We start from the raw sequence: 72,089 nt of genomic DNA, 5'->3' as shown, positions 1-72,089 counted from the left end.
AAAACAGACTAGCCTAGACAAATTGCCTTGCTGAAAAATCCTAGGCCGGGGCTGAATTTGTTTCTAAATGTGCACGTGTGGGAGTTAATTGCTAATTGTTTGCACTGCTTGTATTTTCTGTTTTAGATGCTCTAACACAACAGATGGGGACATCCGCCGTCACCCAATTTACTTTCGCCCAGGCTGTACAAAAGTGGCTGCGCTATGCGCCAGACCGGGCAGGAGGGACTGGACGACAAACCAGTCAGACATCAGAGGACCATGAACTGTAAATAGGCTTGATAGCCTAAGCCTACAAACAATGAAATAAGAGGCTAATAAATTCATTTGTTTTTACCTTAAACAGTGTGGTGTGGTGTTTTAGGCTAGGATAAGCTACACGCTTTAAAATGTTCCTTTTTAACATCCTGGCTGTAGATAAAGCAGGATATTTATTAGAGTCTATTTAATTTAGGGCATAAGCCTATTTTCGTATGCATAGCAATCATTTTCTATGGCTTAATAACATTAAAATTTCCATTGAAATCACGTTGATCCTTAGTTTAGTTGAAATTTCAATATTGTTTCAATATTCCTGATAACTGAAATACCATTGAAATTCCGTTGATCTATGGACAGGATTTCAACGTTGTTTCAATATTAAAACAGGGTGCAAAATGATGTCGAATCAACATCAGAATTCGATGTTGATTCAATGACTTAATGTTGACAACAGAATGTTGTTTTAACGTAGTTTCAATGACTGTTTGCTGTCTGGGATGCAACTACCTGTACATGTAATTTGATCATGAGCCATTAATTGCATATTGAAGCACAACATTATAGATAACTTTCTACCAAAACAACCGGGTAACTTTGTGTTTTTTTTTTTTAGCAAAACATGTAACCTTTTCACTCCTCTTCAACATAACTAAATATTCAAACTATTTACATACAGTGTCAATAGACAAGAGGTCAGGATGTTCGAAAGGTCATTAATTTGTGCTGATTTAGTGTGAGTAATAACTCCTAATAAAATGCTATATTTTTTGTTTAATCATTTTGTCAATGGAGGGCCCAGCACCGAGTTTCCCCATCCTCACCAAGCTGGATCATCCTCACCAAGGACTGGATCTACCGTAGGACAGAGGTGTCGTCCATCTCCAAAAAAGAGGTACCTCAAACGCGTGTTGGGTGCACATATACTAACACACAGGTTCAAGTCACACTTGATCATTGATGACATAATATGAAGCTGAAGGCAAAAATCAGAAAAAGGATCTGCACACTGTTAAAAATCCCAGCAGCTTTAATAGCAGAAACACAAAGAAACATTTTATGACATATTATGAATCCACTTAATATCGATTAATCCATACAATAATCAAAACACACTGATAATGAAAAAAATTGTTTTTTGCAGCCCTAATGATGTTATTTTTCTTTCATTTACAGGTGTGAATTAGCTCCCAGAAGGACCAAGACGGACAGAAAAATCAGTAGAGGAGGTGAGATCTATTTCTTGGGACAAAAGTTATTTACATGAAATTCATGAAGCTTTGCAATCAAGGGTTTGACGCTTAGCATTTTCCCAAGTAGCACGTGTGCTACTAAGTTGAAAAATCTAGTAGCACAAAAATAATTTTAGGGGCACGATGAAAAGTTACCAAATAATGCGTTTTTCTTTAATAAAGTGATATGAGGTCAACGAGGAGGCATTTATAAGCAAAACAATTAAATTCATAGCTTTTTAAGTTTTAGTTATATTCTCTAAAGAGTGCAGAGAGAATACTGTAACAACTCATGTATTGTCAGTTATTTATAGGTGCAAATGTGCACAGTGCAACTGAGACAGTATCAAAACAGCAAGTAAAATTCTCCAAAAAGTGCAGAGAATAATACTGTAACAAGTACTGACAACAGACTTAAGCTTATTTGGCCTGTGTTATAACATAGAACATTCATACAGCAGGCAGGGTTCACAATGCCTATGTGATTTACTGTGTTTCACTAAATTATCTCGTTTGAAGTTCGCGTTGCCTGTGACATAAACGGACTTTCCAGCTGCTTGCTTCTGCGCTTTGCAGTACTTACATTAATTTGTTTTCGTAAAGGAGCCATGGGAATGTTTTCTGCCAGTCAGCGTTAAACCTACTTTCACATTAATTGTCATATTAATTGTTGCTACAGTGTTAAAAGCTCTATCCATCTTTGCTTTTATTTTTATCAAGAAAAATTGGTGTTGATTATTGTTGAAGTTGTGCGTGGCTGTGGATTTGTGCCGCTGAACTGAGGGTATGTTGCAAATATAAAGTAAAAATAAGTAAAGATGAAAGTTTGTCTTGCTGTTTGTTTTGGAGTTGCAATGGATGAATGTTTTAGACTAACATTTCAATGGCACACGATCTACCCGCACGGATCTACTGGTCGATCGTGATCGACGTAATGAGCACCCCTTCCATAGATACTCCCTCTGCCTTTAACCGTCTTCCGCAGCACGTCGGCAAGCACGCTCACTACGTATAAATCGCGTATTTTTTTATTATTTTTTTCAGCTTAGGCTGCATTCAAGTACGCAACCGGCCACAACCTCCAAACGTCAGCAACACATCATAAAACATTTATTGAACGGTAAAATTCGGTAGTCGCACACGTGCTACTAATTGCATTTCACAATTCGCACTGAACAATTTTTACTAGCATTTGCGACGAGGTGCTCGCACTGTCGAGCCCTGTTTGCAATCATTGAATTGATGAACAGGACATCTTTGTGAACTCTCTCAATGTACAGATCTGCTCTTGTGTAAAGGACAAAATCACAGAAATCAAGTCCACTTAAAAGTAGCTGCCCTTGGATTTGATAGTAGCAGTTGTGGCTTTTTGATACTTTGATCTCTTGTCCATTGTTGATGACATAAAAGTCTTTGATAGTTGAGGCAGCTTCTTCTATGGTCATGTCTCTTGATGCAAAGGGGCACTTAATTTCGAGCAGTCCAGTTTCCCCATCATCACATATAATAGCATCCGGGGTTGCACCAAGAAACGGCAGCTCTGGCTGTAGCATTAGGCCAGCATTGTGTACATGTCTAGATGGATATTTCTCTTGGTAGAGCTCCTTTGCCTGTGGCTCACTGGCAGTGCCATAGCTCGTTGCCTTTGAGGTGAAGGGTTTGGGGTAGTACATCAACTGGATGAATTCCTCTGTAACTTTTTTTCTTTTCAATATTTTTCCAAAGTTAGAGGCTGTCAGCCTTCCCTCACGATCTTTGTACCATTTCTCACAGGCAGCCTGTGCCTTTGTCGCCACTTGAATTTTCCTTGCTTCTTCAAGTTTGAAACTCTGATGGACTTGTTCAGTAGGTGTTGGTAGAGAGATGTCTGGGGATGTTGTCGGCACAGGAACAGGATATGGGCAGGGATGATGCCGGCTTGTTTAACACTGGAAGCTACAGGAAAAGGAAATTGAAGTTATGACAAATACAGAAAGAGCAGAAATTACAATATAACTAATAATAACAACATATGAGAGGGAGTGCTCTGTTGTGGTTATTGGCTCTGGTGTGCTCTGGTGTGCTGTGGTCTTAAGGTATGCTTTTTAGTCAATTTATAGTAAATCATTAATTTTTCCTTTTATTTTCTAACACTGTTTTCTCTTCCAAATTTTAAAAGCATTTATGTTCCATGGCTACACAGTATTCATTGTTTTACTTGTTTCGAATATTATGTGCTCTATCAAGTGTACACTTTATGTTTTCCTTCATTCATTTTAAACCATAAATTTATATTTGCAGTGCCGCTAGAGGATGAGCAACCACCCGTGCAACAGCAGCCAGAGGAAGTGCCAGAACATCTGGACCAGCATCTGCCACTGGAGCTGTCCTCAGGGGAAGTGGAGCAAGAGCTGCTGACATTAAGGACTATGCTGGCACAGAAGGATACTGAAATTGAAGATTTAAAAAAAAAAACAGACTAACAACAATGACACCAGAGCTCCTGCACCACAGCAATATTTCAGACTATTTCCGGTACTGCACTGGCTTCAGTTACGATCAGTTTAACAACTTGTGCACTGTGTTTGCTGTGCCAAATACTTATATGGCTCCACAAACCTTTGTCCCATTAACATATAAGAGGGTTGATCGAGAAATAAATAAAATGCCACTACGTCACCAACTTTTGCTGGTTCTCATGAAGTTGCGCCAAAATTTAGACATAAAGGATCTGGCTTACAGATTTCAGATACCAGAACGAAGCGCAGGCACTCTTTTCAACTCATGGGTCGATTACATGTTCGCTGTACTTGGTGAATTACCTGTATGGCCACATAGAGACACCATCATCTCCCAAATGCTAGATAAATATAAGATCAACTTTGGAACAACTCTAGCAATACTACAAGTCAACCAACACTCTGAAATCACTAATTGCATGTGATCCACGTGGTGCTATCATGTTTACATCGACTCTTTTTACTGGATCATTGTCTGACAAGGAAATTGTTCGGAAAAGCAAATTCTTAGAGTTGCTGAAAACACTCATGTCTCATAGCTACCTGAACAAAGGTGATGGTGTAATGGCTGACAAAGGATTTCTCATTGAGAAAGACTTGGAAGAAATTGGACTGAGAGTAAATATCCCCCCTTTTGCTCAGTCAAACAAACAGATGTCTGCCGCTGATGTACACAAAACAAAAAAGATAGCTGCTCACAGAGTTCATGTGGAGAGAGCTATTGCCAAAATAAAGAAATTCAAAATTGTATCGGGGAGAATACCCAACATCAGGTTGGGCAACATAAATCAAATTTGGTATGTTGTAAGCATGCTCTCAAATTTTTAACCTCACATATTATAGGCTGGTTATCCTGTATTTCTCTGTGTTGAGCAAGGGATTAAAAATGTCAAAAAGATGGCTCATCTGAAATAATGTTATTGTATATATGTGTATATATGTGTAAAGATTTTTTTGTGACTGGAATAGTTGTATTTGTTGATAATCTACTGTGATTAAGTTAGCTGTAAGTGTTGCACATTTTGACCTCTGGGGGTCCCGCATACATCATTATGAGAAATGATGTAGAGGAATGTATATTGCTTGAATGTTTTCAAATGTAAATAAAAATAAATTGATCAACTGTTAGCTGTCATAGTCTACTTATGTAGATATGAATATGAATATTTGAACCATCTTTCTTCCAGATACTGTGCAGTGTGCAGACTGTTAGTGTATTATTTACCTGGTAACTCAAACCACATCCGATTGGAAGTTCCTTTCCCTGTACACTGTAAAAAATTGCAGCCTCATTTAGTTATGTCCGCTTGCCACCTCTCTTTAACACAAAGAGCTCTGACAAGTTTTGGATTTTGAACTCAGCTTTACAAGTTTTAGAAACTAAAACTTACAGTTAGTCGTTGTGTTGACTATTTGAGAATTCTGTCAGATTTGTATGTGTTGATTGAACTTGAGGTTGTAAGTCATCAGTTTAAAAGAAAACAGGAGGGAAAAAGGCGGGAAACTAAAACTTATAGTTACTCATTGTGTTGACTATCTGAAAATGTTGACAGATTTGTATGTGTTGATTGAACTTGGGTTTGCAAATCATTAGCTGGGGAAAAAAGGAGAGGAAAAAAGTGGGAGTGACAGAAAAATCTATTTTCTGACTTTTTAGTTAAAATGTCTTCCTTAAACCAAGGGAAGGTTGAAGCATGGGAATAATAATTTATAATCTGCAGTGTACACTGCAGATAGGTCATACATCGAATTCCATCCAAAATATACACATTTGCGGTAAACAATAAAGGACTGCTTCCAGCGGCGGAACGAGACTATTTCGCTGACAACGGCCTGTTAACGGAGGCGGAGCAATAAAAGACTAGGTGCGTTCGACTTCATGCAGATCTGACTTGACGTGATGCATGCTGGGTTGAACAAGTTAATTTTAACCAATCATATTCGAGGTCTATAGCATGAACAACCCAGCATGCATCACGTCAAGTCAGATCTGCGCAGATCTGCATGAAGTCGAACCATGAGTTGAACACGCCTATTGAGAGGACTGGAGTTGGACGGCTGATCGTGCATGAAGGGCCTCTGCAGGATGCTTTTACTTTCGAAGTCTTTAATGTGGCTATGATAGTAGAGGAGAAGATCATCCTACACGACATCAGATGTGCCCACCGGCAAGGTCATCATGAGGATTAATGAGTCTCTCATTTGCCTTATTAACTTATGATGATGATGCCTTATTGAACTTATAATGTTCAATAAATGTATTTTTGGACAAATGCAAGAATTCAGTGCATTCTGTCATGTGGCATGTAAGTTGTAACAAATTTGAAATTTAAATCCTCTTAACTTGAAATGGGAAGTCATATAAACATAGTAAGTTATTTTGACACAAAACTGTGAGTTACAATAATGCAGAAACATGTGTTTGTTCAACTAGCTAAGGAAAGTTATTGTATTGGTGACGTTTAATATTTTTTTGTTTTAACTCGCATTATTGAGTTGAAACAAAAAGTGATAAAACATTGAATCAACTTTGACAACTTCAAAAACAAAGTTGAGCCAACTACAACAATTTAGTACAATCAACTTTTTAAACTTTAATTTCTGAGTTGAAACAAAGATAAACCTCAAGTTGAGTTAACATGCGTTTTCAAGGCAGCAGGTGAACTTTCATTTGCAAGTTTAACTGACTTGAATTTTTTTACAGTGTACTGTCACCCTAGCAGCTGTCTGATTGACCAGGTAACTTATGGGGGCCCCTGTCATGTTTTTTATGACATCATATACGTCTGCTCTCATACCTGACTCTTTCCTAAAAAAGGCAGCAAGGTTGTTTTAGGTAATGTATTGCAAGACATGAGCTTCATAGTCACCTCACAATGTTACAGTTATACTTGGATATTGTACAGTACATGCAGCATCACAAAGATGAAAACATGCTGTTTCTCTGAGTTCATGAAGAGAATAGGCCTATGAATGAATGAAAATAAAACACACAGACTGTTTAACTGCAGAATAAGTACTTTGCCCACCACTGTACTGTACATGACATCAACCTATGATTACCTGTTTGGGGTGTAGGAGCAGATGACCGGCTTCTTTTTCCGTTTTGACTTTGCTTTAGCAACGATGACGGACGTGATAGGTTGGCTTGTGATCTGCTTGCCTCTTGGCCGATGCCACTGCTGGGCCTGACTAGTACAGGACAGCTGATCTCTTCCCCGCAGAAGGTCAACATAGTAAAAGACAGCAATAACATGGGAGCAGTAACCCGGTTCCCTATGGATTCAATCCCAATGATGTGTCAGATCAAAGACATGGAACTTGTTACTGTTAACAGATGTTTAGCAAAGCCTAGTATATTACAAAACGCTGCTTTAGCAGAAGAAAAATCTAGCTATGCTAATACGGAGCTTTAAACTAGGTTTAGATTAAAAATAAGCTAGTAGCAACTACCATAGCATATTTTACAAGTCACGTCAAGTTAGATTAATAAACTGAAAGTAATAAATGAATAAATTGAAAGTAAATCACACTTCTTACCCTGCAGTGCATGAACAATGCTGATCCTCTATCTTGTTTGAGATGGTGATGGCAACGAGATGGGGTTTTTCACGTTTGCACTGAGACCTGTAGATTTTTGCCTGAAGTAGAAGCTTCTTACCGACCTTCTCAATGATAACATTATTAATATAACCTTCCAACGCATAGTGTAGACCCTTTTGGTCACTTCGAGATGAAATGTAATCCTTCTGACTCCAAAAATCATCGATAGCCTCCTGACAAATGTCTCTTTCTGTGAAAGTTGCCATAGCGCCTGTCATCGAATGTTGATTGTTTGTCCGAGTGAGTGGAGGGGGCGTGGTTTAGCCATAGGTCAATTGTGTATAGCTAGTCTGTATGAAAAAGGTGACGATGTTGTCAAGCATTTGACAAGTGCCAGACATGAAAATGATGCCCCTGGCGCAGACCTTTGTCTGACTGTGTAGCCCACGTAGTGAGTGTGCAATGTCAACAGAAGCTGAGAGTGCAGGAAAGGCTTCGTGTCATGTCATTTGCGTTATTGCATAGGCAGTGATATCGAACTAATGAGTTTTATTAGAGTAGCGTAGCTAATAGATCGAGAAGGCAAACAATTATCTTGTAATGTGGTTCGGTTGACCCCGCTGAAAAGGTTGTCCGAGTCTTGCCGTATTGTATCTGTTGCTGCGAAGTAAAGCGCTTTAATCAACGCCGACAGTCTGATTGCGGGCAGCTCGAGAACGATACTTTCGCATCTGGTGAAGAGATGTATCAATTCAAGGTGCAGGGACGTCTGGGTCAAGGGGCTGCGTTCGTCTGGTTTGAAAGAAACAAAGTAACAAATGCGAGGACTGGAGCGAGTTTAAATGCTGCGGCCGAAGCGCTGCTTTGGTCAGAGGGAGAAGCAGCAAAGAGAAGGAAGACTAGGTGAAACACTGCAGAATGGCCAGCCCGGCGAAACAAGCCAGAACCGAGTTGGAGAGCGCAGTCGGGTACGTTCACTGCGTGTCCCCCATAAAGACCTCTAAGAGGAACATGAGATACTTCGACGCCAGCCTGCAGACCGGCCGTGAAGAGTACCATCGGCTGGTGGCGTTTTCAGCCAACAAGTGGCCGGCGTTCAGGCAGTCGTCGCTGGCGAAGCGAGCAGTGAAGCTGACCAACGTGAGGAAAACCGTCAGTAAGTAGCCCGCAACGGCTGTGATTTAATGTACTTATGTGCGCAAGGAGACGATCAGTGATGTAACTTTGGCATGCGTTTCTGTTCAGGTTTCAGTGACCCCGCCGGCTTCGATATACTGTTCTCCAACGCCAGCGGTTTGGACGCGGTGGAGACGGCGCCCTTCATCTGGAGAGAACCCCCCGGCACGACCCGCCTGCAGATCGCGGACGCGTTGGCACTCGGACCGAGACAAAAAGTAAGTGGAGAGCGCAAGAGTCGCACAGCCTACGGTCTTCCTGAACACACCGCTGTTCTCCCCCGCGGCTCACTAACCGTTTTTGCCTTTGTTGTGTTTTGTTACAGGTGGGCGAGTTGCACGCAAAAATACTGCCAGACGGTGTCGTGAGCCGGGTGGTGCCGGTGGACGGGGCGATGAAGGAGCTGAAAGAGTTCCGGATCTGCGACAGGAGTGGCCAGACTAAACTGACGCTGTGGGAGCGCAGCATCGTGGACGTCGAGCCTTCCAAGTCTTTTAACCTGTGCCATCTGGTGACACGAAAGTCGGGTGACCTGACGGTACTGACCGGCACTCCGTTCACCACCGCGACCGCGATCGAGGACGTGGGCGAGCCCGAATCTTTGGAGCCCATGAACGACCCCAGAGACGCCACGACCACTCTCCGCGGCTGCGTCAGCGCGGTGTGCATCTCACAGAAGCAGCGCTGCCGAAGTGCCACAAGAGCCAGGAGGAGTTTCCCAAGCGCTGTTCAACACACAGATGCAAGGGCTGCAGGATGCTGCAGAAGTCCTCGTCCTTCGACGCCACATACAGTGGCTCGTTGGAGCTGAGCTGCGACGGCGAGGACCAGTGCTTCAGCCTGACCAACTCCGCCGTTTGGAACTACGCGAGGCAGCACGTGGGCGACTCCGTCAACGAGGCGGAGGGAATTGAGGAGAACCTCCTCTACGCCAGGAACATCCAGGTACGCGTGAACTGTAGCGGACTGACTTTGTCCATTGACCCTTTGATCGAAACAAAAGTTGACGCCGTGGTTGCCCCAGCTGCGTCTGGCAATCCGCCAGGCGATAATTCACAGGAGAAATTGGCTGAAGGAGAAATTACGGGCGAGGAACTGGAGCGTTTGTTTGCCGCAGAACCAACCGTTTGATGTTTTGTGTGTTTTGCTCCATTTTCATTGACTTTTGTAAAAAAAAGAGTTTGTTATGTTTGGAAAAAAGTTGTTCTGTTTGAAAACGTTTGTTCTTTGCACTTTGCTTTGTACATTTGCTTCATTTAAGCAATCCACCGACCGCTTGATGTGTTGTGTTTTGCTCCGTTTTCATTGACTTGTTCAAAAAAAAAAAGAGTTTCTTCTGTTTGGAAAAAAGTTGTTCTGTTTGAAAATGTTTGTTCTTTGCATGCACTTAGCGTTTGCTTCATTTAAATAAAGTTCCCGATTTCTTTCAACCTTTTTTTCAACCATGTCTTGTTTGGCGGTGGGGTGAGGGAAGGGGGTGATGGCTGCAGTGGCCATGGGTGATAGTTTATAGGCAGAAATTGAATAGCATTTAAAAAAAAAAAAAACATCCTTGGGCTTTATTGCTGTGGTTGAGCTTTTAGTTTAGTATTGTGTTTGAATTAGACCTGGGCCGCTTTTGTGTTAATCCTCTCGCAAAACACTGGCTATAGCTGGAATAGATTTGATAAACTGAGGGTGGGCTTGAACGTGACAGTGACACAAACAGAAGTGATAGCCTACCTAGTTGTAAACTCATGCTTTTTAACAGCCTGATTTACTACTAATTTTGTTTTAGTAGTATTGCTTTTATTCTTGTTTTTACACTTGAATGCACTTTGTGCACCTTTTTGCGGTGCAGCTGTGTCTTAATTATGTTTTAGTAATATTGCTTTTGTTCTTGTTTTTACCCTGGAAAGCACCTTGTGGGTGCTGGAAGGTGCTATACAAATAAATATTGATTGATTGATTGATTTTTAATGGGCAAAGGACAAATCTGACATTTGTGTGGTGTCTTAGCCTAAATCAAATAAAGACAGTGCTTTGTATGTCCTTATTTCGTGGTAGGGCTGACTTTGGCCTGACTTGCTCAGAAAAATGACTGAGCAAATTTCTTTTTTTTTCTTGGTTTGATATGCTCCAGCCCTGTTTAAATGTTAAAGATCATATTTGCTATCCTTGAGCAAGTTATATGCATTTTCAAGCGATACTGGAAGACGAATTAACTTGCAGGCAAGACCAGCTTTGGTCTACCACAACATTTTCATGTGTTTTCTAGGCCTCTGGTTCTCAAACGGGGGACAGCAGGGACCTGGGAGTCTATGAAATAATTTGAATTATAAATGTGTGCTTTAAAAATGCATATTTATGATGAGATGATATAGAGGATGACCCTTGCACCAAACAAACCAATTGTGTATGAATTGTTTAGTAGCACATTAACGTTTAAATTATATGATTATCACAAATCACATCAATCTGTTTTGAACTGCTTGACTCACTACACTCAGGTCACAAGTAACCATTCTTACTTGTTATTGGCTTATTTGCCAGCAAGCTAGTTCATGAATGTGTAAAAATGTGTGAGGCAGTAGGCCTACATCATCAAGTGATGCAAAATCCAGAGGTAGGCTAACACCTGCCAGAAAATAGAATATAGTGAACCTTTGGATAATTCAAAGGGTAGCTACCTAAATATACCTGGTAGAAGGCACTTGATTGTTATGATTATTATAAAAGGGTCCTTTGGAAATGTTCTGACTTTCACAAGGGGTCTTTTGCATGAAAAGTTTGAGAACCCCTGGTATGGAGCAAATAATTTAATGTGTGGCATGTTAAGTAGGCATACCTAGACATCCCAATAGGTGGCGACAATGATTCGAATATGATAACTTATTTAATCTATCTACTTCAAAATGTAAATTTAAACATAATACTCTTAAATATGTTTCATTCTGATCTGTAAGTGGATAGATCATTTTTGGTAGTGTTTATAAATATTTTGACAGCATGGAATGGCATTAAACAGTCACAAATCAAGTCACGTTTAACGACTTTTATTATGACGAGAAACAGAAGCGCTTCCTTTCACCTGATTGCCATCAGCAGGTAAGATGTGTCTTGAAGATCTGAAGGTAATTGACTGATGTTTGTATATTGGGCATTGACCTACTTATACTAAGTATGAGTAAACTAGCAGTTATGAGGTTATAACATTATATATTAGTTGGTGTCTCTGGAGAGTGACATTAGTTTGCTTCATGAACGTTAATGTCGAGTCATATTTTGAAGTAGCTAACTTAACGTTTACTTAACGTTAGCTAAGTGAACATTGAGAAAAGTTAGTTGGGGGTCTTAACTTAAAGTGCTAATCAGCAATTAATATTATGAGCAGATTGGAGCAAACTAGTATAAGTTTAATAACTGGTCGTTTACTGTTACCACGTTGGTTTACTGTTGTTGATGGAAATTCTGGTGACACGAGAGAGTATTTTAAATTAGCAACTAATTTAACGTTACCAGAGCAGCATGTTCGATAACATTAACATTGCAAATTTGAAATGTCAGTCCCTTTTTTTTGTAGAAAGCTTAACTATGTTATTTAGGAAGTGCATATATATTCAGTTGCGGTATCATACATTGTATGTCCCCTTGGTGTGATATTTTTCAGGTTAAGTTCAATCTGGACTAGCTTAACGTTAGTTAGCAAACAGTAAGCTAACATGAGTGTCTCCAACGTAAACGTTGGTCCTTTTTCGAAATCCAAATGCTGTAACGTTACATTAAGCTTAATCACGTTTTTTTCTATGCTGTATTGCTTTTGACAATGATTGACTTTCACTCCGACTCAAACTGGAAGCTTTTGATTCAATTGGAGAAATCTGTTCAATCATTTGACTCATAGCCTGAGTTCAAGTCCTAGTCATTGATAAGGTCGCAATGGGCAGCACACATTCTGGACTTGCATTGCAACTTATGCATAATTCATTTTTATCCCCGTGTCATGCCTTTTCCAGTTGGTCAACATCTGTCTAAGGTGTAACTGTAAATATGTACAACAAAGGTTCCATTTTATAGGCCTAATGATGTTAAGCAAGCCTCTTGGGCTTTGTTTTCACTCGTATGTGTGCATGAAATATCAGGTAAAATTAAGAACACAATATAATGTTTGAGTTGATATTAATAATAGCTCTAAAACATTACGACTTCTGCTTTGTATTATTCTATCCTTTGCAGATACTGAAATTGTGTCCCTGCTTTTGAAAGGTAAGCATGGGTGTTCTTAATGAATGTGGAGCGACCCACCCTTGCACATGAAGGTAGAGAAGCAGGATTGAGGGCTGTGGAATTGAGCATTATTGCAATCAAAATGTAACCTACAATACTTAAGCCTTTTTAGCTATGAGGCTCTCTAGCATTGCAGTGAAGGCATTGCAGACCTACGTTCAGAAGCTGGTTGAGGTGACTGGTCTCTGCACTTGTAAGATGTCAGTGATTAGACACGTGACATTTTCAATTTGAAAAAACAATAAATCAGGTCTAGCAGAGTATGCAAGCAAGTAAGCACTGAACTTGATTTATCCAGCAGTATTATGATTGTGTTTTTATTGAAAGGCATGTAATGTTGAACAAATGTTAAATGTTATGGCTCCTGCACACTGCCTGTGTGGCGTTTCTGTTGCTTGGCGTTTTCTGTGTCTGAACACCAGAAATGTGTCTGTCTGCTGTGCTGTGGTGGCCCCTCTGCCTGTTAAAACATCGCTTCACTTTCACTTTTGAATGGAAACGCTTCCAACACGCTTGTGTGTTGCGTGTAAAATAGGAATTGGTCCTATTTCTAGCATGCACAAGTTTTTGGCACGGCTCAAGCTGTGCCTCACACAAGCATTGTGCAAGCTCTAACCTGTTAACATCGGACCCAAAAATATAAATGGCCATGCAGGCAGTGTGCAGCAGCCCTTAGTCTTAGTTTTTATTCATAAATGGATTGCAGTGTTTTTTTTTTTTTTTTTTTGCTTTTGAATGTATTTGCTTTAAATTAATAGCCTGTCTTGAAGTTGTTAAAGAATGTGTGTGTGCATTGCTATCTTATAAAATATATTACAGTGTAGCTGTTTGAGTGAGTTAAGTAGATGTGGCATATTAGACCTGACAATATTTCTGGTATGTGTTTTTTGTGTTTTGCAGATGCCACGTTCAAGCAAAAGGTCTCTGGCAGCCAAGAAGAGATGGGTTGACTGGGGATCACTATCACAGGACCAGGGGTCCTCTGACAAGGTCTGGTGTCCATTCTACTTCATTTGTCCAGAAGTAGGGCTGCAACTAACGATTATTTTAATAATCGATTAATCTGTCGATTATTTTTTCGATTAATCGATGAATCGGACAAAAAAAAAAAAGCATTAATTTCCAACCCTTTATTAAAAAACAGAGCTGACAGAGCAGAAAGTGCACAAACAGGTTGCTCCTTGAACATCTCTGAGCTGTTAAAGTAATCATTTAAAAAATTATTCATTCAATCATTTTTTAAAAAATCGGTAGAGTCTGCAGTTCGCCTCATAAGGATTGTTCAGCATGTTTCAGCGAATCAACGAAATGACTTCATTCAAGCTGTAACAGCCAGTGTTTTACATGGGGCAGTACCAGTTTACGCCACACGGCGGCGCCTCCTTTGTTTTCATCGCTTAGTTCAGCAGGTGTCACTCTTGTTGCATCCATCTCTTTTTTTTTAACTTCCTCCGTCTCCGTAATGTGGACGCTGGTGAAGGCGACAAGCCACGAACGCTTTATTATCTGTTATTATATTTTGTAATATGCCGTGAGACGCCTTGCTACTTCATGTTGAAGCATACTACTAGCAAACGTGGCTAAGCTTCTCTCCAACTTCACGTTACAAAGCCAGCCATCATTAAACTTACATCTTGCCCATTTCCCAAGTTGACAACGAGGTTCATGTGACAGGAGAAGTCTCGAATCCAAAAGGCATAAATACATATCGCTAACAAAAGCTACGTGACAAAAAAAAATCTCCCCGCTTCGCCTGCGCCGTACGACTGTACCATACCCGGTGCAGCAACACATTACAAACCAGGCTGAACACTGGATTCCACTTGCAGGTCTCATTTGTAGTTTAATTTTGGCGTACTGCACCTTGGATGACTTAGGTTGTACTGATTTCTCCGCCTCCGCGGTTTCAAAACAACGGTCTCTCCGATGGTCTTTCCTCTACGTCCGCTCCGCGCTCAACTCAACTTTTTTTTATACAACAAACATCTCCGTGGCATAATAATCGTGCGGCACAACGAATCGATAATGAAATTCGTTGCCAACTCTTTTAATAATCGAATTTTATCGATTCGTTGTTGCAGCCCTATCCAGAAGTGCTATGATTGTGTATTATCATCATTATCATTGTACACTTTAAATGTTGCTCCAATTGTTATTCACAGTGAGGAAGTAGCAGATTTTTTCAGTATGCTGCAGAATGATGTGCAGCTTAAATTTATAATAATGGAATATAAAAGTTAGGGAGTTGTTAAAGAATCTCCATGATATAAATATATGCACTGCAATTCTGAAAGTATGTCTATTATAGAACTGCTTAAATGATTAGTGTAACTGTAAGAGATGATTAAGGAAATGTTAAGTTAGACTTGATATTTTATATGGACTCTCTGTGTGTTACAGATGCCACATCTGAGTAAGCTGTTCCTGGCAGCTGAGAAGAAACAAGCTGACCTGGGGTCCTGTGACGAGGTTGGGCGTCCTCGTGGAAAAAAAGCCCAAACACATTCTGAAAACATGCCAAACGATATGCCAAACCCTTTGCCAAACGATATGCCAAACCCTTTGCCAAACGATATGCCAAACCCTTTGCCAAATGATATGCCAAACTCTTTGCCAAACCACGTGCCAAACCCTTTGCCAAACGATATGCCAAACCCTTTGCCAAATGATATGCCAAACTCTTTGCCAAACCACGTGTCAAACCCTTTGTCAAACCGCGTGTCAGACACTCTTGCAGACAAATATGCTTACTATATGCCAAACTCTCCACTCACTCTCTCTGACTCTCTACCAAAGTCTCATGCCTCTTATGGAAACTCAGTGCCATACTGTGTCAATGAACAAACTGTAACTAAAGATTGTTCCTGTTTGACTCAATCTGATGACTTTCCAGAGAGATCTGTGCTGATGGGGTCTTTTCATCAAGGCCATTCACGGTTTGGAAATGTGCGCAACAAGCAGTGTGGTGCCATCAGCTTGACTGCTGTTTTGAAGTCCAAGATGAAGAACGTGTGAAGCTGGGAAACTGGAGATCTTGATGATGTTTTGATTAAGGGAACTGTTCTTTACAGGTCTATGAGTGCACAGGGTAAAATAAGAGACTATGGAAGGGGTTACATTGCTGTATCTGAATTGCCGAGGCAATATGAAGTGTGGAATTGTGATTTTGCAATAAACTTTGCTGAATCTTACACTGGATTTATTCAGGCTGATGAGTATGATCATGCTTTACGTGATGTTGCTATGCCTTTTGATGTAGCACTGCAGTGGGTACTGTTTAGCAATGATGCTTGTTTGTTAACCATTTGTGCTAACACATGTGCTATAGTGAATGTAGGAGCAAGGTTTGCCTTTGTTGATTCACATGCTAACAGAAACGTCAACCAGAAAGGTCAGAGGACAAGTTGTGTTGCGTACTTCAGCTCTGTACACTCCCTGTTCACGTTTGTTTACGAGTTTGCACGATCTTTTGGCGTAAGCACACCAAGGTTTGAGGTAACTGGCCTTCTGTGACCTGCACCAGTCTTGTTGCGGATCACGGACATCCACCCAGCAACGCAGCCTTCCGAGTGACCTGCACCAGTCCTGCTGCAGATCACGGACATCCGCCAGCAATGCAACCTTCCAAGTGACCTGCACCAGTCTTGCTGCGGATCACGGACATCCGCCAGCAACGTATCCTTCCGAGTAACCTGCACCAGTCTTGTTGCAGATCACGGACATCCGCCAGCCTCACAGCCTTCGGAGTGACCTGCACCAGTCCTGCTGCGGATCACGGACATCCACCAGCAACGTAGCCTTCCCAATGAACTGCAGCAGTAGTCCAGGCAAAGTAGCGTTTTACGACAGACTAATTGTAAAAGGGATTTTTTTTAGCATAGATCATTTCTATGAGGTGTCCAGAACAACATACTAAAAGTCCTAAGAAATCCTAGTTGAGGAAATATGTTAATTTCTCATCAATCCGAAATGTGTGCCATAAGGCCAGGTAACAATACATCCCAATGGGGCTATTTTTATCCTTTACTCCTATCAAAATGAAACTTTACACAATGAAAGTACCCATGAAAAGTAACATTTTTTGTATTACAAGTTTCTTTGAAAATGTATTTTAATATGCAAATGAGCTATACACTAGTCGAATATGCCCAAAATACACCCAAAAGTAAGTTTTTTGTATTACAAGTTTCTTTTGAAATGAATTTGAATATGCACATGAGCTTTACACTTTGAATATGTCCTAATTTGTATAGGCAGAAACACCATTCATATGTATGATAAATATATCGGCCCAATCTTCATCCAATCATTCTGCTGCTTTTAGACTGGCCTCTAACCTGAAAACTGCCTGGCTTGGTAGTACCTGCCAGGGGTATAACCCCCGCCGGTATAGTCTTCAGGGTCACAGAGGAACACAAGCCTCCCCACCACGACAAGGTAGCAACAAAAGGGGATGTGTTTTTGTTTTTAATTTTTTTTTATGTTTTTTTTTTTAAATCCAGCCTGGATCCTCGACCCCTTCTCTGTGGCTCTTGGTTCTGGCACCCCCTATATCAGTTCCTGTTTTGTTCTTTGCTTAGTTCTTCCCCTCTGGGTCATATTCATCTGATAAATCAGGCAACTGTGAGTTTGTACAGCTAATACCACGGCATTCTCCGCAAATGTCAGTGCAAGGGAGTCCATGTTTTTTGCATGTGCATCTCTTTGTGCTGCAGTCTTTCTTGCAACTACAGCGAACTACATCTAATATTTCTGGTGGTGCCGCAGGCTGATCGGTCATTATTGGCATAAATCTCCCATCCAAAACATGCCACCCCCAGTCTTTTGTAGATATATATTTTCTCTCTGTGCTTATTTTTCTTATCTATTTCAGTTGGTTGTCCACAGAACAAGCAATGCTCTTGAAAATTGAAGTTCTGTTCTGAGCGGAGATTATGTTTGATTTGTGGTTGTTGCAAAGATGGTAATACATTATCACGTACAATATTTTCTGCTTTACAATAGTTGCGGCGGCATTCGATGTGTACTCTGTTTCCAGGAATTGTCACTAAGCTACTTCCACGTTGAGCACTGGCACGGTTCACACCATTGCTGCCTTTTGCTTGTAGAACAACCGATGTGTTTTCATCACTGAATGACTCATTACATATTTTACACTTCTCCATTTCCCCTGTTTACATACATTACACACTGCATAAACAAAAAAAGAAAACAGTGTTGTCAAGCAATGAAATTAGGCCCAATAGAATTTGCTAGTGCTAGCAAGCTAACGTTAGTTCATTTCAGTAGGCTAGGTGATGCTGGTGAAGGTGAAGTAGTTTTGGCCTTAAGCAAAATGTCTCTACAGTAAAATGTCTAGTTAGAAAGGAGTTGGTAACTTAAAATGTTCTGACTGGGTTTCTAGCCTAGATATTGCTGTCGCTAGCTTCTCATAACATTGCAAAGCTACTTTACAAACGGTGGAAGTCTGATGTGTGGCCCGTCTAGTCTGAAATACTTGCCTACTACAAAAAGAGAAGCAGTTTTGGTGTCTGGCAAAATTATTTAAAGAGCTGGAATGTCTGGAAAGTGTGTTTATCTGGTTTTCATCTGTCTTCTGTGTGAGAGTGAATCGTTTCGTTTGTAAGAATGCAGGGGCGGAGTGGCAATTGGAAGGATTTACGCAGCAGATCACAAATTGAGCGGCCACGAGGCGAACGCGACCGGCCTGAGCTTATCAGAATCATTGACGTTACTAAATTCTCCGCGAATAGCGGCCAAATACTCCCATATACTCCCCTATTATTACAAATTGAGCGGCCGCGAGGCGAACGCGACCGGCCTGAGCTTATCAGAATCATTGACGTTACTAAATTCTCCGCGAATAGCGGCCAAACACTAGCCTGGTCGTTACCATCCTACGTTTCCGCCCGAAATTTGATTTCGGTCTGGCACGGAGTCTGGCCAAATTGCACTTCCGCGGTTCGCGTGTAACCGCGCCAATCAGCGAACAGTTGAGTGATGACGCGAAATTCGCATGCCGAGTTGCTTGTAGTCCAGCGAAGCTTGTAGTTCAACAGCATAGCAACAATGGCGACGGAGGAAGAGACGCTAGAAGCCATCCGCGAAGTTGTCTCAACTCTCGAGAGCATCACGGAATTAAAACCAGAACAAGAGGCTTGTCTTGTCAATTTTATAAATGGCAAGGACGTCGTAGCTCTCCTTCCAACTGGCTTTGGGAAAAGTTTGATTTATTTAACTGGAAGCGGAAGTGGTAAGCGTAAGAGCCTGAACTCCGGCGCACAATATACGTCATTACCAAACGTTGCTGATTGGTTAAGGGAACTCCAATGATTTTAAACCTCAAAATAAGCATCCGCCCATTACGGAGACAGATTCCTATTACATTGGGCCGGACTAACGTGCCAGACCGAAATCAAATTTCGGGCGGAAACGTAGGATGGTAACGACCAGGCTAGCCAAATACTCCCATATACTTCCCTATTATCACAAATTGAGCGGCCGTGAGGCGAACGCGACCGGCCTGAGCTTATCAGAATCATTGATGTTACTAAATTCTCCGCGAATAGCGGCCAAATACTCCCATACGGTCAGAATTTTCCCAGTGGATTTTAGTGCCCCACTCTGCCCCTGTAAGAATGACATCTGCCTGTTATCTCGTAATCTTACCAACAATACCAATCATTTGTAAATCTACCAGCCCAAAATGTAATCTCACCACGTTACTAATGGCTAAAATGGCAATTCTGACTTTCTATCATGTCATTAGGTTAGGCTTGTTCACAAATAAAAAAAAGCCTATATTCGCCTATAGATATTCGACTAGTGTATAGCTCATTTGCATATTAAAATAAATTTTCAAAGAAACTTGTAATACAAAAAATGTTACTTTTCATGGGTACTTTCATTGTGTAAAGTTTCATTTTGATAGGAGTAAAGGAAAAAAATAGCCCCATTGGGGTATTGTTGCCTGGCCTTATGGCACACATTTCGGATTGATGAGAAATTAACATATTTCCTCAACTAGGATTTCTTAAGACTTTTAGTATGTTGTTCTGGACACCTCATAGAAATGATCTATGCTGAAAAAAATTCTTTTACAATTACTTCTATTTTTGGCTCCAAAATGAGTTAGTTTGCCTGGACTAATAAAGCAAGTAACCAGGACTGCCTTCTTTCACCTGTGTAATATCATCAAAATTAGGAATATCCTCTCTCAGAGTGATGCTGAAAAACTAGTTCATGCATTTATGTCATCCAGGCTGGATTACTGTAATTCATTACTGTCTGGCTAAAATCCTCCAATTGATTCAAAATGTCGTGGCAAGACAGAGCATTCCAACTGCTACCCCAGAAAATCTCCCTCTTTTTCATCGCCCAGTGTTGGCAGGTATGGCAGAGCTACTCTGGCTACTAGTAGCAGAGCTAACGTTAGCCTCGCCAGAATCGCTCTTAAAAACGTGGATATTTTCGTCTATTTTTCAGGCAGTGGGGGTCGACATGACATGTTGTTCTCTTCTCGTGACGGTTTTTTTTTGACACCGCCACATTGGCAGGAAAACTCAGGAAAAACGAATGGCGCCCGCGCAGATTCCAGGCCGTCAGAGATTACTGCGCACTTTAAGTAGATAGAAATTGACCAGTACAAGGTAAAACTCGACACATTAGATCGGACGGACCCTATCACGGTCCACATGTGTTCTATTCATGGGTTTCATCAGGTCCCTTTCCACAGGTGTTTTAATCAAGCACCATGCAGTCTACATTCATAATCTAGGTGCTTGATTTTAAACACCTGTGGAAAGGGACCTGGTGAAACCCATGAATAGGAAGTGTGACCTGAAATTACTTCATGAAAGAACTCTGTATTTTCAACAAAGAACCTCAACACTCTTGACCCTTGTTTTGGGACACAGACATGCACACAAAATAATTTCAACCCACCTGAATGTAAACACAACAAAGCATTACAACCTCAGCGTCTGTTTAGCGCAGCGGGACTGCAGGACTTATTCTGCAGAGTCTGCCTCTAGAGGGTTTGTGTTCCTCTCGGGCGCAAGGCGCCCCCTACTGACATGTGAGAGTATCGCCAAAAACAACAACATTACAATGGAATAGGCACTGAAATCCCATTTTAAGACACAATGAAATGAAATAATAATAATAATAATAATAATAATAATAAACATATTTATAGGGGTGTCTCGTTTTACCATATTTAACCTTTTCACCGTGAACTTACTTATTTTAATCCATAATAAACTATTAAATTATTTAAATGACAACAAAATTCCTGTACGCATTTATAATTCTTTCCGCTCTATGAATGTAATGTATTTCTTTTACACATCTTTTTAACCCTTTACAGTAACTTAAATGACGCTGACAAATTTAACCAGGACTAACATTTATTCGATGCATTCTGATAGCGACATAAGCACCGAGATAATACATTTGTCATTTCTCATCTAGATGAAAATAAATCTGCCACAGGGTCTTAATCATTTTCCAAAAGGGGGCGCTTACCCTTGTTTCTTTGACATATTGAGGAGTCCGTCTTAATTGCATGCCTTTGCCATGAGATGATTGTCACAAATGCACAATGCACAAATTGTGCATTTACACGAATGCAACACCAGAGCTTCCAAACGTTGAGGTAGTACATGTATTTCTAAATTTGTATCACCCTTACAAATTTAACTAAACCTTGAGAAAGTTACTTACCTCTGTGAAAGGTTGAAACGTAGCAAATTTGACCCGTCATTTTTCAACATCACGTAATACACTGCCTGGCCAAAAAAAGTCGCCTTGCATTCATTTTTCACCAAGATCTTGTATTGATGATGGAGAGTGTGACTGCACAAAGCCATCTCCAGCACATTCCAAAGATTCTCAATGGGGTTCAGTTCTGGACTCTTTGGTGGTAGTTAGTAGCTTCTACAATCTCCTTAGATGTTTTCTCTGCTTGATGCATGCCAGTGATTTGACCCTTCTCAAACAGACTAACATCTTTTCCATGACCACGGGATGTGTCTTTAGACATGGTTGTTTGAGAAATGAGAAGCTACTCATTGCATCAGTTGAGGTTAAATAACTTGTTGCCAGCTGAAAGATAATCACCCATGCAGTAATTAGCAAATAGGAGGCTCGTACCTCTTTGATTAGTTAAATCCAGGTGGTGACTTCTTTTTTGGCCAGGCAGTGTATAATGATATAAACATGGTCTACCACCCATGATTTCCGAAAAGAAGCGTACAATCTATAGTATATTAGCTGAGAACAAGTTGGTACAAAATGTCTAACACAAACATATCGGCTCACTTTTGACCGGGGAGGACAAACGTTGCATGGTCGACAGGGAGACAATACAAGGGTTATATTAAGACTTGTTTACCGTTGTGCACATTACTTTTTTCCCCATCATTTCCCTTGCAAATACATAAACACAGGCACAAATGAACATTTTAATTATTCAGTCTAACAATACTGCCATATTCTATTCTTCCAATACAAAGCAGTGGCCAGGGGATCTTAGCACGCTGTATTTTAAAGCCACACATCCAGGAGACACAGAACAACATTCACATTTACTTAGAGTTTGTTTATGTCAAGGTCTAATGCTCTGTCGCTCACAAGCTGTTTGGCCTTTTTACAAATACACTACTGCATGTAGACTGGTACAAATCTAAATAATATGATCCCTCATTTAGTGGTGGTGCAGTGATTCATATGTTTGTTTCCTGGCCTTGAAATTGCCTTTCCACATCTCGGTGCCTCTTGTCTGTTTCTATCACGCATCATTATGTTTGGCTCAGCTGTTTCAGTGCGATGCTACCAGTGGTGGCAATGATTTGGATCCACTGCTGCTGCAAAAATAGCGCATATATTCATCCATTCATTTTCTGTATCCACTTGTACTCTGGAGGGTCGTGAAGGGGCTGAAGCCTAAATTTTCTTTCTGAGAGCAGTTGATGTTTGTTAGGCTGGATCTCTGTCACCTTTACAACACATTAAAATCAGCAGGGTTTAAAACAGGAGAGTGCCAGACATTTCAGTGTGTGCCTCTGATAAAAGCTGTGGTCAGTGACTACCGTGTTTGGGGCCAGCATGAACTCCTCCAACAAGATTGGAGGAAGATTGGAGGAATTACATTATATACAGCCAGATAAATGTCTGTCAGTGATCTGTGATTGTTACAAAACAGTGCTACAAGACAATGGGCCAGGTCCAGAAGCAGTCATCCTACCTTTCTACAAACTTTCCAGTAACTCAGATAATCCCTCTTTATAACTGCTATGAGCAGAATATCATCTCTGAATGCACAAACTTTTTGGCACAACACTTGTTTAGAAAGTTAGCAGCTTGGTGAATCGTCCAAAACATCTCATATTGAATGGGTGCTCTGAACTGTTTTGCCAAACACTGATCAGCCTCAACAGTCAAAGGTCAAAGATCAAAGAGGTTTTTATTGTCATTTCAACCATATATAGCAGGGGCAGTACATAATGAGATGAGAGGACATTCCTCCAGGACCTTGGAGCTACATGGCGACTAAGTACAATACAAGGGTATGAGCATAAAGTGCATGTGTGCAAGCTTCTGCAGACAATACAAAACAATGCAAACAGTACGAACTGTGCAGACAGTGCAGACAAACAGTGCCAACAGTGCAAGAACAAGAGACAGTGCAAAGACAAACAATACAATACAAACAGTACAAAACACTTGCAATGCACCTATGAAAAGACATTACACAGAAGCAGCGCAGAGTAATAAGCAGACTAACAGTTAGGTTAGTATAAGTTAGGTTGGTTGTAAATATTTAACAGATAAGCACAATGCGTGCAAAAGATGCAAAGACATGTGCAAAGAGCTGACTGGTTATGAGTATAGGTTATGATATTGTTGTGGTTGTGGGTGTTGTGTATGTTTGAACCAGTTTCAGCGAGTTCAAGAGTTATTTTATGACCACTGACAGGAGAAGTAAATAACATTGACCATCTTGTGACAATGTTCTGCTAGGAAACTTTTAGACCTGGCATTCGTGTGGATGTTACTTAGACATGTACCACCCACCTAGACCAGACCAGACACCCCCACCCCATAGCAAAGACACTCCTTGATGGCAGCAGCCATTCCCAGCAGGATGCAGCCTGACACAGACACACACACAAAAACAGTTTAGGAATAACTAAAAAAAAAAATGAAGAACAACACAAGGTGTTGACCTGGCCTCCAAATTCACTAGGATGATCCACAGAGGGCCCTAATATATGATATTATACATTATAGGATTACAACGCTTACGCCTCTAGCTTTTCATGGAGGTGCTCACTGTACACTGTTTCTATGAGGATATATTTTATGATAAGTAATAGGCTTTGGAGCTCACATAAATGCTGAACTCAGCTTTTACTGCTTTCTGAAGGACAATATGCCAGCACCTGAGGCCATGTGTGTGCGCCTCTGTGTGTTAGTAATAATTGATTAGACAGTTCTCAGGTGTTGCTGACTTATCACTTTACTCAGAGAAGACAGCACTTAAAGCACAACTCAAGAACCATGTCGAGAGTGTTTGTGTCTTTCATGCCAATAACAAACCATATATTTACTTTGTATTATTACATTTTAAGACTGACCTTAAACATACAGTATCTGTAACAACAGCATAGGCAGAAAACATTCCTTTTTGTCCCGAGTTGTTGAATTTGTCTGTTTTGTAGTTTCTCTGCAGCTCTGTGCCTGGTACCAATCTGGGTGGCCTGCCTATGGAACAACAGCATCTTGAAAAAGAGAATCCCTGGCCTGATCTATGTCCCACAGCCTGGTATGGTCTGCAGACTCTACTTCTGCCAGAACACTCAGATATAACAGAGTGTGCCACTAATGATCCATGTGGAACCAACTGACTTTCAAAGATTATACTGACAAAATACTGTGGAGTTAATAAAGAAAGCCCATCAAAGGCTATACTTTATGAGGAGGCTTATGTGGGCTGGCCTGGGAACTGCAGGCCTCACATCCTCCTACAGGTGTAGTCATAAAGGCTCACAATATGCAGCAAGTTGTATTTGGCTATATTGCTCTGTTCTGGTTCCTCTCTGTCCTTAAATGGGCATGCAACATGCAGAAACGCCTGGCTGGGAGATTGGAGTTGTAAAACATACAATCCTTTTCAAATCCTTTCATTAGTTCACTGGGTCAATTTTCCTCTCAAGTGTTTTATCTTCAATTATTAAGCTGGACAAAGTAATAATAGTTTGCATATTGACAGAGCTACCAGCTACAATGACACCACATTTCTCAATATGGAGCTATATGTCCCATAGGCGATTACACATTGGATCTTGTCTCATCTCTGGGACTAGATATTAACTACATCCGCTGGGAGGTCCTTCTGGTCAGTAACCATAAATGGATTTTCTCGGAGCTCTTTCTAGTGGCCAACCTTCTGTGTTCTAAAACAACCTGGCCCTGTTACATCATCAGCCATTAGGGCTAGAGATGCATCAGTAAAGAATGACTTGACTGCTTCCTTTTCAAATGTAATATCTTCCAACAGCACTGTTTTCAAATCAACAGTGAATGTCACACACCACTGACCTTTAGTAGTGGAGGGGTGTGTCATCCAACTCCCAGCAAGGATCCTCCATCCACTTCCATTACGTTCCTCATCTTACACCAGCCTGGATCAGTTTTCCTGAGATGAGTAACAGCCAGTTGCTTCATTCCCGACACTCTGTCACACCGTCACAATGGTGAGATGATTTCAAAGGCATCTCTGCAGCTTCACGTTGCTATCCAGATTTCACCTGCAAACTTATCTCTCCTTTTTTATTGTTCACTCACGTTGTCTTTCTCCCTTCATTCCAGGCGAAGTTCCTGACCCAGGATCAGATCAATGGTAAGACTCCCATTACATTCACCTTACACCTGAGACACACAAATTAGTCATGACACAACTGTTGTAGTGAACAACATGTTGGGCTTTAGTGGAATAAGAACTGTTTATTTTACTCTCATAGGATTCTTGGCAGCATTGGTAGACAATCAAACAATAAAGCAACTGTCATGTTGTATTTTTACACTGTAGTGATAGTAAAGGTAAGGATAGTATTGCTTTGTTGTGATTGGAAGTAACTCCCTGGCAATAGTTCAACTTTCTGTTCTTAAAGTATCTCACCAGTGTGTGAATTTTAAAGTTCATTTGGATGAAGGGAAGAGGCGATTTAAACACACTTTTAACCAAATACATTCATATGTTTTAATGGAGATATTATGAAACGATATATCCTGTCTCTTTAAACCTCAAAAGCATGTTTGAAAGAATACAGTCTAAGGAGACAGGGCAGCAACTCCTGAAAAAGTGACATCTGACAGGACATCTAATTAGAGCTGCCCAAACCAGGGACCTGTACCTCTGTTTATTACTATTATTTATTGGTAGGTGTTCGTGTAGAGACAGGAGGTGATGGGGGAAAGAGACAGGGGGAGCTGTGTGGGTGCCCTAGAATATCTTTCCATTAAAGCCAAAAGGTGTAGCAGGCAGAGGCCAAACGATTCTAAAGCTTAACCAACCCAAACAGCATTCATCGATTCAGCTGGACATGATCTGACTTGGCAGTTCAGTCTGTGATTCAGTGAGTTTGTGATGTAGGGTGATATACTACAAATGAGAAAAAGGCTTTAGTGTGGCTGTCAGCGAAAGAAAAATTAAATGAAGAGGGCCCTGCCAAACAGCAGCGAACTTATACTGAGGAGTTGGTGGTCTGAAACAATCAGGGTGCCCCTTGATAGAAGGGTCTAACATCAGACCCTGGTAGTTTACGACTGTACCCATAATGCCTGTTGCTGCTGGTATTATTGGTGACATGGATTCCAGGCCAGCTAATTCTCCCTTTCATGTCGAGTAACACATGTTTGCTTCACAGCAAAAATTCATTATTTCAGTAATTCAAGTCAAATGTTTTTCCATTTATTATAAGACATTTCTATCAGACTTTGACAGCTGATCACCAATTATTTTTCGTATTGACCTTTTAGGGCTTTGGAATAATTAAGATACTTTACTCAAGTAAACGTGACAAAGCCAGGCAGTAAAAATTCTAAAAAGATCACTTTTTGAAAGTTCCAAAGTAAAGTCTTCTGAAAAATGCACTGGGTCAGAAGTATAATGTGGTGTTGGATGGATCTAAGTACGCTTCATCATATCTGTGCACGAGAAAAGTTTAGTCTTTTATTTAATGAGACTTCCTGTTTTTCCTGAGAGGTCTGCGCTGAACGGATATCTCTGAAAATCTAAGACACCGGTGTCACGTCTACAGCTCTTCTCAGAGCTCCTCAGGCAAACCTGGACAAATGTGACAGACAGAATAACGAAGAGTGAGCTTTACTTACTAGCTGGCACACCTCTTAGGTGAAGAACAAAAGCCATTAGGTCCAGACCAATTCTCCATGATACTCTATATTAAGTATTCATTCATCTGCCTTTACATGCATATGAACTTAACATCCCATTCTTAATCCATAAGGTTGATATGACTTCGGCCCACCCTTTGCAGCTATAGCAACTTCAACTCTTCTGGGAAGGCTTTCCACAAGGTTCAGGAGTATGTTTATGGGAATTGTTGACTATTCTTCCAGAAGCACATTTGTGAGGTCACACTCTGATGTTGGATGAGAAGGCCTGGGTCGCAGTCTTTACTCAAAGTCATCCCAAAAGTGTTCTATCGGGTTGAGGTCAGGACTCTGTGCAGGCCAGTCAAGTTCTTCTACACTAAACTCACTCATCCATGTCTTTATGGACCTTGCTTTGTGCACTGGTGAGCAGTCATGTTGGAACAGGAAGGGGCCATCCCCAAACTGTTCCCACAAAGTTGGGAGCATGGAATTGTCTAAAATCTCCTTTCACTGGAACTAAGGGGCCACGCCCAGCTCAGACAACCCCACACCATAATCCCCTCTCCACCAAACTTCACACTTGGCACAATGCAGTCAGACAAGTACCGTTCTCCTGGCAACCGCTAAACCCAGATTCATCCATCAGATTGCCAAGAGAAGCATGATTCGTCACTCCAGAGAACGTGTCTCCACTGCTCTAGAGTCCTGTGGCGGCATGCTTTACACCACTGCATCTGACGCTTTGCATTACACTTGGTGATGTATGGCTTGGATGCAGCTGCTCGGCCATGGAAACCCATTCCACGAAGCTCTCTACACACTGTTCTTGAGCTAATCTGAAGGCCACATGAAGTTTGGAGGTAGTAACTGACTCTGCAGAAAGTTGGCAACCTCTGCGCACTATGCGCCTCAGTATCCGCTGACCCCACTCATTTTACGTGGCCTGCCACTTTGTGGCTGAGTTGCTGTCGTTCCCAATCGCTTCCACTTTGTTATAATACCACTGACAGTTGACTGTAGAATATTTAGTAGTGAGGAAATTTCACAACTGGACTTGCTGCACAGGTGGCATCCTATCACAGAACCATGCTGGAATTCACTGAGTTCCTGAGAGCGACCCATGCTTTCACAAATGTTTGTAGAAGCAGTCTAGGTTTTATACACCTGTGGCCATTGAAGTGATTGGAACACCTAAATTCAATTATTTAGATGGGTGAGTGAATACTTCTGGCAATATAGAGTATGTGACCATAAAGACATTGTGAAGACTTATAATTATGCAGGACATACAGGACATGTATATCCTGTGTATACATGAATCCAGTGATGTGCATTTAACATGTCAAACTGACAGATACAACAACTACTGTCACATGCTAAACCAGCCAGGTTGGAGTCCTGCGGCAAATTAGAGTCAGACTTAAAACAACAAGTATGTAGCCCAACTCAGTAAACTCCTCTGTTGTTTTCTTTCACAATCCGAGAGACTAATTATTTCATGACTACACTACATCACTGCAGCATCACTGATGTGAAAAAAAAAGAAAACAGTATTGGACATCATAGCTGTTGTCTGGAATCCCAGTGCACCACATAATGAAACCATTTCCACCATCAACACCACACTGAGCTGAATGATGATAAAGGCATCCCAATACTCCTGGGTGGACGGTTAAAATCCTCCATTCCTGGTTGGGTCTTTGAATGCGGTTGTGTGTTTATCAGGGAAAGCTGTCTGTATATTGTGATAACTAGAACTGCTGCGGCTGAAGCAAAATAATCATCACATGATCTCGAAAGTTTTCCTTTTTTGAGAAACTCCTCTTCCACTCTCTTCACTTACAACGTGTGTGTGTGTGTTTGTGTGTTGTGGCGACTGCTGAGATGTGTTTGTGTCTGAAAGCATGTTGCAGAGAAGGAGAGTGTAGTTTTACAGTAGCCTACTGTAGTTTTGTAAGTGGCCACATGGTTGCACTATTGTGACAGTTTCTGAATATGTCGAGCAGTTCATGGACAGGATGTTTCATTGTGCAGCCTTATACCATTTTTAGGATATTTGTGATATTTTCTATATCTTATTAATTGTAGAAAACTAATGTGGTCTAGCCAGGCTTAACTTATTAAAGTCAAACCACTTCTCCTTGTTAGTCTATAGAGGTCATTGCAGTTAAACGATTTAGATTATTTCTCCTACAGTACAGTACCCCTAGTGTTAGAGCAGTAACTTTTACATTTCAGTGAATTGAATGAATATTTCATCTTTACTCCCAAAGTATTATGTCCATTAAAAAAACATTAAAGAAATTATATAAACCAATTATATAAGCCACAGCACACATCTCCAAACAAGCTTGAGAAATACCAGGGCTGGAAGAAGAGCTACAAAAGATGTGGAAGGTTAAGGGGCATCAGTGGTCCCCGAGGTGATCGGAACACTTGGGGCTGAGACCCCCAGACGTGGAGAGTGGCTCCACCAGCAGATCCCAAGTACAACATTCATTGAAATGTACAGTACAGAAGAGAGCAGAACGAGGAACAGCAAAGACACCGAGCAGGACCCCTAAACTCCCAGTCCTCTGGTAGAGGATTCAGAAATGAAGCTTTATTGAATCTTAACTATACGTTCACCTTAGTCTGATAATATAAACACTTAAATCTATGCAACAATGAGTTGAACTCTGATTACAGACGTTTAAAAATCACAAGTGGTTTAATGGTTGGAACATTTAATAACAGGCAGATGATACTGAAGCTTGTTTGACTCCCATGAAGCTCGTTGTTTCAATACACCAGTACCATGTGACTGAAGCTTCAAGCATCACTAGTGCTGCAGAGAGGGGTTCACTGAGTTGTGAAAAATGTGAAATACGATAGTACTAATAATCTGATGTACAGACTCCAATTTGGCATTCAATGGAACAATTATAGTAAAATGAATTTATCCATATATCAGATCTTTTGCACCTTTACTCAACTGCATAAGTGTGCACACCCTTTAATAACAGGGTACGTCGCTGTGTTCAGGTTCAGAATCAAATTCTCATCTCTTGAAATAGTTATTGCAGATGTGATGGCTCCAAAATATTCAAGGCAGGGAAAACAATTGCACAACAGTGACAGAATGTCCTTCCAAAATGAACCAGAAAACACATTCTGAAACTGATCGGGGTGACCAAAAACATTAAAGGAGCCGCAGCTCTTCCTGGCAACTACTGGCTGCTCCTCATGTGGGATTCAACACAAGGTATTCTTCATCTGTCGTGGCAAGATGCAAGCCTTTTCTAATCAAAAACACATCACATGCCCCACATTTTAAAGGCATGTTTGGTGCAAAAACAACTTTGCAAATCAGCAAAATAACACTATACCAGATGTGACAGATGATGGTCAGCATCATGTTTATCGCGTGCCTTTTCTTCTGCAGGCATTGGAATTGTTTTTAAAATACAGATACAGAAGTTATGATGTGATTTATCTATGTTTAGTTTTTTTACGTCACAAAAACCCACTGTTTCAACAAGGATGTGTAGACTTTTTTCGTAACCACTGTATAATACAATGTTTAATTTAATCCTGAAGGTCTTTTTCAGCCCAAGTAGCAAAGAAAGAAGTGTGTGTATAATCCTTTCTGTGACTCATTTGTCCTGTATGACTGAACAAATGTGGCTAGGTGTCATGTGTTCATGTCATTACAGAATTCAAGGAGTGCTTCTCTCTGTACGATCGCAAGCGAAACGGCAAGATTGAAGCCCAGGACCTGATAACAGTGATGCGATGCCTTGGATCAAACCCCACTCCATCTGAGGTACAACGACACCTGCTGAGCCACAGCATAGGTACTCTCGTCTGACTGTCTCACCCGTCTCACCTGTCTGACCTGTTGTCCAATTTTTTCAACATCCACAGCAATGGAACACAGATGTGTACATGGATAAAATCAGTTCAGTTCAATTAAATTCAATTGAATAAGTGTATTACTTGTTGTTACTTGTTTCTGTGAAATCATTTTTGGCCAGGTTGCCACGAAGAATAGACATAGAGTGTTAATTAGACATGTTACCATGGTTACCAAATCAATCCAAATTACCCAAAGAGTAGCTGGACTGCTAATTCGATAGACTTCGTGCTACATTCACGTAAATATGGGCTAGAAGACAGAAATGGGGCCGATGTCAGTTTTAACTAGGTACGTGTGCACTTCCATGGTTATATGATTACAAATGCAGTGTAATGATTAGAATACAGTGCAATGGCAAATAAATGCATCAGGTTTAATTTCATCAAACATTTAGCATTTCTTAGGTTTTAAGCAGAATTAGGTGCAATGTTTTACATATCAGCGCTTTGAGGAAATCAGAGTTTACAAGTCATAATTTCTGGAAATTGTGATAATAAATTCAATTCAACTCATATGAGAGGAAGCCCGGGGTGCAGGAGATGTAGAGAGAATGAGAAATTCTAAAATAGTGATACAATTGGGATCACTCCCACTGACTGTGTCTGTGGCACAAAATTCTGAGCTTTTTAGCGTTTAACTTAACAGATTTCTCTTCCACCTTTTTTTCTATATTTTGTTCTTTGTAGGATGTATATTTATGTTATATATTAGTAGGGGAGACTTAGGAAGGGACAAAATAAGATGGTCTAAACTGCTGTTTTTTGCTGTGTATATGACCACAAACATTTTGAATCTTGAATCTTGAATCAAGCATCAGGATAAAGGAAATTAGCAAACATGCAGCATATATATTGTTCATGATACCAACACGACTACATGATACACATAAACAGTGTGTAATACAAATTTGATGTAAACAAAATTTAGTGGCTATACAGTGTTACCAAAAAGTTACACAGAGTTCTAGGAGTTTGGTTTGTGGCCCCAGAACCCACCCATAAAACCCAACACAACCACCATGTAATTTCAAACTCCAGCACAACCAACAAAGGGAAGTTTGTCTATAGGGATGACACCCCACCAAAAGACTTGTTGTCCTGCATCTCTTCTACTGTGTTTGAGTCATTTTTAATCTTTAGCAGAAACAAACTTTGAAGATTAGTCCACAAATCTTACTAAAATTAGTTATTACCACCTCATGGTTTAATATTAAATTGTCATAATGTAATTTCTTCGGCCACTGTTCAGATTGTGCCAGTAAAAATATTTTTCATAGATCAGGGCAGAGACCTGGACTTCTCCACCTTCCTGAGCATCATGCACCGGCAACTCCAGCAAGAGGCACCAGAGGAGGAGATCCTGGAGGCCATGAGGATGGCTGACAAGGAGAAGAAAGGCTTTATCCTAGCCTCTGAGCTGAGAGCCAAACTGACAGGGCTGGGGGAGAAACTGACCAACAGAGAGGGTGAGAGAAGAACATTGGTTTACCTTAACTAGCCTGAAATGTTAAATATAACAGCTATTGATGAACCAGGGACCAGTCTAGTTTCTGCTCAAATGAATCTTGGGCAGTTGAACAGAGAAAACCTTAAAATGAAATATTTATTTTATAAAAGTCTTATTTGCTATTGAAAGTTAAAGTGGCAATCTCAAAATTGACAAAGGTGGTAACAGCAGCAAAACAAACTACATTGTCCTTTTTCCATCTAAAATCAGAATTTATGTTACACACAGCATGATTCAGTGAACAGCAAGGGTCCTTGCTGAGAAGCCTTTTACTAGTGACAGTCCGTTGATAAGCGTGACGTTAGCTGGCAGCGTGTCCTTCACTGTTGCCACTAGCTGGACTTTTGACGCCAGCTTTTTAGGCCATTCAGCATGTTGAATAGGCGACAGGGAGCGTTGGTGAGAGAGATCACTTTGATTGGCTGTTCAACTTAACAAACCAGTGCCCTGAGAAGAGAAACAGATGTGACACAAGTAAGCAAACAATGTATTTCAGAGGGGACACACAAGCAGTTTCTCTCAATTTTCCTCTTCATCTCATCTGAACATTCAAATACGCAAATGTTTTCATGACATCTGGAGTGAAAGAAATGTAGAACAGCTGCTCAGTTTGACTGGAGGGGCCAGCTCTTTACAATAGATTTTTGCTCTTTCTGGCTACCTAGCTTCCTGCATTCATATCCAGGTATTTGTTTACAGAGATTACTTTAGCAGGAGTTTTCATGACTGAAGTCAGGAATTCTAGTTTATAATAATGAAAATATGTGGAACATAGGTTCAGTGTGTTACCTCGTTTGTTGAAAAACTTGATGAAAATCTCTATGAATGTCATTTTAACATATGGCCCTATAAGGAATGCCCCCTGCCACTCCCAGGAGGTATGAAAAAACAACTATGTGTTAAAATATTTTCCTTAAAGCTAACTCTGATTGACAGTGTCCTTCTTTTTACAGTGGATGATTTGCTGAAGGCAGCGGGTGTTGGAGCTGATGGGAGGGTGTACTGTGAGCAGTTTGCTAAAGCGGTGGCACGTTCCTCTACAAAACACTAACAGTTCCTGAATTGTCTGACTGGTAACGCCCTTCTTTGGAACACAATTGTAAAGTCATAGCTTTGTCACGGTGTCTGTATGTTCATCAGGCTTGTTTGTATTTCTGTGCGTGCAGAAATAGTGTGCACTGGGCTTAAATGGCCTTTAAAAACATCTGAGCCACAAAACAGCTGCACTCTACAGCACAGGGCAGGGCAAGTCCCTATACATGGAGCAAGTTTAAATGTGGAGCAGTTCCTTTGTTGACTCACCTGGCGTCTGATCAAGACATAATACAACTGTACTTGACTGAGCTGTGATAAAATAACCTGATTCCAAAAGACTTTTTTGGTTTGGTTTGGTTTGTGCAACTAAAACAGCTAAAGGGAAAATAAGGACAGAAGTGGGTGCCCACAGATAACTATGTCTGGCAATATATCAAATATACAGTGTTTTCATCAGTAATGTTGAGGGTGCCACAAACATTACTAGGCTCACAGACTAGAGAGAACTGTGCATAAAATGGTAAATGGCCTTGCTTTTATATAGCGCTTTTCTACCTATTGGTACTCAAAGCGCTTTACAGTCTCAGACACATCTACCCATTCGCTCACACAAGCACACACACATTCACACACCAGTGCCACACACTGGGAGCAACTGGAGGTTCAGTGTCTTGCTCAAGGACACTTCGGCATGTGGCACATTCCGGGGATCGAACCGCTAATCCTCTGGTTCGTGGACAACCCGCTCTACCTACTGAGCCACAGCCAACTGTACATGGATTGATAATAAGAGGACCAACGGCAATGTCTTGCTCAGGTCAGAGTGCATATCTGAGCCTGTGGCTACAATCTCTAAGGTTCTTCTTTAAGACTGCAACTTTTTGCCAACCTACCAGTGCAGGTTACAGATATATTCAAATGTTTTATTTCTTTTTTATAATTAAGAGCAGCAGTAAAGGTAGGATACTTGAGCCACCCATCAGTGACAGACAGACAGACAGCTGCACAGCCTGTATCAGTGATGTGTCATGTGCAAAAGAGTTGGCTCTAAGAGCCGATGCTTGGTAGTAAATAATGAGAGCCGATTCCCAGCTATTGTTGTTCCTTACGCTCGTTCATTTCTGCTTGCGTGAGAACGGGGGCAGAACTTTGTTTTGATGGGCACATCAAAGTCATCAAGTGGCCAATCACAGGATTTAGGATCATACCAAATGTGAAAGCAGAGAGGCGGACAGACACTGTGACTGACAGAGTAAGACAGCAGACAGCGGTGAGGAAGAGAGTATGTGTAGTAGTTATGAGTGACTATAAGTATTTGCTGTGGTGGGTTAAAATATTAACCTATAAACGATACTAAATAAAGAGCTGTTCAGGAGCTGAGAGAGCCGGCTCTTCTTTGGGAGTCGTGACAAAAGAGCCGGCTCTCAGAACAGAGCCGAACTGCCCAACACTAAAGACACCAGCTTTTAAATCTTAAAAGTGTACTTGAAATACTCATAAAGGAGGAACCCAACACAAAAAAGACAGTAAATGAAAACAATGTGGAACTGTGGCACAGGAAACATCATGAAAACCATGACCATCTGGGAGGTTAAAAAGAAAGAGACTAGACTTTAAATGTGGAAGGCTGCAAATCAGCAGACAAGACAGATTCTCCTTGGACTGGGGGTCAGCAACTATAAATACACACTGATGGGTTAACAAGACAGAGGCAACATAAAGAAATGAAAATATAGTACTTTATTGTCCTATATACGGAAATGACATGTATCCTCTGTATTGCACCCATCCATATGTACACACACAAGGTAGTGAGCACGCCTGGAGCTTTGGGCAGCCACGTGTACTGCCTTAGTGTCTTGTTCAAGGGCACTTTAGCTACTGATGCCAAGAGGGAAGCCCTCATTCACTCCACCTCTCACAAGCAGCAATCTTTAATTAAGGGCCTTGAGTGACAGGCGACGGATGGGCCCTGTCAAAGTCACAAGCTGACTGTCAGCCAGTCCCAGCTAGTCCCAGCCAGTTTGGTTGTGTTTGTGGTTTTGGGCCCTTTTGGATAATTTTAAATTTTAAATTCATTTATTAAGTGTCGTTTTTGAATATTTTTTGCAATACAAACCCAGAAAGACACAGACTGCATAGTGTTACAGTTACAATGTGATGTGAACGTTGTTGGTGAGCTCCGAGCTATCTCAAAAACTGCCATCTTGGTGGATTTGTCGACACATTTAGCTACATGTGGTGGCAACAAATACAGTTCAATGCAATTTAATCGTTTAGAATTCTGAGGATATGGAAACCAGCCACTGTCAAGCCTTTAAGGCCTTTTTCCATCTTCCAGTGAGCAGCTTGACATTTAGCCAGTTAGCCATCACACATTGCAGAATTTGACTCCGGTTACACACTGCTTTTATCTTAACTTAAGAAGAACCAGGCAGTGCACTTATACTGGAATGTAAACAATAAGAAGTAAGTGATTTTTTTGTTGGAAGGGGACTGTCTGTGTCTGACTGTAAACTGTTCATCAGAGTGATGCCCTGTGAGAAGAAACCGTTTCTGTGTCTGCTTATTTTGGCATTCAGTGTTCTGCAGCACCTACCAGAGGGGAAGAGTTGAAACAAGTAATGTCCAGGGTGTGATGGATCTGCAGTGATGTTTCCTGATGTAACCCTAGCCCTGTCACCTGCAGCCCTCGTCTAACAGCTCACTGTGACTGTTAATCCCCAGTTACAGCTTTCAGACTGATCCAGAAAATGACTGTCTTGATTTGCCGACTAGTTGTTGATGAACTGTACCAGGAAATATCCATATGGTTTTTTTTTGCCAGTAAATACATTTGAAGCTGCAGCAATAGGAAGTATTTGGGTAAGACTGGCAGCAATCTGACAATGATTTAGCATTCTGCATTCATTTGTTTATAGCGATAACATCAGCAGGAATTTATTACAGCATGAAAATGTGCATGAAAACAGGTCAGTGGAATTTCAGTCCATCCTATTTTATGTCTTATGTCTGAAGCTTTACTGAAAACACCTGAGAAACAAGCATGCAAGAGATGCACCTTTGTGATAAATGAGACTTGCAAGCTTCATATGTCACCTTGGTGCGGCAGCGCGATTGTGATGGATGAGCCACTCCAGGCCCTTTCTATCAAGTCGGGAATGTAAAACTGCATTATGAGTGTCCAGTTAGGGGTTTGGATATGTTTACGAACAGTGTTAACAAGGCTGCTACTTTGCCCGCAGCGCTTCATGTCAAACAGTTATTAAATCAACACAACCAGTCTGCTCGGTAGTTATCATAGCCACCCAACGTGACACATAAAGTCATTCCTCCCTATAAGAAAACTTGTTAGAGAATGAAAACTGTGCGACGATGCCCTCAGAGTCTGACCTGCCGTAGGCTTTATTTTTCCATTTTCAGTCTGATCTTACAGACAACTGTTAATGACTGTCTGAACTCCACCTGCAGGGGATATAAACACTGACTGACGCATTAGCCTGGCACCATTACAATGTTTAGTGTTGATGTCTCTTGTGCAGTGCACAATGCAGGACAGAAGAGCACAGTATTTCCATTTTATCTGTGGTATAATGGAATCAGCCTTGTGTGTGGCAAAGTTAATCCATGTGACATGATTTCTTTTTACAGTGTCCCTGGATTAGGACACAAGACCAGCATGTCTTTGTTTGTCACTCTGTCCTCACTATGGACGGTCATATGAGTCCTGCTCATCTTTCACATTCAGATCATTAATTAATTTACACCCGATGAACCACACACGATCACATCCTAAAGGGGTCCCTAGCAGCACATTTCAGACCTTGAGTTTGTCAATGACCAGCCCAACTCATGTATTTAGTTAGCTTGAAATTGTCTACTTTAGTCCATTTTGTTTTTCTCCAGTGAGCTGTAGTAGTAGATTTTAAAACAAAGGAAGTAATGTGCTTCTGTAACTTCTGTATGTGACACGTCCTGACTGGCGATTCAAGCCTAAATACATAGAACCAACACAGGCTGCCAGGGAAGCGCTGCTGACCTCAATAAACTCACTGCAATGTACTGTGTGTGTGTTCATCTTCTTCGACCTCTATTTTAATGGGCAATTGTATTTTCACACACCACTAGTTTCCTTGTTTCTAGGCTGTTTGCAGCTTTATGTGATGAAAGATTCACTGAGCTCCCTCTGCAAGCTCGCATGAGGAGGAGCAAAGTCCAACTTTGTGTTTATAGGCTGGACTGTCATTACATAAAGTACTTTGTTCTGCCTTGGTTTTATACGTCTGTTTCGGGTTTGTCATTTTTATGTGTCTCTTGCACCATTGCATCCTGTTGATATGCATCTTATCTATTTTTAGCAATAATCCCAAATGCTCATTCAGTTTCACCTGAATGTGGCAAAAAACAGGTAAATTAATATATCTACTCACAATTCTTTACACTGAGCAGCACAGTAATAAGAGTAATATGACATATTGAAATATACACCTCGCCACCTGGATTTCACTAAGCAAATAGGAACAAGCCTCCCATTGGATATTTACTGCATGGGAGATTACCTTTCAGCTGGCAACAAGTTATTTAACCCCAACTGATGCAATGAGTAGCGTCTTATTTCTTAAACAACCGTGTCTAAAGACACATCCCGTGGTCATGGAAAAGATGTTAGTCTGTTTGAGAAGGGTCAAATCATTGGCATGCATCAAGTAGAGAAAACACCTAAGGAGACTGAAGAAACTCCTAGAATTGGGTTAAGAACTGTCCAACACATTAATAAAAACTGGAAGGATAGTGGAGAACCATCGTCTTGGAGGAAGAAATGTGGTCGGAAAAAAAATCCTGATTGAGAATCTTTGGGATGTGCTGGAGAAGGCTTTGCAAGATCTTGGTGAAAAATGAATGCAACAGTGGATGGAAATAAATCTTGTGACATTGCAGAAGCTTATCGAAACAATGCCACAGTGATTGTGTGCTGTAATCAAAGCTAAAGGTGGTCCAATGAAGTATTAGTGTGTGATCTTTTTTTTTGGTGGCAGCTTTTTTTTGGCCAGGCAATCAACAGATTGGAAGAAAATGACTCACTTACAATTGAAAGACAATCTCACACAAAAAGTTTAACATGTATTTTAGTACTTTTTCATTTTTAAAAAAAAAGCAAAATTATAACCAGTTTCTATTCCAATTTACACAAACCAAATGGCTAAAGGACGTCACGCTTAAAACAATATGATAGCCATTTAGAACAAAATTGGTAGCAGTTGGAGGGGTCATTTTGGCCATCATCTGACAAATGGTGTTCTTAAATTAACAGGAAAGTCATGAATGTAACAATCACATTAGTTAATGTGTCTTTATTTTCAACAAACCTAGAGAAAATTACTTTTTTTTTTTTACATACATTTCTTATACATTCTTGCCTTTAGCCTGGACTTGAAAGAGAAATTGCACTTATTTGTTCCTTAAACCCTTAAACCAATTCAGAAAACAGAAACCAAAACTGACAACGCCAGTGAGGAAAGAATGTTTACAAGTTCTGAGTTTCACACTAGTTTATTTTACGAATATAGAAAACCACAAAAACAGAAGATGCAACGTTTCATTAGCTTGTTTCACAGATTTCACTGTTTTTGACCTCTTCGCAAAATAACAGTCAACATTTTAGATAGTTGGTTCAGCATATAAGCTATTTTGCCAACACACGAAAAGCCAAAAATGCAAAGAGACATTCCCTTGTTTGATTTTGAGGCGGATCTATTTGATAATGACCGTATGTTTTTAGGGTGTGTGTTGTTGGTCATACCAAATGAGCTGTATAAAGACATCAAACTGAGCTTAAGGATAATATAACATGAATTGTCATGAATTTTTTCACGACATTTAATGAAGTGAGTTATTGGTGAAGTATAATTATAGTACTGAGTTGTGATTGGTTGCAACTTGTTTAAACCACATAAGCCTGCAGGTTTAATGAGGTATGCTTCACATTCTGCACACTGGCCTAGCTGGATGGATTTGGACAGTGTAGGAATGGAGCTCAGCTGAGGTACATTTCTTTAACTATTTGTGCAGAAAGTAAAAGTAGAAGTTTCTGAGTTTCTTTAAACATATTGTTTGTCAAATTTCTAAAACTCATACATTTTTTGGACTCTAAAATGTCCAAACAGCTGTGATCTTTAGCACAGACGACTTTTACAGTCTCAAAATAGCTCCCCTTAAGTGCTCTGCACTGAGAAGTTTGTCTTTAACATTTAAAATAAACATTTACCTTCAACTTTCCAAATAAAAGTCATCCATGTTAGGATTTTTTTTTAATAGAGGGAGTTAAGAATAGACCGTGCAGCAACAGTTCGGTATAAAATGATTTAAAAATTAAAAGTTAGTCCACAACCAAATACCCAGACTGAACCCCTGAAAGCATCAGAGCAGGTTGATCACATAACTCTCTAACAGCACTGACACTGAAATTATTAACACAAATTAAAGATTTTATTATACAAGAATAGTTAAGGATGCGTTTGATTTTTTTTTTTTTTACATGCACTTACTTACTACGTTAACCACTCTGCACATCAAACGCCAATAATATTTCACAGAATTATGTTTTAAGCAGCAGCAGAAATCCTCCCCGTGGGAGCTCTCTGCTCCAACCCTAATGTCTGCACACAGAGAGCCCTTTAGAGAACAAAGCAGCACTGGATGAGGCACTGAGTCCCATTTACGTGAGTCAATAGTAGTAAAATTAGATTTCCAAAACCAAAAGCAGTGGTGTGAGATCGCATTAAGACTAGTGAAGGAGAAACGCTTTGGATATTTGCGTGTAATTTGTTGTTCACAGTATGTTTCACACCTTCAGTAGAGATACATTTTATGAATCCATTTGAAGCAAAGACAAAATAATTCTAATAGCTTAGCCTACGTGTAATTGCAACTGTCCCATTTTTTACTCGGGCGCAAAATTTGGCACAGTCTGCACGGTGCGCTCCAAACACAATGAGTCCACATGAAATCACTTAGTGATACGTCGTTAAAAGCAATACGTCTAAAATATTGTTGTGGAAAAAAAAAAAAAAAAAAAGTGGTTAAAATTAACCAACATTTACCAAGTAATCAAGAGTCATTGTTAATTTGTGGTTCGTGGTTAAACTGAGGAATATACGCCAGTCATCATGCACAAGTTTCTGTGACAATGATTTTAAGATGTTCAATTCAGAGCCTTTTTTTCTGTAAAAGTCTGGTTTACGTCTGTAGCCCGTCCGTGTCGCATTGGTCCGTCAGAACAGACAGTCTGCAGTTCTCCGTCTCCACGTTGTTCAGCGGGATGGCCACCTGCGTGTCGTCCGGCTCCGCTCTCACCGTCCCAGAGAATGGACGCAGGTGGCAGGTGTTCGCTCCGGTAGGTGAAGAAATTCTCCAGAACACGTCCTTCAACTTCTTCCTGAACTCTCTGCGCATGAGGCAGTATAACACCGGGTTCAGGCAGCTGTTGGTGTGCGCCAGGCACACGGTCACCGGGTGGATGTACGTGTGCACCATGTAATATGTCTTATCCCAGTTGACCACGTTGAACTTGACCAGAACCCCCCAGAATGTTATGGCGTGGTTGGGCATCCAGCAGATGAAGAAAGAGAGAACGACGATGGTGACCGAGCGGGTCACCCTGGACCTGCGTTTTATCTGGTTGTTGTTCATGCTACGCAGGCGGACGAAACGCAGCAGGAGCAAGTAGCACATGGTGACGATAAACATTGGGAACACGAAGGCCACCAGAATCTTCTGAAGGTGGTGCAATGCTAGCCACGATTGACTGTCTGGAAAGCCCAGCAGGCAAAGCCTCTCTCCTGCCACGTCCTTCACAGTGGAGAAGACAGCGGTTGGCAAAGAAACCACTATAGCGGAGACCCAAAGCCCGGCGATCACCCAGCGCACCGGGCACACCCGCCGCCGAGTTCGGTCTTTAAGCGCCGAGGCCACCGACCAGTACCGGGTGACACTCATTGCAGTGAGGAAAAACACACTGGCGTACATGTTCATCACTGTCACAGAAAGAACGATTTTGCACATGGCGTTTCCAAACGGCCAACTAAAGTCCAGAGCCGTGTCCACTGCCCAGAACGGCAGGGTCAGCACGAACTGGAAGTCCGTCACGGCCAAGTTAAGGATGAACAGGTTAATGCTGGAGCGTTTTTTCCTGCCCCGGCGCGCTTTCATCAGAAATAACACCAACAAGTTCCCCACCAGCCCGGCTGCGCACACAACCGAATACACGATGGAGATGAGGACGCGCAGGGTTGGTGAGCCGTCCGCCGGTATGTCGATGTCATCCAGGCTACTGAACCGGTTTAGATCCGCAGCGGACCGGTTCCACGAGGACGACGTGGTGTTGTGGTTCCACAGCTCCGTCATTTCTCCGGTCACAGCAGACCCGACCCGTGTCTCGCAGGGCGCATCACCTCCTGCGCTCTTTCAGACAGGAGTCTTCCAGCTCGGTCAGGCGCACGGAACTCCCGTTGCTCATGTTGATACTGCTGTGTGTTTTGCTCCTCTGCTTTCAGCGGGAGATCTGGGCGAACCGGAGGTGTTCTCACCACTGCACACTGGTTGACTGCTGAGTCCCGTGCGCGCGCGGCTCACTTTATGGTCTGCTGGTGCCCGAGGAGGCGCGTGCCCCACGGACGCAACCAGAAGACAGGCGCCAGCTCACTGACAGAGAGCAGGACAGGTCCCGGAGCTGGAAGGGCACCCTCTCCCCCTCATCCCAACAACCCTTCACAGCCCCATTCATTAATTAAGTTATGTGAGCGTGTTTCTTCTCTTTAACTCCAATAGTTGTGACAAGTTTTTGATATTGAACAAAATTTGAAAAGTTTTCAAAACTTAAACTTTAAGTAATCCATTGACTGGACTTTGTGTGAGTTTTGTCTTTGTGGTCAATGTTCATTTACCTCATGTCGTGTATGTAGACGCTGACGCCATTTTTGCATTTTTTTAATTAGACAAAACTATTAATACCCATACATTTGAAACAGATCTTTGAAACAGGAGGATTAAACCACTGAATACATCAAAAAAATATTGGCACCATAAGCGTAATGGATGGGTGGATTTTAGAAACCGTTTCCCTACCAGGAATGAATTCCAAAGTGTCTGTTTTTGGTGGATCAATTTTTAATGTTCTCCTCTCTAAACGGTTGACTTAGCCTTTTGTGTTGAAACAGAGGTTTTCTTCAGGTTGAGTTCACTCACATTTTTAAGGCAGCAGGTGAACTTTTCTTTCTAGGTTTTACTGACTTGACTTGTTTTACAGTGCCTCAACCTCCTAGCACACAGGGGTAGGTGTGTAAAAAAATGGAAGTGAATATTGGACAGCTACTTATTCCTAATTTCCTAGTAATGTCCTGTTTTAAAATGACTTAGCAAGCAGAATACATCAAGTTCAAGACTAAAACTTTGAATTTTGAACATCAACCACAGCATTTTAAAACTGCAGAGTTATAAATAAAATAAAAAAAAAACTCTTAGCTCATTTTACTTTCAAACTTTAGGCTATATGAACACATTGGTAGTAAGAAAATAAAATTAAAAGTCCATATTCTTGGATTTCATCAGCACATTCTAATGTTGATAATGAAATATTCACGGTTTAATGTGGAACAAGACAAGTCTAACACAACAGGCAAACAAACAGAGAGTGAGTGACTTCATTTAAAATGCTTTAGTTGGAGGGAAACCAAACTTACTGAATAGTAAGAGATAAGAGGATGACTGCAGACAACCACAGATTGCTCTTCATCCATCTCTTTTACTGTAAAAAGAAAAATATTGCAAAAGAAAAACAATAAAAAACAAACAAACAAAAAACAAATGATCAAATCAATACAAATCCCATAAAGTGAAAGTTGAAAAAACAATACATTTATGGAAATTGTTATTAAAGGTTATGCAGAGAAAAACTAATTTTAAATTTCACAAGTCTTTTGATAAATGGATGGCATTTAAAGTTCTATGGGAAAACACAGTTATCCTACTCTATTTAACAGATTTCTGCAGAATGATTACAAGCAAAGTTCTACAGAGACACGCTGTTATTTCACAGACATTTCATGAATTGTTACCATGAAAGACCTTCAATAAAGAGTAAACACAGGCTAAAAATTGTAAAAAGCAGTATTATTTCGGAAGAAAGACAATCTAAACGCAGTATTCAGTGACCGTTCTTGTAGAATTACAATACAAACTTGAAAATGGAGTACATTTACATTTATTAAACTTTTAAATTAGTGTAATAATAACAATAGAAAAAACTTCAAAAACTTTAGCTGTGTTGGACAATTACAACTACAATAAAGTTGTTGCAAACTCCATTACAAATTAAGAGTACGCAATGTCAATTGTAAAACATATTCAGATGTAAATTTAAAACATCGACTCACAAACAGTCCATGAAAGCCTACTGAACTCTGGTGTTGAACTGAGGGGGTTGTGGTCTATTGTTTTATTTTCATTATTTTCAATATCCTCCCGATCCCTCAGGGCTCTGTATGGTTCTGATACTGTATGTGACAAAACGTTATGCTGTCTTTCAGTTCAGAATCCTAACTATACAGTATTAAAAAGTCAAATCCATCATGCAGTAAGTACATTAGAATCATTTCCTTGTTCATGTTGCTGCCCAGGACTTTTAGACAGGGTCCGAATGAGCGTTATATTTTAAACATTGTTTTTAGGGGTTAAGAGAAAATGTTGATACTGTCAAATGACACATGTTTATCTTTGACATGAGAGTCATCAGAACAGTTCCTTTTTTATGCATGGAAAAAATAAATTAATTGGGAAAAAAAACTTTATTGCTGTTAGTACATGTCCTTGGCAGAAGCACGAGGCAAATAAAAGAGTTCGGAAGAGACCACTGTGTGCTTGGTTGGATAGTAGTTTTTTATTGTTGCCAAGCACTTTACAGGCTCAGTGAAACACAGATAAACTCATAAGAGGGCAGCCTTCTTATGTTCCCAAGTCACTGTGTGACGAGTACCAGTAAACTCAGACACAAGTAATGAAAGCAATAAATTAAAGTGAAAAGGCCAAAAAGAAAATAAGCAGTTTCTCGCCAGTGACAAAAGGTTAACTTAATAAAATATATTTATTATTTTCAAGTGTGAGCAGGTTGTGTCACAGTCCTGAGCACAAATCATGACACACCATCCGTGTAAGTATATGTAAAAGAGAAATGGCCTTAATTTAAACTAAAGTGGTTATACCATTACGGAATCTCACCAGTTGCAAAGCACTGCAATCATCTAGAAAGTTTATTTTAATTTTTTTTTTGGCATTTTACTGTTCCATTGGGAGCCTTGTTCTGCCTCTTATTCCCACCAACCAACACTAACCTACCCCTTTGTTACTTCAACTAACACTTCTTGCTTCAGCCCTACAGAAATCTCTTGTCTAGTAAATACACTTAACACTTGGGGTTTATCTACCTTAAGCCATGCACATTTTGGTTTTAAACTACATGTTAATAAATGGATGAATAAATTGAATGAATTAATACATGAGAAAAAAAACCTAGGTATTCTTTCATTTGTCACATGCATCTTAGTCCAGAGTGTCATTCAGTGGAGCTCATCTGGACTATCAAAACTCTCCATCTTCATCTCAGAGAATGTCAAAGAAATGCACATATATATTTATTAAATAAGATGCTGCTGCAACTTCTCTTGTTTCAGCTTTTTTTTTTGTGGAAACCTTCACAGACAGGTTTTGGATTTGTTTTGTTCTTTGGTTGTGTTTCCATTTATTTTTGGATTCTTCGCTTCCTTGTTTTCATGTTAGCTTTTCGTCCTGTTTGCTCCGGCCTTATTAGTTTTCACCGGTTTCCTGTTTCTGTGTACACAGTACACAGTATACTTGGCTGTTTTTCTTACTTGTATTTTCTGCTGTTTGTTCTCAACAGATTTCATCAAGTTTCCAGGATTCCTTGTGATTTGGGATTTTTGGTATTACTCCATCGTCTCACCTCTTTGGACTTATTTTGGCATAAACTTTTGGAGCTTTTATTAAATTTATTTTATTTGGACATTGTTGGATTTACCTCCTTAACCAACAGTCCCTGAATATGGGTCCTCCCTTTTCTTGTGACCATAAATAGAATGGGAATTGACAATTGTCCATGAACAGTTGAAGCGGAATGATGAGTTGAAGTCTTTGAAGGCTCTGTGAACAGGTATTACTGTTAGGTTTACTCTAAAGACCAAACCCAAATGCAGACACTGACACAAACCGGGGAAGTTCAACTGTTTAATGACAAAAAACACAAGAGGTGGGAAATAGCTAAAGACGGTGGAATCCCTTGGCAGCAGAGGGCATGTGGTTGTGGTATTGTAGTCTTTGTATTGTAGAAAGGTGGACTGAATGCAGCGGTAGATTAAAGCTCACCCAATCAAACCGTGGACAAAGAACAGACAAGGGTCAGCAGGCAAGAACCAGAAAAACTCGAACAAATCTCAAAGGCTCTGTCGCACAATCACCACTCAATAAGACAGAACAAACTAGTCAAACTGGACTCAGAGACCTGGTCTTTTATGGAGGCTCGATGAGTAGATGGGAAGCAGGTAAGATCAATCAACCAGGGGAAAGGGATCAGCTACTAGAGAGCACAGAGGAGGAGGCAGAATAACGGAACCCTGATAATTACACAATATATTCACAATGTTTATTGAGCTATTTTTCTAGGGTATATACGTTTGCTGGCTGTCTCATTGAGAGAACGTGGGACAGTGTAACCCATTATGTCACATTCATGCAATGATTGGTAGTATGAATAATATTTTGCATTACTGCCATATTTAAGTAGCATATAATTGTGCATGCACTTAAGTATTTCCGGACACAGATGCAGTTTTGAATGTGGACATACAGAGTCTCAGCTTTAACTTGAGAGGTTGCACAAAGATATTATATGTTTGAAATTATATATTACAATTTCCAGGGACATTATATCAGCACAATAGACAAAATGCAGGAAATGTTCAGAGCAGTCTGATATCCCGATTTTCGAATATGAGCATCAAACATTTTACATAAGCATAAATGATTCCCTTTTATTAAATAAGCCGGTGAATGCTAACCCACTGGACAGAGCAGTGGTGGACAAACAGCAGGAGACTGTAGTGATGTAGCATGAACGACAGGAAAAAGAAACATGAGAAGATTGAGATTATTGCACGGTGGTTCAGAGATGTAGTACTCTTGGAAGGAATCTTCATGTTTAGGATTGTTCAGCCTTGCATTAGCCAGTCTAGGAGAGTGAGTGCTTGCTTTTAGCAGCTCACTTATTTGTGCTGAACTGCTTATCAAGAACTGCTAGCTTCTTCAGCCAGTACGAATGGATTATGTGCATCTTTTCATGACCTCGACTCATTGGATGTCTTTCTTTGTCACGATTTTTTCTCTTTATCAGTGAGTGAGACATCACCAAATAACTATTCCAACAAACCGGAGACCAGATTTGGACCTCGTCATAGATCTACAATTATTTTTTATCTCAACCTTTGACCTTTGTAACCACACTTTAAATAGTTAATTTCCCATTTATAAGCATAACCATACCCACTGTATTGAGTGGGTTGGATGACTTACAGTAAATCTAATGTTTATTATCTTATTCTTTCTATACATTGTTGAAATAAACTTCTATCATGATGCTCTATCAGTGCAGCGTTTTTCATCAGCGGAAGGATCTGTAAAGAGCTAGTGGGACAACCTGATTATAGTAGTTTATATAGTCAATATCATTTTGAGACAGGATGGTCTTAATTTTGACAATGTTGGATGGAATAAGTCAGTCCAGTTCACTTGTTTTATGTTTGAATGAAACAACACAGCCTTGTCAAATATACCCAACAAATCCAACTTGTCAAATATAACCCCAGGGTTCCTCACAGTAGTACGGAGGCCAAGGTAATGTCATACAGAGAAATAATATGACTGACTTGTGAATGCCTAAGGTGTTTAGGACCAAATTCAATGACTGTGTTTGGAAGTATACAGTCATCCAAGCCCTTATTTTTTCAAGAGAGGGTTGGAATTAGACTATCCTGACTAACTGGGTGTCATTTACATAATAAGAAGAAGTCAATTCAATTAAATTCAGTTTTATTTATATACCGTCAATAACGACACAAATCGTCTCGAGGCGCTTCACAAAACCCGGCATGAAACCCCCAGAGCAAGCCTGAAGGCGACGGTGGCAAGGAAAAACTCCCTTTTAACAGGAAGAAACCTTGAGCAGAACCCAGCTCATATGGAGGGACCCATCTGCCTAAGGCTGGCTGGGTACGGACAGAAAAGAGAGAGAAGAGAACAGCACACAACAGTTAACATGCTATACAGTAACAGCACAGAATTGCATGACTAGTAGTAGATAGGAAATTAGAGGGCAAGAGCTCTGTGCCAGAGAAAAGAAAGTGGAGGATGCGAGAGAGGACAGAGAAGAAAGAAAGAGGACATGTGTTCAGTGCATCGTCCCCCAGCAGCCTAGGCCTATAGCAGCATAACTAAGGGATGGTTCAGTCCAGCCCAAACTATAAGCTTGAGAATGTATTATTTCCTAATACTATTAACTAAGGAAACCATGCACAATGTGAAAAAAGTATTGGTACTAGCACAAAACCTTATGTAACTCCATGACTAACCTTTTCTGTACATATTGAAACCTGTCTCAAGCCAGTCAAACCAGTTTAATACACTTTCTTTAAACCCAATTTCCAGTGACTTAGTAAAATTTGTGGTAAATAGTGTTCAACGCAATGCTGAGATCTAACAGGGCAAGTATGGAGACAAGTCCGTTGTCTGAATTAGGGCACTGATTGGGGCAGGGGTGACATGGGAGGAGAAAAGAGAAGAAGGAGAATTAGAAGGAGATGGGCAAGGAGGAGGAGAAGGCGATGAAAAGGAGAAAAAAGGAAGAAGGGAGAGAATGAGGAACAGAAGGAGAAGAAGATGAAAGAGGAGGAGGAAGACAAAAAGCAGGAGGAAGAAGATAAAAATAAGAAAGAAGGAAGAAGAAGGGGAGGAGGAAAAGAAGAAGATGAAGGAAAGGAGGAAGAAGAAAAAGCAATGCATGTTGAAAATTTTCATAATGAGCTATTTGCACTAAAACAAAGGGAGTTGCTCTTATTTATATAGCTTTTTTTTTTTTTTTTTTTTTTTTTTTTGTAGCTTATTATGGTATTCTGTTACTGCACGCCCCCATCCCGAGATCAAATATGTGGCCCCTGAACTAAACTGAGCTAAAATGAGTTTGACACCCCATGCTGTGATGAACTCTAAAACCTGACTGAAACTCTCCAAACAAACCGATCCTGTTTAAATGATCACATTAAACAACATTTTGTAGAATTTTAGAAATAAAAGCAAGGATGGATTTCAGTCTGTAGTTGGCTAAGACATAAGACGGCCTGGAGTATTTTCAAATAAAACCTAGTTGCAGCATCCTTAACAGACTGTAGAACATGGCCTGTAAATAAAGAGAAATTAAACCGGTTTCATAGGTTTATTAAGAGTAAAATAACCTTGAGACTGGGATGGAATCCAAAACACATTTTGATGGTTTGTTAAAGTTAGCTCTGGAAGATCTGTTGAAGAGAAGAAGTCCTGTACAGATATGTATTGAGACATCTTTGGCTACTGTGGGAATGATGTCTTTAATTCTTGCTCTAATGGTTACAAGTTTGTTAATAACATTACACATATTAAAATTAAATTTTAAATAAATCATGGAGTCCTCTTTTCTCAGAAGTACTGAGAGCTAAAGAAATGCCTCAACAGAGCTGTGGCTCTTTGTCAGCCTGGCTATAGTGCTGAAAAGAAATCTGGGGTTATTGGGGGTATTCTCTTTTAATGATGAATAATATGCTATCCTAGCACTGGGCTGGACTTTTTTTATTTGTTGTTAAGCTGCTTTTTCAGGCTAGGTCGTCTTAATCTAAATTAATGGGATGCCACTTCCGTTCCAGCTTTCATGTTGTCTGCTCTAGAGAGCACATTTGTGAATTATGCCAAAAAACTAGTCTCCTCTGATTCATGACATTCTTTTTCAGAGAGGAAAACTGTAACAAGAGTTGTACTCAGCAATGTTGCAGCGCTATCAACAAAATCATTTGCACACTAGTAAACTTGTGGTAGTTGTTTTCTATTTTATTTTCGCATGGCGTAGTTAATAATAAAAGAATTACCTCATTAAATTTAGTTCCAGCATCTTTGGGTAAGTATCTACTGTAATGAATATCTTTACAATTTCTGTGCAGTCTATTTGTAAAAATCAGCATTATTCAGAAATGGTCAGACATAAGATGGCGTCATGGAAATAATATTAAATGTTCAGGCTGCCATTGCCAGTTATGTCAGAACAAGATTGATGGTGTGAATAAAGTTTTATTTTACTCTTACTAATCCCTCACAGATAAATTTGTCCTCAGCATTCAAACTGTCATTTTGCACACACAGTAGTGAGCCCACTTGAAGCATTTATATTCATAGAGAAGCCTGCTGACTTGAGTAATAAATTAAATGAAGAGCTTCAAATGAAGTTTGTCACTGTCAACATCTACGTGAATGTTAAAGTGGACTAAGCACTTAATCAGATACAAACTAAGTAAGGATGTGTTTTTCAGTTTGGGTGTGAGAGGCTAATAAGTTTAGTACGTTTTATACCTCTGCGGGACTAGATGGCATAACCTACGCACCTAGCCTACGCACATATATACTTGTGCCTGTTCAGTCTGGCTCGCTCTGTAACAACGCCACCCAAACGCTAGTCGATGCTGTGTCTTTTTTGCCGTTAATTTGTCGGGTTAATTTGTGTTTCTACTTTCTGCTTCACTTTCAACAATGGCGACTGAAACTTTCACAGAAATTTCACCAAAAACGAGTCATACAAATATCTGAATCTCTGTGTTTTATCTTTATTGATCCAAAACAATCAATTTGAAAATTGCAGAGATGGAGAATCAGCCAGAAATACCAATCACAGCTTGTAGTCTGCGTCGCCGCGGCAAAGTCTAAGGTTTAAACAAAGACGTCTAAACCATTAGAGTGGAACATTGCTGCCACTCTTCCTCTTCTACTTGTGATTCGCATAATGAGAAAAACTGATTGAGTTTCTTTAATAATAAAATTCTAGGCATTCAAGAAAGACTTCAAGACATACCACAACTGTTAAAGGCCCTGTTCAGACTTTGCATTTACATCCATCCTGGGAAATCCGATCACAAGTGATCACAGGTGCGATCACACCCAGGATGCATTGAGAAATGCATTTGAGAGATCAGATCGCATTTTGTCTGCATTTGTCCACATTCATTTGGTAGCATAAACACACAACAGAACACATAGCGGTGCTCTTGCATCAGCGAAGTTTTGCCTCATTCATTGTGAAAAAGAAAGCAGAAACACACAACCTCTATTGTAAATGATTGACAGGAATGAAAACAGCAGCAGTGTCTGATCATTAGGAATGACAGTCTCTTGAAACTGTCTGTCCTTGTCGCTGTTAACCAACTAAAAATAAATAAATTCAAACTGAATAATACATGAAAGTTTTGACTATGAGTACACTGTGTGTGATTCTGTCATTAAATAACGTATTGGCATGTGGCTGGTTATTGATCATGTTGATGTATAAGGAGCTGCTGCAGTTAATTTACATGTTTCCTCAATCACCGATGTCTTTAACAGCTGGTAATGGAAGGTGTGATTTGTGCCGTCCGCACATATGGCCTGTAAGATGGGTGTGAGATGGAAAAGAAATAACAAATCAGGAAGACATGGAAAGAGGTGGTGCAGACTAAGGAAAATTATGATGAATTACTTGAGTGATTAGATATTAAGGAAAGAGAAAAGGATGATCGATTAGACATTCAGAGGCACCAAGCTGCAGGACGGGCTGCTGGTTAGGCTGATGAAAAATGAAGAGGGAAATGTACTGACAAGTGAGGAGAGTTGTGGTAGCTTGGTGAGGAGCGGTGACGATTAGCCAGCTTCAGCATGTTTTCATCCCAGGAAAGAGCGCTCCATTCACTTTGCTTTGAGGGCACTCGACGACAGAATAAATAAGGTTAGAAAAAGCTGTCTTTGTATGACAGAGTGTAGAGACAGGAGTGATAAGGCAAATTTAAATGAATTAAATGAGCTTTCTCTCTTTAATGGAGTATTATGTTTGCAAATAAAATTGTGATTCGAGAGAGGCTGAGGAGGGAATAGGAATGAAAGTCAGGAAGACATGAGTGAAGGGGCAGACTGCAGAATGTTGATGACCTAAGGATATTCCCAAAATCAGAAGGGCGTCTCTAGTTGGTCATTCTAAGTTTTTATTTTTACCTTTTACATATACATACCTTGTCTTTTTATGGTGTTTTTACATCTCAAAACTCTGATGACAGCTGGGATAAAGAAGATGAATGAATGAATGAAAACCCTGATAATTTAAGACTTTTCATACACACTGAAACCCCCGAGCTGGTTATGATACCTGCCATGCATACATATCTGGGTTCTGCTCAAGGCTTTTTTTTTTTTTTTTTTGCTGCTGCCTTGCTTCTCTGGGGGTTTCAGGCAATTGGGTCCTGACAATTATGACTGTTATTGACACTGTATGATTAAAAATAGATTGTATGTTTGACATGTGACAGTCCACCGTCCTATAGTAACATACAGTACTATAGAATACAATACAATAATTACTGTGGCCAATTGCCATCATCTCTCCATGATTTCCCAGATGATGAAAGTGGCGACAGGCAAAACAGAGATCACACCGTCCAATGTTTGTAACTGAATAACACCTACTTTTTCAAAACATGACTGGATTAAATGATCTGATGGAGGGGCACTCTGCTCTAACAGCACAGCAAACTATCAGCTAGCTCCATTTTCTTCCTTCTCTCTTTCTTTTTGCTCCCTTGGAGACAGGATCTGGGTCTGATTTGGCTGGGTTTTCTTTAACTACCTGCACTTTTCCTTATCAGAAAGCAATACAATGCTCCAGCTTGAGGGGGTTCCACTGCGGCCACAGATTTGGAATGATTTATTCTCGCTTTGAATTTAATTAACTCCTTTTAGGAAAAGGGCAACAGAGCACAGGCTAAGTTCACTAATTAGGCTTATCAGCAACAGGTCAGTGACTGGCTTGGGTCACTGGCGTGACTGGGATCATTTACTGTACATAGCATTAAAGGATTTGGAGACTCAGGAGAAATCTCACACTGTACAAATCCAAAAACAATACTGAATGCATGTACATTGTTGAACTTTGAACAAGGATTTTAAATCTAATACAACTGTTTATTCTTCGTGGTATGGTTATTTGTAAATTTATGTATTTAAAAAAAAAGTGCCCTTTCTGATGAAATACTAATAATGTTACCAATTATTTCAACCTGTATTCAAGGGAGTAACATAATGAATACTGCTGTATAGTGCTGCTTCTTTTGATTTTTCCTTTATGTTCCAGGTTTATGCATTTGAATTCTGTTGTCCAGAGCAGTCTGCTCTAAACGGAGGAACTCACCAAACCAGAGTCAAAGAACTAGCAGCAAGTAAGACTGACTGTGGTGTCACTTCTGTCTGGACCAAAGAAATTGCTCTGGATCACACCATAAAGACTACAGCTAATGGCAAGCTAGCTCATATGTCATGCGGCTGCACGACAAATAACTCTTCAAACAAGCAGGTAGCAGTGGCCTGTTTGGAATTCAACTATCTGAGGTGCTATAACATTCAAAATCAATGCATGACAAATAAAAAATGGACAAAAAAAAAAAAAAGACAAAAACTTAAAAGCAAAGGAAAAAGAGACAAAGATAGAGAGGGGAGAAATAAGGCCAAGAGGATAAAGGAAGACAGGTGCTGAGCCTTTTGAGCAAATTGGTTCGCCTGGCATTTGGAGTTAGGCAGAAAGTGTCAGGTTGGTGGTTTATCTCAATCCCTCTGGAAATTACTTCTCCTTCCGGTTGACTGACTGAAATTACCCGTGTACAGGGGGAAATCATCTCACTGCGCTCCCTTGATAATACTAATGCTATCCGTTGAGAGATTTACTCTCATTTCTGTCTGCTGAGGGCTTCAGACTGTGTCACTATACTCTCCGGGTCAAACAAGTGGAGTTTCAATGATAAATTCATGGTTAAATATGTTTTTGTTTATGAGATCTCAGCAACATTACGACCAAACATGTTTTATCATGATACATGGTCTGTCATTCAGGTGAATGTTGCCAAAGATCAAGTTTGTAATGGGTTGACAGGCCATGGAGGAAACAATGGTGAGGTGTTCAGGAGCACATGTCACCCTGACAGTGTGGAGGAGCTTCAAGACAGTACTTAGTAGTTCCTGATGACCAAATCAAAACATACTCATAAACAAATGCTTATTGATGTTTGCGCCATGAACAAAAATGTAGTGTGGCAAGGTCATTGAGTTCAAGATAGGTCTATGTGGCGGTTTATTGCTCTATGTGGCCTTTATGTTCACAAATAACGCACACTACCTTAAAGGCTGAGTGGGAGATCTGTTATTCTTAACTGGTGCAACTAAATTTATCAACTTGATACTATGAATCTAGGGCGGCACAGTGGCGAGGTGGTTAGCACTGAAGCCTCAGCGAGAAGGTCCCGGGTTTGAATCCATGGGCTGACTGGGCCTTTCTGTGTGGAGTTTGCATGTTCTCCCTGTGTCTGCGTGGGTTCTCTCCGGGTACTCCGGCTTCCTCCCACTGTACAAAGACATGCTTTGATTCTAAATTGGTCGTAGGTGTGAGTGTGAGAGTGAATGGTTGTCTGTCTCTCTGTGTTAGCCCTGAGATAGACTGGAGACCTGTCCAGGGTGTACCCCACCTCTCGCCCGATGACAGCTCCAGCAGACCCCGCGACCCTTGACAGGAACAAGCGGTTACAGAAGAAGATGATACTATGAATCTAGTCACCATGTTTCTGGGTGTGCACGTCACATAGGACCTCTCCTGGACTAGGCTCAACAGTGCCTCTGCTACTTTTACAAACTGCGAAAAGTTTGTCACGTGTTTGTCAAGTTTGTCATGTGCACATTCTCAGAGGCACTACTGAGGGCATCCGACCAGCTGCATCGCTATGTGATACGATGCCTGCGCCGTGTCCTGCCGCAAGACCCTCCAGCTCATAGTGAGAGCAGCTGAGAAGATAATTGGTGTCTCTCTCCCTTCCCTCCAGGACATTTACAATACCCGTCTCACCCACAAAGCCCTCTGCATTTCAGGTGATCCCACCCACTCGTCACACAACTTCCTCAGTCTGCTGCCATCAGGGAGGGGACCAGCACACTCAAGGACAGCTTCATCCACCAGGCTGTCAGGAAGCTCAACTCTCTACCTGCGCTGGCTCCTCTCCCTGTTCTGCTCCCTGCACACACTAACTCAGGACTCTGACCTACCCGCCACACCTTTCCTAGTATGACAAGTGACTTTTTACGGTCATACAGTGGTTGGTGTTTTACCATTCTCGAAGTACAACTAGACAAATAACACTGCTGACATTGGACAATCCAGCCCCTAAGTTTCCAGAAGAGAGACTAACGAGGGTCTTATCTCACTGAAAGAAGAGAAAGCATGGTTAGAAAGGGAGCTTGTGGTAATGAGTTGGATGGCCTTGTCTTCTTCTTCCCTCTGTCATTTAGTGTGATGCCCATCTATTTCACCAAAAAAACCAAAAACCTTGAGGTCAAAATTCCTCAGGAAGTAGCTGTAGTAAAAGAACCACTGACAGTACGATACATTGTCTTGGTTCTGAAGAAGTTCGCAAGCTTTAAAAAAAAGTCTCATTGTAGTTGCAGGAATGAACAAAAAAATTAATGTATGAAGTACATAATCATATAATTTCCAAGATGTCTAAACACACTGAGTTTCAGGTGCCTTAATTAAACTGAAATAACATCTTCAAAAGATTTTGTAGATGTTATTGACCCCAAGTTGATTATTTAAATCCAATCAGATCAAAAATTATTCAAGTCTGCCAGTCACTTCATATTTGATATTTATCACACCCTAATATGTATACATGTGTATACTCTGAGTGTATACTCTGAGAATGTTGCATGCATCTAAGCTGCCTTGAGGCAGTTTAAAAGCAGGACTCAGAGATGGTAACAAGTTTTACTGGATATGATGAAAGGCTGAGAATCTGTGGCAAGCTTTAGCCGAAGTTAGCATGAGGAGGGTATACTGACTTGGACAAGGAAGATGAGTCTGGTAGCCTGAGGCACAGAAACTAGGGCTGTCAATAGATTAACATATTTAATCTTAATTTCAATTTTAAATGTACCTGGAAGGGAGATTTTTCAAATTCGCATTTCTCTTATCAACATCACAGGCATTCCCTGCTCAGTTCAGAAGTCAGTTCACATCGACAGTATGTGCAACAAGAACTCAACTGTTCTTGTTGAGGGAACCATCTGACAGGACTTTGAAGCTGAACTTTCTGTTCAAAGGCAAGCAGAAAAATATATTTTCTGATTGCTTTCTTTTTTGGATTTGTTTTAGTTTTGAGTTACCGGATGTATTGCTACCGTCCGCAGGGTAACATTATTGACTACAACCGCATTTCGGAGTGCTTTACACAGTGTTACTACTGAAATATTTATTAGATGAGGAAGTATCATTATCAGCCAGCCACCAAAGGTTAAAGTTATTTAATGAACCATCACAAAGGGTATGGGTCACCTAAAGCAAGCACCGCTCCTCTCTCTGCGGACAAAACAAGGTTAAGTGCCCTACAACTAAAGACTATAATATGGCATTATACTGCAACACCAGACAGGAGCATGAGATCATTTGAATGATGTTTTTACGTGTGATCACAATGCATTTAGTATGTTGCCAACATGTAAGTAATTGCTATTCAAATGAAACTACAAATTTAGATGTTAAAACATAAATGGGCAGTGGGCTAAAAGCTGTAAGACATGGTGAAATTTGAAATTTGCCTTAACGGTTTTGGAAAAAAAATAAATAAATTGGGGTTATATCGAATCGTTAACCTATCCTTTACAAGTGACAGTTGGAAAATCTGGCCTGACTACAGCAGATGGCAATCATCTTATTTTAGATGGTAATATCTCAATATGATCATATTTAGAAATCTGTCTGAGTTACCTAATAAAACATATATTAATATGATATGATATATAAAAGCAGGAAACACTTCATTTCATTGCTATGCAGATGACATCCAATTTTATCTTTGAAGCCAGATAAAACAAATATGTTACACAAACTCCGATTAAGTTTTTAAGACATCCAAGGTGAGTATCTCAGACAAGTAGTTGCTGGCCCCTAAAGACCCTAGATTTGAACAAGTCCAGTTGCCCTTTTTTTTGGATATATGACCTGGATGACTGAGAATCTTTACAGACACATAGCTCTCTAAAAAGCATCCAACTCATCCAAAATGCTGCAGTGAGAGCACTGACAGCAATTAGCAAGACAGATCATATTACTCCAGTTGTAGTTCCCCATTGGCATCCTATATTAATCACATTTGAATTTAAAATCCTTCGCCTTTCATTCAAGGCCCTTAGTGACCAAGCTCCATCTAATCTTAAAGACCTCATAATACCATGTTATCCCAGCGCTTTGCAGACTTACATGTGGTTCCTAAAGTCGAATGGTAGCCAGAGCCTGGAACTATCAGTCGCTTCTCTTGTGCAACCAGCTTGCTAGTTTTGTTTAATTTATTTTGTTTTTTAAATTAGTTTTGATGTCTAAAATGAAGTTTAACATATCTATATTTTAACTGTATTTAGTTTAAATGTTCAAGTATCTAAGGGATAGAGTCAGTAGTGTGTTTGTACACCCTTATCACCCCATGCCTGTGTTGTGCCTGGTCCTTTGTACGGGATAAACGAACACTTTGTTTTATTCAAATACATCATCCATGAATATGATTTCAAGACTTATGACATCGTGTGTATTTGGGTTCGGAATTAATTATATACATATATACACACAAATATATATATGATGTGATGAGGCTCTATTGATTCAGTTGGAGAATCAATTCTGTGTGCTGAATGAATCAGAATGTGCTGCCGTGCATGCCATCCATCTTATCATCCTTTGAGATTTTGCTCTGATGACTTTGATTTTTCTGTGACTGGGTCCTCATGTGCAGTGACGCCTTCCTATCTTTGCACCCAAACCGCTGTCTGAAGTTTCCTTTATAATTTCCTGCTCCACCTCCATGACTCTTGAATGAGAAAGAGACAGAAGAAAGCGGAAAAATAAAAACACACCCACTGTCACTGTCACAAGTCACTGTGTCACTTGTCGCCCTCTGTGGGTCTGCGTTGCTGTGTTTTTGTGTGTGTCTCCTTCCTGCTTCAGATGTGCTTATTAGAGCTGCTGCTGTCCGTACGCTGGGGCTGGCCTGCTAACTCCCCTGCTTCTCATCATGCAATCAAGAACTTTCAACTCTTTCAACCAGTTCTTCAGTTTACCTCTGTGGTATTTACCTGTGAATCAGCCATCGACTTTTTGTCAACTTTGGAATTACTGTATAATTCCTAATGGGCCTGCCTTCTCCTTTTTGCTACAGATGCAGCCCAAGCTCCAGTATTCCCCAGCCAGCTTCTGTAGACTCCTTTGTTTCTTTTTGGAACTCTGCTCCAACTTTTGTTAACTTTTGTTCATTTGTGCCTGAACAGTCCTGCACCTGGGTCCTTTTCCAGAGTTTTGAGTTGTCTTCCACATAAGAGATGAAAATCCGAATGGGATTAGTATTTGGTAGGTATATTTCTTATGTCATGTTTACAAATGTTTACAAAAAAGTGGCACAGAGTTAAGATCACAGACAAACTCTGCATTTATTACAAATTACTAGAGGATACGCACCAGCACAATCTTTTAAAAAAAACGGATACAGCAAATCACACATCACTAACATAATTACAAAATGATTTACAATAGTAACTAAAACCTCTTCTAACTTTTTATCCATTAAATAGTTATAGATGTATTTTATTACCCCGCTTTTCACCCAACGACAGCCGGGATAGGCTCCAGCACCCCGCAACCTTCCAGAGGACAAACAGTTACAGGAAAGAAATGAATGTGTATTAGTGGAAGCAAATCAACCTCAGAGATGACATCTGAGGGTACAGGGTAAAAAGGATTATCTTATCTTAGACTAAACTATAACACAAATGAAAAAAAAAATAGTTTATACATTTTTTCTCCCTTGTGCAGGTGAGTGGAGCGTCATTTTTATTTTAACTACACAACCTCGACTGTTATTTTATTCAACCATAATTTCCCTATGCAACAGCACACTCAGGGGAGCTTTTTCATGTACAGCTTCCTTGCTGGGTACGAGCTGTCTGTGCCTAATTAAAAGGTGTTTGTAATTGGTGCTGAGGGCATACCAGCTATGAGGCTAAGAAACCATGGAGCTGATCTCTGCTGTGTGTAGAGCCCTTAATTTGCAATTTAACTACAAACTCTCTGTAAATAATAATATACTGGAGTAAAGGCTACAATATTCCTCTTCCCCAAACTCTACTTCAGCTAAATGCAGTGAACTAGAGAACAGAAGAATGTGTGGGTTGGGTGACACAATCTCTCTCCCTCTCTTTCAGAACTGGACTCTTCTGTAATACAATTATTATTATTAACCTTTTATCTAATATTACTGTTTTTCATCAGGTGTTCAAACCGAATAGCAAACATGGCACAGATGAAAGAGCTGTTTTCATCTTTCAGCTCTTCGTTCAGCTGGAACTAGGGACTGAGTGGAGGGGGAGAGAATCATGACACTAAGTTTTTAATTTTATTACAGCCCTCTGTTTGGATACCAGTTAATCAGCTTTGCAACAGAGTCTCAGATCTGTCAGATGGTGACATGAGAATGTGAATGTGCTTTCTATTCATTTCTTATTTAAAGCTTTCTAGCTCACACTAGTAGGTTCTATACATAACTGTCTGGTAGATGGACCTATTCATCAATCCCTCCACTTTAACTAAAGCCCCAGTTCCATCTGAAGAAAAGCAGCTTCAAAACAAAATGCTGTGACCTCTACGCTTTACTGTGGATATGGTGTTCTTTTCCTCTTAAGTTTCTTAAAGATAAAATACATGGGCTTATTGCTGAGTGGTGGAATATGCCTGGCTGCCTTTTTTTCAACTTGTGTTTTGGATGTAATCTGACCCGGCTGACTGAGAGCATTCACATCTAATGTGTGGTGTTGTTTACATGCTAAACGTACCAAAAACATTTAAGTCATAATCATAATTTTTCAAAAAATGATGGGGAGACTGGGTAAATGTTTGTGCAACGTTTAAATGGGCTAGGATGTGTTTTCAATCAGAAACACATCATCTCTCTTTGCAAATGTAGCTAGAAGAAATGTCTGACCTCTGGAGAAAATTCACAAATGCGCTCTTTGAAGCAAACAGCCTCAATGCTGGAACAAAAGTAGCATTCCACTAATTCAGAAAAAGCCCAAGTAGCATAGAATATAGGTAACAATCAACAAAAAAACAAACCAACAAACACACAAAAGAATGTAATGCCAGGGCTGCATATTATTCATCACTAATATTTCAGCACGGTTTCCAGGCTGACATAGAGTTGCATCTTCGTTGAGTCATCTCTTCCTTTATCTCTTTTTAATAATGACTTCATTACTGTCTTCACTAATTAAATTACAGCTATTACAGAAAGAATTCAGGACATCCTTTCCACAACTGTAAACGATGTTTCAATGAGTACAGAGTCTTTAGAATTTATATTTGGATCTCTTCTTTCACCTCCACAGTATTGTCAAAATTAGGATCATCCTGTATAAATGAATGCTGAAAAACTAATTCACTTATTTGTTGCATCAAGCCCGGAGGAATGTTATTCATTATTATCAGGTTGCCCGAATACCTCTCTAAAAAGCCGTCACATCATCCAAAATGATGCATGCAGACCTCTGACAGGAATTAGCAAGAGAGTTAATGTAACTCCAGTCTTAGCTTCTCTTCATTGACTCCCTTTAGAATCCCTGTAAAATAAAATACAATTTAAAATCCTCCTCTTCACATACTAGGTCCATAATGGCCAGATTGAGTCTTACCGTAAATGCCTCATAGTACCATTTTACCCCACTGGATTGCTTCAATCTCAAAATGCAAACTTCCTTGTGAGTCTCAAAAAGCAGACTGTGAGCCTTCTGTGTCCAGGCTCCTCTCCTGTGGAACCAGCTCCCCATTTGTATTTGAGGGGCAGACACCCTCTCTACTTTTAAGTTTAGGCATCAAACTGTTTCTCAAGGGCAGCGTCTCAAGGAAGGACTTTACGGTTCACAACTGCATCTAATAGAAAGAAAGAAAGAAAGAGCCTTTATTTGTCATTATATTATACAAGTATCATATAACGAGATTGCATGGTCAGACATGGAGGGTTGGTCCTGAGCCGCTGCACTCGCGCGCGCCGCCACTGTGGCCCAACCTGACCGGTGCCTAACACCTAGCATGTTTTTGATGATGGGAGGAAACCGGAGTGCCTGGAGAAAACCCACGCAGACACGGGGAGAACATGCAAACTCCACACAGAAAGGCCTCCGCCCCGGGGATTTGAACCAGCGACCTTCTTGCTGTGAGGCACCAACGCTACCCACTGTGCCACCGTGCAATAGACTGTTGTCTGCCTCATATGACTCCATGTTCCTGACTACTGTGGAGTGACTTGTTATAGTGGTGTAACCGTATGGATTGCTGTTGGGTTGTGGTATCATTGTTGTTTTTCCTGGACTGCAGTAACAGACACTGTGCCTTGCACTGTGAAACCAACCGTAAGCTCCTGGGTACAACATGTAAGCTGTCACCTGCCTATTAAGACTCCTCGTCCGTAGGTGGTATGGTGCAACTTGTTGCTTCTCACAGTCTTTTACCGTAACCGATATGGTTTGGTTTCAGTGGGCAAAAAAATTGTTGTTATATGTCTAGGTTGCTGGGAGACCTTCCATGATGCATTGACCACCTATCCTAACCTCTACTCTACCCCCTTTTACTATCTATGCACTCATATGCTACTATGATACGTCATTCACTTTGTGCCTCTTCCTCTCTAACCCCTGGATGAAATGAATCTGCTGCTCTCTTCTTCCGCTCTCCTACTTTGTTTGTGTTCCCCCTCCCTTGCTCTACGCAGCTCATCTCAAGGAGATGGGTGCCTATGCAGGCATTATGTAAATGTGTTACATAGTGAGGAAGGCAGAAGAAAAGACTAAGCTGACAACTGGGCATTACTGGAAGTCCAGAAGTAGTGAGAGTACCTCCATTTGATTTGGACTTTTGGCTTTTTACTTTAGACACCTTTACACTCTTAAAACATGTCACATTATAAGAAAAGGGAAAGCCAAATATGGTCTCTTTTTATGTTACTTATTATGGCTACATTCTGCAAGAAAAGTTTTTAACCTTATGGTTCCTCTGAACATTGGGCATCATGCATAAATTATTTCAAATTTTAAAATTCCTTTACTTTTGTTGTTGCACAATAAGATAAATAAACCAATAAGAGCTAAATAAGCATATTCTATGTAGGGAAATATCCACTAGCAAGTTGAGGGCAACCTTTGAGCTTCACGATCCACATGTCAGGCAGTTTGCAATTAGCATGAGGATACAAAGATACACAGATCATGCAACTTTTGCACTTAATGGTACCATCAAAGAAAGAAATGCATCTGAACATCATCTAATCCCAAGTGTTCATTCATTCATTCATTCATTCATTCATCTTCTATACCCGCTTATTCCTGTTAAGGGTCGCGGGGGTCTGCTGGAGCCTATCCCAGCTGTCATCGGGCGAGAGGCAGGGGTACACCCTGGACAGGTCGCCAGTCCATTGTAGGGCTAACACAGAGAGACAGACAACCATTCACCCTCACATTCACACCTACGGCCAATTTAGAATCACCAATTAACCTATTGAGCATGTTTTTGGATGGTGGGAGGAAGCCGGAGTACCTGGAGAGAACCCACGCAGACACAGGGAGAACATGCAAACTCCACACAGAAAGGCCAGCCGGCCCATGGATTTGAACCGGTGACCTTCTTGTTGTGAGGCATCAATTCCACGTGTAAATATTTCAAATTGAATTAATAAATTCGGTTACTTGTTCGCTTTTTCAATATAGGCTGCTCAGTGCTCCTTAAGAGATCTAATCTTATGGATAATATCACATCATCGTGGGAACATAAGGAGAATGCCACCAAATTTTTGATCAAAGGCAAGTCATGAGGGAGATCTTTTATTCATGTAGAGCAGCTTTGATGTTAGAAATGATGTGCTTGGTGGCAGAATCTGAGCTCATAAACATGAAATACCATATTACATTCTGTATCCTCTGTGTAATTTGGAAGTTTGTCTGCCAAAAAACACTTTCAGCCAAAACTGCAGATCTAAGACATGTTATAAAATGTTAACATGTTTGCTAATAAAGAGAAAGCAGTCAGTCCTACAAATATCTAAGCAGGGATGTCCAATTAAAATGCATTAGGATAAATGCAACAGTTCACCTCAACCTACTGTACTAATTGGGTAAACATAGCTCCAGTGATCCAATCTAGTGGATCAAATTCACTGTGGGATAAAGGAGTGTGGTTGAACATTAAGTTTTCTCTGCTATACATGGAAACAATATGTGGTAATATAATACGACATGACAAAAAGTGATTGGGGCAATGGCTAAATGTCAACTTCCTGTCAGATTTTTAGCAAACCGTGGAATATATGAACTCTGTGGAGTATCTCGAGTTTAATACTTTGTCCTCAAAGTTGATGTCAGAAGCAGGAAAAATGGGCAAGTGGAAGAATGTGAGGAAGTTTGACAAGGGCAAAACTGTCAAAGGGTCAAAGCATATCCAGTTTGACTGTACCAGTCAGAGTGCCCATGGGGGAGCTGTACAAATGGATGGGTCAAATGCAGAAAGATAATTTCTCCATGTGGGATCAATGCAGTATAAATTATTATTCTTAATTATTATTATAATCATCATCTTGACCGAAAAGCGACAGTAGAATGGGCACATGAGTATCAGGACTGGACCATGGAGCAATAAAAAACTGTAGCCTTCTCTGATGACTCACGTTTTCTTTAACGTCACAGGAATGTGAGTGTGTATGTGCGTCACTTGCCAGGGGAACACAAAGCACCAGGATGCACTATGGGGAGAGGGCCAGTCGGCAGAGGCAGAGTGATGCTCTGGGCAATGTTCTGCTGGAAAACCTCGATCTTATTCCCTGATGGCAGTTGCCTCTTTCAGCACGATAATGGGCCCCGTCACAAAGCAAAAATTGTTCAGGAATGGTTACGGGAACACAACGACATATTCAAAGTGTTCACTTGGCCTCCAGGATCTCAATGCGATCGAGCGTCTGTGGGATGCACTGGACAATCAAGTCTGATTCATCGAGGCCCCACCTCACAACTGACAGGAAAATAGGTTGCTAACGTCAGTGACGGCACACCTTCAGAGTATGAAAGCTAGCAGCTAGAAATGGCTAGAAACTGAATCATGCTCACCACTTGGTCTACACTGAAATAATTCTAGATGGCTATGATGTTGTTAAAATATTTGTGTGTTTGAATGTTCCAATTAGATAAAGAACAAGAAAATAAGAAAATGTATGTATATTTTAGGACTAAGACTAGAGCCAGAGACACTCATCAATGTCCAGACAACAGCTTCAAATGTGGTAGCAAGCTAATGCACATCGACCTAAAATAGGTCATGGTAGCCTTCCCATGGCGGGTCCCAAGTAGCCAGGGAGTCAGGCTACCAGATGAAAGATAAATATAACAACACTATTATTCACATTGATGATAATAACTCTTACAGTAATCAAGGGTCTTTAAAATTATTTTTGATTTTCTGTATAGCAGAGAATCTGTCCAGCAATGACATGTATACAGATGTATACCTTTCTACTACTTAATTGTTGGCTGGCAAAGCGGTGGCCAGCAAATTATGTGGGCTTCATAGGCAGTTGGAAAACTGGGGAAAACCTGGTTTGATTAAGTGAGACAGCATTAATCCTGCCAAGCTTCAGTTCATTGGAAGCTTGAAACATGCTCGACAACATGGAAATAAAATACATTTCAAAACATTTAATAAAAATTCAAAAATCAAAGAGGTTTAGAGACATGATGAATGTTAGATCTCCCACATCAAAATCCTCAGTTACTGTTCCCAGTGAAGCTCAGAGGGGAAGCGTCCAGTACCTCACCAGATGTCAGAACCACCAGAGGAGCATCTTCACTACTTCAGCAACTTCCGCCAAGGATATGGATGATACATTTTAATCGGACTCTTCCACATTCATCAAGTGGTTGGGTTCAGGAGATTCTTACACATACGGGCTGCCCGAGGCTAGGACAGACATCCAACAAGAAAACACCACTCTGGCTGTTTCTGTCAGTCGTCTACAAGTATCTCGAACACCGCTCAGATAGGTGTTGTCTGATGAGTCTCTGAGAAGAACTGTGGAGTTCAAGTGGAATTCCTTTCAGGACTTCCAGTTGAACCTCTAAGGAGTAGCACCCATCCTTCTGTGGAGAAAATTTGTACAGACATCCATTGTTATATGTCTTCTGTCTTGTTCTATTTATCCTCCAAGAGAATAAACTCTCACTTGGTGATCTCCTGACTGTCCCACTATCAGCATTGCAAAGCTGACCATAATTTTCTTTTTAGGTTATTTTTTTCTAGGAATATTTTATATTAATGACGATTTAATATTTTATTCATGCATTCATTCATCTTCTGTAAGCGCTTGTTCCTGTAAAGGGTCACGGGTCTGCTGGAGCCTATCCCAGCTGTCATTGGGCGAGAGGCGGGGTACACCCTGGACAGGTCTCCAGTCTATCACAGGGCTAAAACAGAGAGACAGACAACCATTCACACTCACATTCACACCTACGGCCAATTTAGAATCACCAGTTAACCTAACCAGCATGTCTTTGGATGGTGGGAGGAAGCTGGGGTATCCAGAGAGAAATTTTATTTTTTAACCAAATAAAAAAAAAAAAGTATTTTAATACCACATGTAAATGTAAAGCCCATGTAATGAATACCATTATTTTAGATACATGATGCATGATGTTCATTCCATATAAATGTGTTATTAGTCTTGTTGAATTACTACTCAAAGTAGTACACACAAAGCACAGATAAAAACTTATACCTGTAACATGTTAAGCAGATTTTTGCCTGTAGGTGGTGCAGGTTGGACTAATAGATTTGACTGCAGATTTGAAAGTGCAAGAGTCAGACATTACAGTGTGATGAAATCCTAGCTTGAATTTATCTTCTTTGCATCAAAATTGATCACATGACACTACATGGCCTTGCTAGATATCCAGATACACCTAATTTAGGTATTTTTTCTCATCAGTGCAAATCATCTAAGTACTTCAATGTGAGTTTGTTGTTGCGAGATCTGTCTCCTTTTTGTACACACACAGGACGCATATATACACTTTATCTGCATATATCACATTTATTTTTCTCCCTCAGGAAAGAAAACCCTCCACAGTGTAACATACATAATCCAATGCAACAAATTCTAACAAACAGTCTCCCCATTCTATTGTACACGTCCAAACGAATGCTTTCCTCCGTCTAACCATGTGACATCCAGGAAATAATATCTTGGAAATATTCCAAATTGTTCCACTAATCCTTGTTGTCACATTTCTGGTGTATTTTCTTCATTCGTGCTTATCTTTGTTTCCTGGAAGAGATGTTAATTTCAAGGTAGCTTTGACAGCTAGGTTATTACGGGGTTTATTGTGAAGAGTTCAGAGAGAGAGAGGGGAGGTGAAAGACCCATTTTTTCTACAGAGTGTCCTCTAGAGATATTAGGAGAAATGAAAGCAATTTCTGAGTAGGAGCGGGAGAGCAACAAACTATGCAACAATAGTTATAAGTTGTGGGCAACATAATGCTGATAAATTATGAAGTTTCAGGAAGTCATAGTTTGCATTCTTACCAATCATTTCTAAAACAGACTAGAAGCTTAAAATTCAACATGATTAACAGCCTCTACATTTATTCATTCACAGAAAGATCTGTTGAAAAATGTACACTGCCTGTTTTACTACATGGAGTTACTTCACAAGAGAACATGAACAGCATTACCATTATTATCAGAGCAAGAAAAAGAACATCACATGACTGTGGCTGTTTAAAAACAGCTGACAGGGTGTTTCAGTCCTTCAACATGTTATAGGGGGCAAAGTTCAATTCAGTTTCATAAAGAATATGTAGCCTACTTCACCAGAATATGTATTTAAATCAGAGAGCTCTCACTCAACAGTCCTGACATGGTGAGACATGCTTGAAGTTTGACTAACTGATTAGTTTAATCTACCCTCACAGATAACGCTGACTAGGTGTCATCTCCATTGTAATAGACATTTAAGCGTTTCCCAATAAAATTTCCTAAGGGAAGCACTGCAAGGTTAAAAGTGTTGGTTCTTCCATAGAACCCTGTGGCACTACCTGGCTAATTTTTACATATGCAGAATGGTCCATTCCCGGCACTACACCCACTGACTTGTCAATCTGACACAGTTCATCTGCAGGCAGCTGCTTCTCCTGTCCCTCATTCATTATGGTTGCTTCTGTATTTTTCACCCTTGCTCACTCAGTCCAGGATCCCTATTCGGTCTTTATCCTTCATTGACGGTGAATTCTGCATGGTACAGTCCTTAGATTTCACTCATCACACCTACAGTGCAGCGAGTGGTATAACAAAGAATGTTTTTTTCATGAGTTGAAAGGAGTCATTGCATGGGAGAACATTACATAGTGCATAGTATACTATGCTCACTGGCTGCATCAGGTCACTTTAGGTCAGCATTTTTCAGCATCACTGGACCAACATCTGACCACACATTAAAACCAGTCACATTTACAAAGAAGTCATCACACGTCATTGGCCATCACCTTCAGGATGGTAGTAGACTCCTCCTAAGTCCTCAGAAGGCAGTTTCTTCATGTTTTTCTTTTATTCCACACTCAGAAATGTCCATCTGTTTAGCTGCAGAGAAAATGTGACAAAGCCAATGTTAAGGCCATACCTGTATCCTTGCAGTGCTGTCTCAGCATCAAAGAAGTTTGACAAAAAAACAGTCTTCTAATTTGCTGTGCTGACATACTTAAAACCCTGAACTCAAACTAAATGCTGGAGACGACAAATGTACTACACATGAGGCTAAGATACTCGCCAACAAGGTGTATTTAATCATAAGCAAATAGGTATTTGGCCACAAAGACCTTTAGAAGCAATTTTATTTTTTATTTTTTTTATTGGTTTGAAAAGTTTCTGTATAATTTCTTCTTGTGTCACCAACTCAAAGCCGATCAGGGTTTCTGAACTCCGGAAAAACACTCCAAACTTTTCAAAGCAACATTGACCAAAAGGTGGTTCAGTTTCTGTGTTGCATGACTTTTCTGCATCTCCTCTCTCATTTCCTGTCTTCCTCAATACTGTCCTAAGGGCAAACAAGATTGACTAGGGAGGAATTCCATAAGTTGCAGGTGGATGGTTTTGTTCCCTGAAGAATTTCAAATGGATGCAACGTAACAGGTTTAGCAGACCCTGGAAATCCTGCAGGGAGCTCACACAGACAAAGCAAGTGTCTGAATATAATTCCATTTACTGTTGTCACTCTGCTCCCGAGAATAGCATGCATGGAGAAACACAATATGACAGAGTGAGATTGTGAATGTGAGTGGATCTGACACGTGTCTTGGTCATAACGTTAATTCTACCATTAACAAACAAGGATCATCTAAAATAAACAATTAACAATCAGTTAACAAGCAGAAAAAATGCACTCCCTGCTCCTTACCTTTTACTTAATGTGATTCTGTTAATCACCCCTATAGGCTGTATGTTTTGATTATCCACTAATTACACACACAGATAGTATAAAAACAGCTGGAACCACCTCATTTGTATTAGTCTGTACAGTGCTGCTGTCAGCACAAACTAGTGTGTATGTGGTGTGTCATGTTAGCCATGTTAGAGATAGATAGATAGATAGATAGATAGATAGATAGATAGATAGATAGATAGATAGATAGATAGATAGATAGATAGATAGATAGATAGATAGCATTTTAGTGACTGAAAGTGGACAAGTCAAAGACCCACATGCCAACCATTCACCTCTGAGTCCTTTACCTGAAAACAGAAGCCCTAAAATTGCAGAATAAGGAGCTGAAAGAGCTGTGCAGAGTGTAGAATGGTGGTGCTGAGGGCCCGGGGACGGACAGAAAAACATGAGGATGGTGATCACAGCTCGAAAGCTATTTTCTCGGGATTTAGAAGGATGCAAGCAGTCTCTGAGGTGCATTCAGCTAAAAGCCAGGTGGTTTTAGCTGAGTTCACAGCTGAGAAAGCGCTCCACTTGCTTTCCTTTATACTTGCATATTATATACAACTAGTACAACATGAATTAACACAGTCTGTAATATAGATAATGTCTCCTTGTGTCTCCTAGATATAGTCTGACAAAACCTTTAAGCTAGAAAAGTGTTATTTTTAACCATTATTAGGATTCTGCTCAGGCTTATTCTTATATACAGTCGGGAGTCATGCAAAGACCACATAGACCAACTTACACTACGCTAAAATAATAAATTACACACTAACCACATTAAAACAGTGTACCAATTAAGAGAATGCCATGTAATAAAACAAGTTACGTGGAGAGAAAGGAGGGACTCGTACCAGGTCGTCTCAAGCTTTAAAGACAAGAAATTATATCTGAAAAACAATTCTAAAACGAACTGGTTTTAAAACTAACAGAGGAGGTCAGAGTAATGTGGTCTCTTTCACTGGAGCAAGTTAAAAGGCAAGCAGCGGGATATTCAATTAACTGAAGCCCATATATCTTAAGTGTCGAGTCTGAAGTTGATGAATGCATGTTGAAACTGTTTCTGAGTTTGAAAGTAAAAGAAAGTGTCTGCCCTTACATCAGTCTAATCTGTAGGAAGCAAGACTGCACAACAATTGTAAGGATTCAAAGGGAGACATTAGAGCTGATAGGAGTGATCATGATAATAATAGCAAGCTCCTTTAGCGCTGTCAGATGCTGAGTCTCGAAAAGCAAATATATAGTGGCTTGCCTCAGCTCTGGCTAATAAAAAAAAAAAGCTTTTCAAAATCAGTGACATATACAATGCAGCTGTATTGCTGTCTATAATCTTCTGAGAGTATATTCTAATTAACAAATAGACTATGGGAAAGTGCTGACACTGATGTCTGTTGAAATATGTCTCACCATTGTACTGAAGGAAATCTTTACACCAAATAAGCTTTGTCAAACAGATTGGTTAGTAAAACAGGATTTTGTTTGTTTGTTTGTATTCAAGTGGGGAAAGACTATGATTTAGTTTGACCTGAAACATGTAGCAAAAATGTTAATGTGTGTGTATGTAGCCATGATTTGTACATGTAACAACCTAAAATTCAAATTTGAACTATACTGCATGTTACCAGTGCTGGCTGTGCAGGTAGGGTCTTCTGGCTCAACATGCCCAGAAGACATTCAGGTGCAGATCACCCATGGAACACCATGTACGACATACCATTAGCACGGAGCATTAGAGTAGTGTAGCTGCACTCTCACTGAGCAGGAGCAGCCTCTGACAATATTTGGGTCTGAGTGTTAGCTCTTCAGCAATGCCACTGATAACCAGTGCTCTTCTGGTAAACACACTGTCTATTCTGGTTCTGTCCGAGGAATTCACCAAAAAAATGAGCTTCTCCATGACCATGCTTTTAACACTTTTTACCAGTGCAACAGAGGACAACAATGACAATGGCAACAACCGTAGCTGTAGCTGTCAACAGACACTTCACTGACACAGACAGAAAAACTGTCTTGGAAGTGCACTGAAGTCCAGGAAAAGTACATACATATGTTAAGTATATACAGTGTATATGCAGTACATCTGTGTGTATCTACCATAGACTGTGTAAAGACAGACAAGGGAACAGCTCCTCAAAAGTGAGCCAAAGCAACTAGAGCTCCCCCTGAAAGATGGCTGCAGTATAGGTCATAAGCTCCACCTCCTCCATGTTAGTGGATGGGACTAAACTAAAACACTAAAATACATCCCAAATATATACACTACTTGTGTGTGTATATATATATGAGGTCTACTAGTTTTAGAACACCCTAATTTTTCCAGTTATTTATTGCAATTCAAGTCGTGCAAGTCCAATGAATAGCTTGAAATGGTACAAAGGTAAGTACTGAACAGCCAGAGGTTAAAAAAGGTTTGGTTACCCAAATCTGAAAAATAATGTACATTTCAGAATTATACAAAAAGGCCTCTTTCAGGGAACACGAAGTGGGTTAACAATTTAAAGCTGTTCTGCAACAATGAAAGCTGAATCAGCCTTGAAAGCTGGTGCTACTAATTCCTACAGGTGTTCCAACTTTTCTTGGTTACTTACAACCCCCTCTGTCTGCATAAAAGCAGTGTTGGAACACACTGTGGTACCAGACCCTCATGAGCATCAGGTGAACAGTATTGTACTGCAGAAAGTAGTGTGTTGCTACAAAAATGGTGAGAAAAAGGCAATTAACAATGGAAGAGAGACAGACCATCATAACACTTAAAAATGTAGGTCTTTCCTACAGGGAAATTGCAAAGAAAGTCAAGGTGTCAGTGAGTACAGTTTTCTTCACCATCAAAAGGCACTCAGAAACTGGGGGAAACTCTGACAGGAAGAGGTCTGGCAGACCCAAAGCCACAGCTGAATCAGAGGACAAGTTTCTGAGAGTTAACAGCTTGTGTGATAGGCGGCTCACAGGACAACAGCTTCAAGCACAGCTTAATAGTGGTCGTAGTAAACAAGTCTCAGTTTCAACTGTGAAGAGAAGACTTCGAGCTGCAGGTTTGACAGGACGAGTTGCAGCAAGAAAGCCATTGCTAAGATGTCAGACTAAGACAAAGAGTCTCACCTGGGCCATGAAACACCACCACTGGACTACTGAAGACTGGAAGAAGGTATTATGAACTGATGAATCAAAATTTCAAATCTTCTGTTCATCACACAGGATCTTTGTACGCCATTGAGTAGGCGAGAGGATGGTTCCACAGTGTGTGACATCAACTGTCAAACATGGAGGAGGAAGTGTGATGGTCTGGGCCTTTTTTTTCTGGATCCAGGGTCGGTGACT

General features: G+C 40.4%; 1 protein-coding gene across 1 annotated transcript; it reads right to left on the bottom strand.

Moving 5' to 3' along the window:
• Window positions 1-40,623: 40,623 nt before the first annotated feature.
• Window positions 40,624-42,259, bottom strand: rxfp3.3b (relaxin family peptide receptor 3.3b; the record flags this gene model as incomplete). Its single annotated transcript, XM_084555888.1, is given in 2 exon segments — window positions 40,624-42,224; window positions 42,227-42,259. Coding segments are annotated over 2 exon segments (1,209 nt in total). The 3' UTR covers window positions 40,624-41,048.
• Window positions 42,260-72,089: the final 29,830 nt, after the last annotated feature.

Source organism: Chelon labrosus, assembly GCF_963514085.1.
Source record: "Chelon labrosus genome assembly, chromosome: 11".
Lineage (NCBI taxonomy): Eukaryota > Metazoa > Chordata > Actinopteri > Mugiliformes > Mugilidae > Chelon > Chelon labrosus.
This window is presented reverse-complemented; position numbering and strand designations above follow the sequence as displayed.